Raw genomic sequence first — 61,229 nt, 5'->3', positions numbered from 1 at the left:
ATTTGCAGAAGACACCTTTGCTGGATTCACATCTCTCAACTCAAGACACCTCTCTTGTAATGTCAACATTTGAAGATAATTGCCTGGGTTCAGAGAAGAGACACGGTTCTTCTAGGTAACAAGAAGTCCTGTCTATTTTAGATGATGAAATTTGTGTGTCTCCCCACTGACTTGAAAAGGAGCTTATGGCCACTCCCTTGGAAGGTATGAATCTTTATGAAGCTGAAAGATCACAGGTTAGCCATGGCTTAATTAAAATGAGACTTAAGTAATGCTGAAGAGCTCCAGGAAGCAAGAAGAATAATTCATAAGGAAGACACCTACATACCTGGCTTTTGAGTTGTCTGGGCCATAAATGGCAGATGCAGCGTTTTGTGTTTAGATTCAGCTCTCTGTTCAGTAAATGATATAGCAAAAGTACTCAGAAAAGCCTTTGGCTTCCTGTGGCTAGAAGAGTACAACTTGTTCTTTCCAGTCAAGGCTCATTGCAGGGTTAGCTGTACTGAAATCAGGATTTAACCCATGAAACTTCCAGCATGAGTCTTACACTTTATTCAGGGTGTCAGTCCTAAGAGTCAGAAATACATTTTAGCTTAAGCCCAGCAAAATATTTTGCTTCTCCTGAAACCATCTAATCAATTTCTTGGAAGTTCCCCAAATCTCCTATTAACGAATGCCTATGTCTCTGCGTTTGGCAGCTGTAAGAAAGACTGATTTGCACAGTCACAATGGAACAGCTGCCTCGTGGCACTGTATTTGCAGTGCATGAACTTTCCGGCAGGGTGAGCCTCATGCTTGAGTCAACTAGCTGTACAGGCAGGCGTACTCTGCATGCACAGCACAGCCACTGTGAGACGTAGGTCTGGCACTTCCCTGAAATGTTGAAATTTTTGCATGAATGCAGATTGACTGTCCAGCGTTAGTGTTACACAGCATATACAGTCCCATAATCATCCTCCTGACAGCAAACTGGGGGAGTTGTTTTTGGGAGTACAATTCATAAATACTGTTCTTGTCTTGCTTTCGCTCCCACGGCAAACAACAGATAGACCAGAGGAATTGTTTCTGTAGGAGCAACCCTGTCTGATTTCTATTCCTTTTTTTTAAGCTTCGTGGCCCTTTCTTTACCACCTGCACTCATTTCTTGAGTGGAGTAAGCCAAGAAACAGGATGTTTTTGCAGGCTGCATATGACCTATAAGTTGTAGCTCAGGCACATTGTAATAAAGCATCTGCATAAACAGATAGACATTCTGGATCTGGATAACTTTTCCAGATCCTTACCTAAGGATGGGGGGGGGGGGGGGGGGGGGGGGGGAAGAGTTCTTCACAAAACAACCAGACTAGGTAGAAAAGGATGTGAAGAAAAGCTGCAGTGCATCTGCTAGTGCATCTCTGACTAGTTTAGATGTGTGGGGTTTTTTTTTCCAAAGCCTACATAAGTTGCTACAGACATAAACTGTCACATAAGTTCAAATGATAATTTTTAAACCTTTACCACTCCTGTCACAAATTTCTCAGACCTGACTTTTCAGTCAGAAGATGTTTCATTTGATGGTCCCTGTTTCTTCTGCAGTTCTTCCTATGTGTTTTGTAGTTACCTCAGACTGTCTTCATGGAAGGCTATTTTTATTTTGGAAGCAGTGTTCACTTGCTTGCTGTAGGGAGAAATCTGTGTGATGGTGGGAGTATCAAATAGTTTTCTTCACTGTAATAATTTATAGTTCACAGAATCACAGAATGGTTGAGGTTGGCAGGGACCTCTGGAGGCCATCTGGTCCAACCCCCGTGCCCAAGCTGGGTCGTCTACAGCCAGTTGCCCAGGACCATGTCCAGATGAGTTTTGAATATCTCCAAAGATGGAGACTCCACAACCTCCCTGGGCAGCCTGTTCCAGTACTTGGTCACCCTCACAGTGAAAAAATGTTTCCTGATGTTCACAGGGAACCTCTCGTGTTTCAGTTTGTGCTTATTGCCTCTGGTCCTGTCACTGGGCACCACTGATAGAGCCTGGCTCCATCCTCTTTACACCCTCCCTTCAGGTATTTATATACATTAACGAGATCCTCCCTGAGTGTTTTATAGGCTGAACAGTCCCAGCTCTCTCAGCCTTTCCTCATAGGAGAGATGCTTCAGTGCCTTTATCATCTTAGTTGTTTTATTTTTTCTTAGTGCCTCTAGTGGTAATTAAAAACCAGACATATTAATACTTTCAAAGTTCTTTTGTTAACTTTTCTTTAATCAAAGGATATTCAGCTTTGCTGTGAGCAATAGGAAGACTGTGTTGCAGACAGCCTTACAGACTGCAAGGGATACCTTTACTATGCGAATGTCCAACACAGTCTAATTGAGTTGTCACCACTTAACAACTTCCCCAACTTAACACATATGTAGCAGACAATATTGTATGCATGCATTTAGGGTATTGACAATAACTTCAGCAAGAGCAGCGCTGAGCTCTCTGTGGTGTTCCCACTCCAGCAGTGAGAACGCTATTAAAAACCTTGTCTGTAGAAATTCCATGTGGCTGACATGCCAACAAAATTGAACCAGTCTTGTCATGAAGTCAGCTTTGTTTTCACCTTCCCAGAGACGTACCAAGTTTTTAATCTTTTGCTGCCTCTGTAAGCATTTTTGTCCTGTTTTAATTGCTCTCCTTATTAAGGTCCTTACTCTGAAGGAAAATCCATGCAGACAGGCCTTCTGAAGTGAGTGGTATTCAGAACAAATAGCAGAATCCACTCACAGTGTGTTCTCCACAAGCCTGCAAGGCATTTGAGACAGTTTTAAAGTATATTTTTGTAACTCTCATTCTTGCCAAGTACTCCACATAGGAGTAACTTGGTAAGATAAAAACACTAGCAAGTCATAACACAAAGAAACTGGATTAATATTGTGTAAGGGTATTCATATGACAGTCACGTGGTCTTTTATACTTTCTTGTACAGTTAGTTACTTTCTTTCAGAAACATGCACTGTGTAGCACTGAGTCTCCCATTCAGGGCTGCTGTCTTTGCTACCAAAATGCCTGGGACTGTTTTTAGCAGAAGGAATCTTAGATCATTCATATACACAGTAAGTTTTTCCTTTTTGCATGTGTCTTGTGATAGGCTATTAAATGTTACAGTACATTTGTTCTTCATTGCATAGTAACAGGAGGCAGAAATAAAGTTGCACCAGTTGTGTACTAAATATTTGCGAACCAAAAAACAAGTACTGGAAATAAATTGTTGCACTCATATATCTGGGGCAAAACACTATGGGGTTTTTTTACTGATATGTTGTAATACTGAAGTTGCTAAATACAAGCAATTCTACTAAAATTTTTTTAAATTATCATCTTTACTAGATGTTCTAGGGCATGGGTGCTCACGCCATGTATCTGTGAGCAAAAGCTGCCCCTTTTTTTGGCAGAAGCAGTGAAGAATTAAGCAGCTTCAATCTACACAGAATTTTTGCAAGACCTCCTATAAACCATGTTTATTTATATCACCAGGCAACTTAATCAGGTTGAACTTATAGCTTTTGATTAACAGAAGATTATTTTCACACAAGTTGTCCCGGTGGGACAAGGACCATGTGGGAAAATAAATCGATTCCACTGTTGCAGTTTAATCCTGTATATTGTGCCAGTGTTTTAACCTCCCATGGACTCTTCTGTCAGTTCTCCTAAACAGTTATGAGCAGGAAAAAGCAAAGTGTCTGCCATTTTTTAGGGTGGGTGAAGGAACTATATTCAAGCAACTCAGAGCACAGGCAGAAATGGGATGGCAAATGATGTATCCCTACTGATAATATCACTGAGCTTGCAAAATAACATGTAGAGTCACCTTAAATCCCAGCTTTTTCAGCTGCAAGTTTGTGATTTTTGAGTGTCTGTGATAGCGGACTCAAACCCTTTGTGCTTTTCCTTCTCCCTTATGCAGATACTAAGGTCTCTATGGCCCTCTGCACCTAATCAGGATATGAAGAGGGTCATGAAGGACCACCTCTTTTACAGTAGTACCTTAACATCTGCTTAAATCAACTATGAAACTGCTCAGGAAGCTGCAAAACTTCACAGTGTGAAAATTTTACTGAGATAGGCACCTCCATCGTCAGACTTTAAAGGGTTCACATATTGAAAAAGAAACACCCTGCACTAACTTGTTCAGGGTGCATTTGTGCACATGTGTTTGTGTGTGCTTCTCTGCCTGTTTCAGGAAGCAAGGGAGAGTGCTATTTGGATGAAAACCTAATTTGTTTCACATGAAGCCGGGATGAGGCAGGATTTGTATTCTGTGCTCGCGTCTGGCTCCTTGGCACTGCTCAGGAAAGAGAAAGGAGCCAGAAGCTGTCTGTGGAGCAGGACAGAGGGAGTTACAATTATTGAAGGAGATTGTTTGGCTAGTCCAGACATGAGAGATGCAGGCACTGTGCCTCATCACCTCTTCTGACTTATTTCTATTCTGAGGATGAAGAAAGCTTGAAAGGTCGGTGATTTTCCCATGGGGTAGATTCAATCAAATATGCTCTTCTGGGGGGTGAACTAGGGCTGCTTAAAAGTAGTTCCCTGCTGCACTACCTTTTCTTTCAACAAGCAGAGGTACCAGGAGGGAATGATAAATGAACCGAGCCTGACTTTCCATGGATTAGCATTTCTGCTTCCCAGGAATTGAGGGCAGTTAATAAATCTCAGAAGGTTGCTCAGCAACTCTCAGGATGGTTACCTTCTTTTATACTGAGCTGCAGAATGCATCAGTTTTGACTAAATGTTTCCTTGGAAGAAACATTCTTTGTCTGGAGAACAGACTGAGGTGAACTCTGGAAAGGACAGGATTGCCGAGAGCTGAAAAAACCCTCCATTTCACTGTTGGAAAACTTTTTAGTATTTCCCTTTCCTCACATCTGCAGGCTCCCAGGAACTCTTTCTTTAGGAGTCAAATGTCTCCAGTTTCCTCTGGGTGCTCATGCAATAAACAAACACTATTTTACAGTGAGTTGGAGTCATGATGAGCTAGTATGCATGCCACAGAAAACAACCTGAGAAAATCCATCTGCATTTGAAAGCAGAATGTAACTGCATATTTCAATCCAGATGTTAAATGTTTCAGATAAAAATACTTGTAAACAGAAAGAGGTTTACTCTGTATTGCCATTTCTCTTAGATGTTTCTCGAAGCACCTGTTTGTATGAAAGAGATTTCGTAAAATTAGTAGCAGAGTTACCTGTGTTGATACTTTCATCCCTGACTGTTCCTTTAGTTCTGACATTTCCACCTGAATTCTTCCCCACTACTTGTTGTAGGCTGCTGGTGTTATTTGATGTGATAGGGAATTATCATCAGGTATTCCAGCAGAAAAAAATAACAGCAAATATGTTTTCATTTTTATTTTTCATTTCTCCACTCAGTTTCTGTAAGCCTCTGCAATGAATTAGTATGGCTCTATCCAGGCAAGCTCTACTTTTCATGGTCAATTGGAAGTATGTTTTGTCCGCTGATAGAAACTGGCACCTTCCTGCCTGTGGTTCTTGCCTGAGAGTTCATGTGAGATGCTAGACCTGGACAGGGCAGTACTGTAATAGTTCCTAGCCCTGAAGAGCAAATAATTAACAGGATTTTTGTAGAAAAATGTTAGGTAAACAGCAGCTCACATACATTACAGTTTGGACCTCTGACAACTGGGAACAGCAAAGCCTCTACCTCCTGCGCCTGTAGTGTCCTCATCAGAGGTTTCCCTCCTCACTTCTTGCCTACTGTGGCAGAGGGAGTCACCCAGAGAACTGGCAGATCTTCATCCATCTCCAAATCAGAAAGAAAAACCTGCCTAAGTGCAGCGCTGTAGTTTGGGAGGCCCCTGCTGCTGAACAACTGGACCCTTCAGTCTCACCGTGAGTACAGTGATGCCAAGGTCAGTGGTGTGTGAGCAGTGCCCCAGTTTGTTTGCTCACGAGAGGGCACTAGCCTTGTCTTGGCATCATGTGGCAGAGCCCAAAAGAGCAAGTAGTGGAGGATGGGTGAGAAGGGCCTTTCTACCGGCCCAGCTAGGCTGTGGCTCAGCCCCCGTGGCCATGTGGTCACCTGAGCTTACCCCCTGCGAGGGTGAGATCACAGAGAGGGCCCTAACACCCTCGTGCCTTTTTCTACCCAGTAACTGCAACCAGTCCACAGGAAGAGAGGGGAAAAAAAGGAGTAAAAGAACCAAACGGATGATGTAGAAAGTGGAAACCCTACTTCCCAGGCAGTTTTGCCTGGAACACCAGGAAAGAAGATGGACTTTGCTCAGGACTCTGTGCTGGAGGAGCCCAGGTCCTGTGGTGAGGAGTGCTGCTATCAAGCTTTCTCAGGGATTTGGGAATTGCTGGAAACTCCTCTCTTTCTGTGTAGAGGTGGTTTCTGCCAGGATAAGATAGCCAGAAACAACTGTTAAGAGAAACTGAATTTGGGCTTGCCTTTACATATCTAGCCTGTCCTAACAAAGGCAGTATGTTTGTATTTTAGACATGGCATCTGCAATGCAAACACAAGATGCTGTTTTGTCTTTTTTTTTTTTTTTCTTGTAATGAGGTTGATTGTGGTGTATGTAAATGAAATGGGATGAAATAACCTTTTATTCAGAGACTGAGCAGTTTGACTTGAGATTAAACATTGGCCATAGAACCAGAAATACAGGCTTAAATCAGAGTTACGTTCCTTTTTTTTTTTTTTTTCTTTTTATACATGTTTTACAAATATGATGAGCTTTATGTTATTTACATAGTGTCAGGTGTCTCATCAAAGTGAAATATCTCTCTGGCTGTCAAACAAGACAACAAGAATGATTTGAAACAAGTGCTGGCAAGGGACTAATAGTAAATTTAAATGGTGTGGACTCTACAGTCAGGGACAGTTTAGAGGTTATATATTATATATATGAATGTCACTTAATATACAGGCTTACTTTTCTGATCTGTATAGGGAAAAAAATAATTTCAGGTTTGGCAAGGTATCTTAGGGTTTGCTATTAGTTTGCCTTCTACAGGGTAAACAGCAGCTTACTTTGGAAGAAGAATAAAAATCAGTCTTCCCATTTACTTAAATCATAATTCAGAGACCACTTTATTTATTCAAAACCAGTGTGAAAGATATTTTTTTAAAAACACATAAAATACTAAGGAATTTACAAAACAAAACTCGAATTAAGAACTTGAGTCTTATTTCTAAATGTGAATAGCAAATGTAGATGGCAAAAGCTATGATCTTTCGCAACGACTGATATAGTTCACGGGTATAGGACTTTTTCTTCTCAAATTTGCCTTTAAAAATAGTTACTTTTGTAATATTACTCATTCTCGAGTTATACTTTAAATACTGCAGTTAAGATGGGTAAAATGTAGGTCCTTTTTCTCTGTATGGAACTTGCTCAAACTTTACAAGTGAAAACCAGCTCTGAGCAAGAGCAAAGCATGGACAACATCAGAAAATTTAAGTTGGAAACACAGAAGTGAAAATACTGGTTTTGTTGTGGCACTGCCCGAGTTCTGCCAGCCTTCTTCACTGCTAGTAAATGAACTTTACTGGAAATCTGGACTCTAATTAATTCATGCAGATTGCAATTGTTCTTTGCACTTAAACCCTGACCCAAAAGGTGTGTCTTTTCCTGTGCTAATATGATCAGCCTGGTAGTTTCCAGGCACTTGAAAACAAATTCCTGTAGTATAAATTGACAGATAACAGAAATTACCATAATGAAATCAACACTGCTAAAAGCAGACAAAGTACCAAGTCCACACAATTTGCAATCATATTAGAAGCCGTGGAATGAAAAAAATTAGTATGCGTTTTGGGGCCCTGTTACAAAAGAGATACTCTTTTGAGTTTTGCTGGTTTAGAGCAAACAAACCTTTTTTAAATATTTAGAGAAGATTGAGTCTGCTTCCTGAAAAACTGAAGCCAAAGTCTGAGCTGATTTGATTTGAAATGAGGTCATCAACTCTTAAACAATTTTATTCATGGCAGGTAGGAATTTGATTCCTTGTATTTCAGAGTTATTTTTCTTATAGTATAAGAAAGAATGTTACTTATGATCATGCTTCTTCATCTGTTGAAAGATATATGTATGCCATTCATGCTATAGAAATGCTTGTGTATCTGATGGCTGCCACTTTTCTTAGGACTGTAGCCAGTTACCTTTCTGATTTCATGGCTCAAAACTGAGAGCAAATGTAGGTAAAGAGGAATTTTTGTTGCATCTTCAATGCTAAAAAGGTATGGCCTTTTTTTTTTTTTTTTTAATTTATTTTCTGTAATAAGTATGACAGTTTGGAGAAGTCAAGGACATAGTTATGTACCATGAATCTGACCAAGCTTCCACTGAACTTTCAGCTGCAACTGATTGACTTCATGGGGGAAACGTGGGGTTTGTGTTGCTTCATAGGACTGAAAAATGACTGCTGAGCAAGCACTGGGTTTTGCCTGAAGAAAAATTGCATACCTTTACTAACTAGATCTCTTTTGGTTTAAAGAGGACACTGACAGAGGAAAACAGTTGTTTCACACAAGGGCTGGGTGTTTTACAGGTTCCCCCCCAAACAATGTTGTTAACAAGTTGTTGATAACTGTGAATTACCAGCACTGGTAACACTGTTGTTTGTGATGTTATTAGGAGCTTTGCAATACTTTGCCTTCTAGCCCCGCCCCCTCCCCATTTTTTTTTCTTGAAACTCCAGTTCCTGCAGTTGCATTATATGTGTAAAAACCAAAGTCAGTCTAACTCTGTTATGATGGGGGAAAAAAATAAAAAATTTTAGCTGACTGCATCCTGAAGACAACTTAAAAAGAACTCAAAATACTGTCAAATGTGAAATTGCTTGGGTTTTAGCCTCATATCATTGTCTCAGGATGGATTGTATTTCAGTGGTTTAAAATGATGTCTGAGGAGGAGAGTAGGAAAACAACACTCAAAGGCAGGATTTCTAGAGTGATGTATTAATACTAATATGTCCCTCTTTACATTGACATGGTGTGCACATATCTGAACCAGTTCCTTCTATAATTATTCTTCTCTTATTGCCACATCAATGCAATATGACCCCCTTACCTCTAGGCCCCCATTTTTTTCCTTGAATCCAAGTGTCTCATCTTTCAAGCCATTGTTAAGACTATTTTAAAATGCTTCCTTTGGGCAAGGAGCCAGAAGGATTAGGTGAACACCAGAACATCCTATAAAGCCAGGGATGAATGCACCCAGCAAACATAATTTACCTGAAAACACATAGTTCTTGTGTGTTTATCATATTCTCTTACAGTAGCAGGTAATGTAAAGGGGAAAACTCATGTTTTACCAGCTCTCGAGGCTTTAAATCAAATGGATTTAATTTTCTTGGGATGTTCTGCATTTTCTGACACGAAAATGCAAACATCTCTGCCTGACACGAGCAGAGAGCTGTGAAGGCAGTAGGCATATTTTCCATTTGCCATCTAAATCTCATGCTACCAAACCTGAGTGAATCTTCCTGGTGAAACTCCTAAACTGTGCAAAATCAAGCCTGAACCAGGGAATGATACTGTTATCAGATGAAACAGGCAACATTGCCTTTCTTATTTCAGCCTTAACTAAACTGCTCACCCTCAATTTGCAGCTAACACATTTAACATCAACTCTAAAGGGGCAATTAATTGAGCTAGAATGGGGAAAATAATTTGTAAGCCAGTAGCAGTCTGTTGGAGTTCAGCAGCAGGCAATCTCAGCAGTTAACTTGCAAGCAGCTGCCTGGCTCCCCTGGCAGACGTTGCCACCCTTGAGGTGCCTACATTTGGATCCCTTCCTGAACTGCCTCCTGAACATAAGAGAGTTGTGGAGTTGTTGGGATGGAGCAGGACCTCTGAGCTTTCAGTCTGGTGTATCAAGGTAAATGGAAATTGTTTGGTTTTATCAGATGCTCAGCAGTTTCTGCTTCATGAATGGTACCTCTTCTCCAAGAGCTTCTCAGAACTCAGTCAGCTGCACAGGTTTCATTTGCCATTGTCATCTGCTTGAGTCTGCAGCTAAACTAGGTATTTTAAATCAGCTAGACTGGTTGAAATACATCTTTATGCCCCTTTTGTCTGAAGAATTATAGCAAACTTCTCCAGCCAAATAATTATTTTTAATGTGGATAAATATCTTGTAAACTGAAAGTGTTCAAAGCACAACCTCATGTGTTTCTTCTCTACCTCCAAATAAGTATTCAGGACTCCGCCGAAGACAAAGGACAATATAAGAATTTGTCTCCACTGCTTTTAGAAACAAACAGACTTTTACCTTAGAGTTGCTCAGAAGTTGGGGAAAAAAATGATGATTGAGGGGAATCAGAGAGGAGATGCTTACTATCTGTCAGCCTAAATTGAGCTTTGCCAGTGAACCTGAAATGAAGAAATAAAAAAAACAACTTGTTTTTACAGTATGTTTCATCACATGATAATTTCATTAATATTAGTTACTTGTAGAAAGGTGCTAGGTAGGGTTTGGGATATTTTTAATAGTAAAGATACTGTCAGAAATGAGTGGATCAAGTATATACTTCAGAGCTGGCCAGAATCTTGAATTCTCTTCCCTAAGACAATCTAGAATTCAAAATTTACATTATTTGGAATTAGGACACAGAGCTGAATTTCTGAATATCTTTGATTTGGGATCAGATAACTGTTTTGTTTTAGAAAGACAAAAACCAGTTTTTAACTTTATATATATATATTTAGTATGTAGATATAGCTTTTGTATTTTGTACTGGAATGTTTTCAAGTAAGTCAAATTGTATGATTTTCAATTGCTTGTTCCAAAATCAGTTAAAATCAGTTATTCCTGAAAAGATTTCACCTTTAACATAGTTTTCTTTTTCAGAAAAAGTTTTCCAGCTGAAGTCAGGTGTATTTTAATTGATTTCATTGATAAATACAGAACAAACACAGATGCCTTCCTCTTTGAAATACTCTTTAGAAGGGCCATTTCTCAAAAATCTTTCAAAATAACCCTTTATTTTAAGTTTAATATTATCACAAATCTTGTATATTAAGACAATGATACAAAATAGTGCTACAACAGTATTTTGAGTTTCACTTCATTGGCAGAAGACCTTGTTTTTTCCAAAGATGGTTCTTAACTCTGGAGTCAAGAACTGGATGGTGTGAGCAGAGCAGAGGATTTCTCTTTGTGGGGAAGTTATGACAGGAAGACAAGCCAGGATGCTAATTTCCCGCATGGTGGCTTTCTGGACCTCTGTCTTTGTGGAGGGGGTGTGAGGGATGTACTGCTGATTTTAGAAGTAAAAAGAATCTGAATTTGTCCTGTCAGACAGGTGGAGTGGCTGTCATCTATTCCCTCAGGTTTTTGTGATGTCACAGAGATATGCTGAGATTTTGACCCATGTTAACCTCTGCATAAGAGTAAATTTAGTGACTGTTTTCAACAAGTCCAAGAGATTCTTATTAAAGGTAAAACAATTACTTTAAGGCTTCTCTGGGCAGTGAGGTCACTGCATAACCAGGGAGGGTGTGAATTGATGACACATCAACTATGTTATACAAATTCCCTGCATGGCCATTCTTTAGGTGTCCCTGTTCAGGGGTTTCTTCAGAAGTGGACTGCACTACTGTGGGCTTAGGGAAATAAATATCCCACTCACCAAGTCAGCACAGTGCTGTGAATGTGCTGCAGGCAATCCCAGAGAAATCTCTTCAGGCTTGGCTCAAAGCACTTCTAGTGGTGGTACCTGTCATATGTATGGCTGTCTAAATTTGATGTTCCTGTAGTTGCCCAGAGGATTTAAGGGGAACTGAGTTTCCCAAAGGGAATATAATTTTTTTCCCCCTTTACTTTCTGGCACTAATTGCTGGTTTAATTTTGTTTGCTTGTTTGTTATTTAGTAAAGAGGCACATTTTAAAAAGTATAAATGTTGTACTCTTTTATTTTCCCCTTTTGAAACAAAGAAAGAATGTTCTCGTGCCCTAAATGAGTGAAAGACCTTCAGTCTAGGAATCTTCTCTAACAATATAATCAAAGGCACATTTTCCATGTTAGAAGGGACCACATTTTATCCAAGAAATCCCTCATAATTTCATAGACGAAGGAAATGCGATAGCATTGCCCTTTGTAGGAGCTGTGATTATGCGCATGGCCACAAGGAGCTAAAGCCTGGCTGGCTGAGTTAATTATGCACTGGCTTGCTGCACACAGGTCATGTTTGAGTAGCTTGTGAAAGGCAGCCTTGGCTGAGCTCGCTGCGACGCCGAGTGCAAAGATTAGGAGTGCTGAATGCCGTTGGGTAAGCACAAGGGATGCCAATTGGTGGGAAGCAGTTAAACTGGCGGGGAAAGCAGGTAGCTGAGTGCAGCGAGCAGTGTACACAAGGATCACAGGTTACCTCGGGGATTTCGTGATGAATGCCTAATGAGCACATTGATTAGACAGGCAGAACTCTTCAAGCCGTTGTGAATGTAGCTGAAAGAGTAAGACACGGAATAACTGCTCTCACAAGGCTTTCCTTTGGCATTGCAATATTTAAAGCCCAGAAAGATAATGGAGAGAAAACTGGACAATAAAATGAAAAGGGAACTGTCCTGCTTAGCTACTTTAAACAACAAAAACATAACCCTGGTGTCTATTCGTAAGCAACAGCAACAGGCAGCTCATGATGTGCCTGAACTACTGATTATCGGTGAAAAGTCCAACACAGGATCTCCGGTAAAAGCAAGCAGTAACTTGCAGAAAGAAGAGAAACTTTTGCAGAGTTACTCCATGGGAATGCCAGAAGTCAATACAGTTGAAAGACAGGTCAGTGAGCTGGTGTGCGTGTTGGGAGGGAAGAGGTGTTTCTGAACTGGAGAATTCAGAACAAAGCATATTGGACGTGGGTTGTATATTAAAGAAGGTTAAACCTTCTTTATCTAAATTGTCTCAATCCCCAATAATGAATGCCTGCCCCATAACAAGCAGTACACAAATGCAAAGTCCTCTGGAGATCCTCTGAAAGTAATCTTTGAAAGCAGGTGTTAATGATGAGTTATGCTGTAGTAACTAATGAGCATTTTTCAGCTCCACCTCTAATAATATAGAGTGATGATTCTTACTTAAGGAAACATATTAGTATATTTCCTTTTGAATTGCAATTGCTTGAGTAGTTTGACAGCAGCTCGTACCAGGTTATCCTCTGGAATAATAGAAATTTCAGAAACATTAAAAGGTCCTAACTGTAGGTAAGTAGTTTATTTATAACTACTAAGTGGATGCTAGTGAAAGTTCTTGATAATACATCTGTGGCACCATTATTATTATTATGTTTTAATTCTGTATTTTATATAGCTATGGTATTTTTTGGAGATTGACTGTTGTGGAGAAGAGGCTTACAAAGGTCAATGCTGATAAAAACATGATGAGGTTTATTTTAAAAAGAGTTTTTGCTATTTAAAAAGTATGTTAATTACAGTAATGTAGTTTGGATCAGTGAATATTGTGAATATTTAAGGAAAAGAAACTCTTAGAACAAATTTTGTGTCCTTTGAAACTGCATATGCTTAGAATGGCTTAAATAATTAGTGTCAGACAGGAATGAAGTAAGAGCCAGGACAGACCAAATATACCTGAAGGCTTTTCTGCCTCAGATTACTTTTTATATTGTAAATGATTGCTAGAAAAAAATAATTAATCAATGACTTTGTTCTACCAAAGTATATCTTTTCTGTATTCAGTTCACTGGGATGTACGCATTGCTTGTACTGGAGCCATTAAGAACATCACAAAGTGTTTTGCTTTGTTTTAATTCTAAATTAGAAACAATCCATTTACAACAAGGCTTTCCCCTTTCCCACTAAACCAAGCATGGTTCACATAGCTCTCTTTAATTTAAAAGTACCTGTTAAGGTCTCTAAGGTTTGTTAACTACAGTGTACATATCATTTCAGTAAGACTAACTGCAACTGCCTAAATCTTTCCCCATTGTCTGTGCTGTTAGAGAAACCTGTTCCCAGATGGGGAATAGGAGTCCCTTGGCAGAAGCATTAGGGCAACTAACTTAGTGTTTTGAAAACAAAAGCACCATAAAGGCTGCTTTAAAGTAATATTTTCTTTGAATCTTTATATCCAGGTGGAGAGGGTGGCTTTTCCCTTGTTTAAGACTCAGGAACTGTTTGAAAAATAACAGGTTGTGTTACAAGCAGTTACTGAAAATAGTAGTTACTGAGATTTGTTAATCTTCACTAAGCTTGGGGGAAGAGGGAAGGAAGAACAACTAGTTAAGATCTAATAGATTTAAACAATATGTGCTAACAAGATGGATGGACAGGTTGTACTGAAATTTGTTAAGGAGGATGAGGGTTGAATTTCTGCTCACTCAAAAGTGCTGCTGTTACAGGCATGAAATTGAAGACTTGGGACCTTTGATGTTCCTGAGGCTGCTCTGTCCTCCTTTTGTTGTTCGCTGACTGCCTGTAACAAACTGGGAAAGCATCTGAAGCATTTAATTAATAGTATGTGGCTTTTTGGTTGTGTGTTACTGCCTGCCTGAATCCAAAGCCATGAATCAGCGGGTTGTGAAAGAATGAAGCAGGAAAGGTAGAACCTCGACACAGATAAGATAATTCTTGGCAGTTGTGTGCTTGAAGGCAAGAGTATGATAGCTGGTTTCAGCCTGTGGATGTATGGGGAGGAGAGCAGCCCAAAACCTTCGAAGACACTGGGTGAGAGTTTCAGTGAGGTCCGGCATTTGTGGATGAGCATGTGGATGACGGGGAGAGGCAGAGGGGAAGGTGCTGCTTGCGATGGGCCCCGTCTCCTCGCTGGCTGACTGCCTGGCATCAGTGAGGAGTCCAGTGCTTGAATTTCAGGATGTGAAAATTGACATCCCTGCAGGCCAGGAGAAGGAGGGCTGTAGAGCAGTGCCAGTCCTGGGGGGGAGAACTTTGCTGGAGCACCAGAGGGGAGCAGCAGCTGTGTGGGATCTCGGTGTGGGTGATGCTCAAGGAGCTGTGGGGTGCACCTGGCATGGCCTCAGCCTTGTGCTGCAGAGACTGAGAGATTTACACTGGCTTTTCAGAGGTGGCTGCACCTCTTGAGAAGGGGGGGTGGCAGGGAGAGGAATGGCTTTCTTGGTAACGAGCCACCCCATGAGGTGACCAGGGACCACAGGGCTGGAGGGAGCACGGGGACCCGGCTAGGAGTGTTTAGCAGTGGAGGTGCAAAGCTGAGGAGGGCACAAACCTTGTTGAATTTACAGCCATGGGGTTGCATCCATTGTCAGGATGCCAGTCACCATGTGCATGTATGGGAGGGTCTTACCCAGTGCTGTGGTTTCTTGTTCTTCGGGTGGTTTTTTCCCGGTTCAGTTGATTTTCTTACATTTATTCTGTATCCCCTCACTGCTGTGTTAAACCCTTGGACTTTGCACTTCTGAATGGGAGTACCCCCCAAAAATAGCCGATTTTAGGAGACAGTGGGGCAGCCTGATGCCAGGTGTCTGAGGGCAGCCTGTCATGGAGCAGTTTTACCCTGCCAGTCACGCAGGCCATGGACAACAACCACCTTTCCCCCTGGACCAGCCGCTGAGCTCTGGATGCCATAATGCAAAGAACTGTGTGTCAAGCCAGGGCTTGAGACTCAGTGCTCCCAATCCAGCAGCATCTCCAGGCCCTGCTCCGCCTCTGTGCTTTCCCAGAGAGTTAGTCCAGCCTCAGGGCATATTCCTGTTGGATGATCTCCTTCCTGCTGGCTGGAGGTGGTCAAGACAGGGAGCAGGAGCCTCTGCCTCTTCCTGCTGCCCCCAAACCCTGCTTTGCCCCAGGGCAGGCATGAGTGCTCCAACTCCTGTCTGGGGCAGCAAGGGTTGCTCTTCATGCCGGTGGTTTTGCTGTGAAATCCTTATATTGGGAGCTGGGCTTCAGATGCTACACTCATGCACATCAACAGTTTCAGTTGCTACTGCCTTGGGTCCAGTTTAGAGCTGTCAGATGGGAATGTTTTCCATTCAGCTCTGGCACTTCTGTTAAAGCTGTCTCCAGGTACTGCTGTTTCTGTGTCAAGGAGACCCTTTTAAATTTTCTTTTTTTTTTTTTTTCTATATTACTTAAATGAGTTTCATAACACTGCTTTCTGTAGGGATTCTTTGCTTTCAGACTAGAGCCTCTGCTGTGTGTTTTGAGTTGAAACTTTTATGTGAACAGGGGAGGGAAAGAATTGTCATAATTTCATGTTTTCATTACAAAAATATGTGTGAGACTGGCAGAGCAAACAGACTTGCTGTATACTTCCCTTTAAAAGTAAGCAAGCCTCCTTTGGTGTGAGAGACAAAACAGTCGGTAACTGCAGCCAGTTCTTTAACACTCCCGTCTGGATGTGGAGTCAGATGCATTTTCATTATTTCATTAGGATTTCTCTTTAGGCAGAAGCAAGCAGGAGGGACAACACTTGGGAATCCCAGGCACCTTTTTCAGCATTTTTGGAGGTGATTGTTTCTCTGATCCTCTTGCAGATGGTCTCTGAATTACTGTACAGCCTCATGGATGCCATCTTACGTGTGGGTGTTAGCTGGTATCAGGAAACCCTCTTTTGAGACCTAGCATGTGCCTGAGGAAAACTACAGACACATTTATGCATGCCTTATCTTTGTGTCCTTATGTGAACCTGCTGTTTTCCTCTGATCTAGTGTAGAAACATTCCTTCTCACAAATACACACATAGATGTATTTGTGCCCCCTGTTTTTTTGAAGCTGTTAAACAATACTAAAGGCTTTGTAAATACTTTATTTGAACCTGTGTACATTTCTGGTTTTTAAGGGGAGAGTCTTCAATGGTTTGGCATTTGTGGGTTTTTTTGTTTGTTTTTTTTAAAGGGAAAGAAATTTTTTGTTGTTTTTTATATCTACATCCCCTCTCTAATTTTTTCCTTCTCATTTAAAAATCTGTGTGTGGAAGCATTTTTCTCCTACAGAGAACAAACATCTGGTTTTGTCAAGTAACAAACAAAATATTTTTGCCAATTCTTCTGAACGTTGGGATAGCTTTTTATCCAAAATATAAAGCAGCAGCCAAGTTTTGATGTTTCTGTGGCTTACAGTGCATTGAAATAGTAGAATCAGACCTTGCTTTTATGTTTTTCAAAAGACTGAAGGATGAGAAATACCCTTTAATCTTTTTACGCATTTAATTTTAATTGCTTTTATATCACTGAATACCTAGGAAAACTGAGATGTTGGTGAGTGTGGGAGTGGAGGACATAAGGTCTGTGATGGTTCCTGGGTTTCATCTGCAAGTGGCTGCCAGAAATGCGGTGAAGGGGAGCAGGAGAGTGGAGAATGTTCGTCTCGCCCATCTCTCATGCTCTGTTTCGCCAAAGGATGCAGAAGACAAATGCCTTTGTCATATGAGCCAAAGTAAATATACAGGGTGAGCTTCTGTAACTTGCACACGGATTTTTGCTTTACCAGGTGTTTGTGATAAGAAGAGTTGGCCACTGCGAGCAAAGTGTCTTTGGGGGGCTGGGGACAGGAGATAAGGAAGACGAGATGAGGGACAATATTAAAATAATATTTCTTGAAGTAGACATTAGAGTAAATGCAAGTTTGAGTTTAAGTAGCATTTGAAATGCCGTGGGTAAGAGGCTGTTTTCTTTTTCAGATGGGCTTCTTTTCCATATACAAGGCCTTATTATTATTTTAAACTGTGGGAAGGCACAAATAGGAGGAAATAAGCATGTGGTCATCTTTGTGTGTGCTTGAACAGGCAATCATCTTTGCAGGGAGCTCTGATTAACTGTTTGTTTTGTTTTGAAAGGAGGGTCTGGCTGCTCATTTCCATGTATGTTGGGGATTTCAGTAACTTCTGGGAAGGGAAGTGCAAGGAGAGGAGTATGTGCACTGGGTGCTGCCAGGCCTTTGAGAGAAGGAGGTAAAAGGGCATGTTAGGGCTAAAATATTCTCATGACTTTTCTTCCCCAGCATCCCTGGAGCATAGCCTTCAGACCAAGCGAGAAGGGAGGGGGCACAGGGGGGAGGTTGCAGGCATGATATTGGGGGGCTGCACCATAGTGCTGAAGAGTTGAAGTTGCTCATTCCTCCTCCTGTTCTAATAAATACAGCATGGAGAAGGCTGAAAGCAAATTTCTCATGTTAAATTTTTGCCATTTTGGTAGTGACCCCAGACCTCATTATTCCCAATCTGTCTAAGCGTGAAACAAAATCAAGTTAATGAATTTTGAATACTGCATCAAATGAACTGGATGCAGTCTACTGTTAATAAGCAGCCTAAATGCTTCTCATCTGTGCTGCGGTACCAAGGAGGGAATTTTCTTGTTGGTGGTAGGAACGAGATTTGTGGTACTGAGCCTGATCCAGTGGCCCCTTCCCCAGCCCCTCCCTGCAGTAACACCCAGCATCAGGTGCTTTATTGAATGCGAGGTAGCCCATGGCTTCCCAGGCGAGACAATAGATTTGTCCTAGTAGCTTGCATCTAGATCTTTAGTAGTTAAAGCTGCCTTGTCATGGACATGAATTTTGATGTTCTTTCAATGAAATCTGACAATCTGGGACTTGTCCCTCCCCTTCTCAGTCTTCCTTATCACTTAGCACCAGCAATTTCCTTTGGTAACAGAGTGTGTGCTCTGATCACCTATTCTGTGAGAAGCATTTCCTTTTTCACTATTTTTTAAAAAATATTTAATTTTCAATTGAATTGAGTGCATTAAACTGTAGAGTCCTAGTACTGTGGAGCCTGTGATCTGACTGGGAGATAGTCTACTTCCAGATGATCTACTTCAATACTGGCCATTACATCCTGAAAATCAGTGTTGGATAAAACTAGTGAGTTCTTGTAGCTCAATATATGGTCTTTCTCAGGTGCCTCACCTTAGATGAAACTAAACCATAGTGGAAGTATCTGCATAAAGTTCTGTGTCCTTTAAAATCTTTGTCCGATATAGATTTTAACTTAAAAGATCTGTATATATGCAGACTGCCCAGGCCTTTGTGTGCCTGCGTATAGCTCTTCAGGTATCATGCAACTGGTCCTTCCTCTGCCAGCTTGTTTCAGGCTCCTGGGAAATTCTTGATTCTGTTTTCTGTGGGCTTTTTGGTTTGGTTTGGTTTGGTTTGAACTCCTGTTGAACAGTAGCAGGTTGGCCAGACTGAGCCAGCTTCTGACATTTGTGGAGAGGCATTCAATACACTCTCTGCTGTGACCCTTTGTGTCAGTGCCAGTGTACTCTGAAGAGCAGGGCTTGGACTGCTTGGTGAAAGTGCCCCGTGGCTGCAAAGAGTTCAAGTTTTAAGTGATTGGATTGGGGTGGGAATATTGAGACAATTTTGCTTTTATATCCCTAGTGAATATTTTTTAAATTGCTGCTCAAGAGAAGTCTCAGAGGCCTGATTCATCATCGTGGGCATAGCTCACTGGTAATATATTCAAAGTGTAAGTTAATGTTGTGACATGTTTCAGTGGTATAGACTGACTTGAGAGCACTTCTAGTATGTGCTTGAGAGCACATGCAGAATATTGCTGCTTTCACAGCGCTAAAGATACATGCATTTTATTTTTATTTTTCCTCTTGCTCCTTAGACTTTGTCCAACACTGATTCTCCTCCTGGCTGTGAGCTGGAGCCTACAATGAAACACAATTTTGCTTTTGACAACATGGGCTATGAGGAGAGCTTTGAAAGTGTGCCCTCTCCATCTTCCCAAGAACACACCGTGGCAGTCAATATTGTGGGAATGACTTGCCAATCGTGTGTGCAGTCGATAGAAGGCCGAATTTCCAAGGTGAAGGGCATTGTGAGTATTAAAGTCTCCCTTGAGCAGAACAACGCTGTAATAAAGTATCTGCAGACAGAAATAAATCCTGAACAGATTTGCCAGGAGATTCAGGATATGGGCTTTGATGCCAACATAGCAGAAGAGAGATTGACAACAGCAACTGTAAATTTGTCACGCTTGAGAGAAGCAGTAGTTAAGCTTCGGGTAGAAGGCATGACGTGCCAGTCCTGTGTCACCAACATTGAAGGAAAGATTAGGAAACTGCATGGTGTGGCAAAAATCAAGGTGTCACTTGGTAACCAGGAAGCCGTTATTGCTTACTATCCTTACATCATTCAGCCTGACGACCTCAAGAGCCATATCAGTAACCTGGGATATGACTGCACCATTAAAAGTAAATCAACCCCTTTGAAGCTGGGTGTCCTCGATCTCGAGCGCTTGCAGAATGCAAACCCCAAGGAGACACCAGCAAGTCTTGAGAGTGATCGGGTGGATCCACTGGTCACAGAGATGCGTAGCACAGCTACAATTGCTGTACAGATAGAAGGCATGCACTGCAAGTCCTGTGTCAGAAACATTGAAGAAAATATATCAGATCTTCCTGGCATACAAAGCATTAAAGTGTCTTTGGAGCATAAATGTGCTGTGGTACAGTATAGCCCAAATCTAATTACCCTGTCAGCTTTGCAGCAAGCTATTGAATCCCTTCCACCTGGAAACTTTAAAGTATGCCTCCTTAATGTTTCAGAAGCAAATAAAGGAGCATCTCCCTTACCTGCTTTGCTATATGGTCTCTTCAGAGAGCCACTGCAAGACATGACATGCACGGCTGTTATCAGGATCGATGGCATGACCTGCAATTCTTGTGTACAGTCTATAGAAGGGGCTATATCACAGAGACAAGGAGTGCAACGTATAGCAGTTTCTCTAGCTGGCAGAACTGGGACCATACATTATGATCCAGTTATTACTAATGGAGAAGAGTTAAGAGCTGCCATAGAAGAGATGGGGTTTGATGCTTCTGTGCTGACAGGTAACAGGTTTTTTTCTTCTGTGGGTAGCGTGCCAAATGGGGCTGTGCGACACCTGTGTTGAGACTCTTCTGGAGACAAACTCTTAAAACATTAGCATTGTCTTTTCTAAGGGACTGACCTGATCTGACCTCACTTAGCAAGCGAGAGAGATTTCAGCTGTGAAGCACCTTATTTCAGCCCTTAAAAACTGCACTAGTGGGTGGAAGAGTTGAGTTACATTATGAAACCAAAAGGTTTGGAAGTTGGTACGAGGTCTTTCAAATAGCTGATCACCTTACCCACTGAAGTAGGTTTCCTCCTAGGTCTAGGCTGCTGTAAGTAGATCTATCAAAACAAGTGTTTCCATTTATGTTCCAAATACTAAAACCCACAAACTTAATGAAATGTCTTTCATTTAAAACCACTTTTTACCTAACTAAAATCTCTTTCGATGTCCTAATCCTTTGACCTTTATTTCTTGAGTATTTTTACTAGCCCTACTTTACTAAAGCAAAGCCCTTACTTTTAAGCAAGGTAAGTGGCAAGGTACAGGTACTCTTTGGTGGAAGCAGGTGCTTTTACAAGTCAGCTGCAGCACAGTTTGTACATTTTGTACATGTGCTCAATGTTTAAGAAGTTGCTGTGGTGCACAATCTCCTCCCTAGAAAATTCCAAATGTGGCAATATTTATTTGCTTCAACTCAACAGATTTGCTTTGAGATACTGATTAGTTTACCTGGAATGAATTAGTTTGATCACAATAGACCACATCCTATTGACTTTTCTCATGAGTCCAACCCCTCTGAATCTGTGGTACTACTACAGATGAGGAGGAGGCTGTATCTGGTGTTTAATTATGATTGGTTTATAATTTGTTGATGGGAGACCTCCCAATCCGTCTGTGGAGAAGGAGGATACCCCCTGTGTTTAGCGTGTTCAGAAACTCTTGCTCCTTTACACAAACTTCTGCTCAAGGGAGGCAGTTTGTGAACACAGCTGGAGCTGTTGGGTGTCTGTTCAGTCTCTGGTAAAGAACAAAAATTATTGCAACGGGCCTTGGAGGTCTTCTGGGTGCTGCAAATCATTCCGCTACTCATTTTTCAGTACTTGCAGTGTAAATATTGTTCCATAAAGAGAAACCTGTTGAGAAACTTGTCCTTTTCCTTGTTTGAGATGAAGTGCTATGAGTCCTGCATAAATGACAACAAGGACAGAATGGATATGACTGGATGGCATTCTCTGTGCTAGATAAGGACCCTCTAGATACCAATATATCTTTATCTAGTGGAGGTAGCTGTCAGGTCTAGGCATTGAAATTGGATGGAATCATTTGCCATCTGAAAGTGGAAAACTAGTTCTGTAGAGTTAAATGGTCATGCAAGTGGTACTGGTGAGTGTATATTGTTACATGCATAGCAACAATCTATATTATTTTCATGAAGAGACCAAGATTACCATGTGACCTTTCAAACAACTAAGAAACTTTGCATGGTTGATAAATGTGACCTGTCTATAGCTTTGCATCACCTGATTGCACTGTAAATAGTGTATGTTCGGTGTATTGTGCATTTATTCAAGATACCGCCGCTGGAGAACGTAGGCACCAGCCTGATGCCAGCAATGCTGCTGTGCAGCCTCAACCTCCAGAGCCTCCTCGCCAAGACTGTGCCTCAGGTGCTCTTCCAGACAGTCCTCACCTTGATGGGACAAACGAGCACAGCAGAGTGACAGCTGAAAAGTGTTTTTTACAAATCACAGGCATGACCTGTGCATCATGTGTATCTACCATTGAAAGAAGTTTGCAGAAAGAAGACGGTAATAAATTTAAGTTCCTATAATGAGTCTATAAGGGACTATGGGACGGAAAAAGTATTCTATGTGATTAATGGAAGAGGCTGTGGTACAACATCTGGAGGTTAAATAGACTTAATGCTCTTTCTTAGTGCTAATGTAACTATATCACTGTTTAACTATCCTACTGCACTGGTAGACAAGACCAATGGACATACTTGTAACAGTAAGTTGCTGTAATGTGATAAAAATTTCAAATAAGGCTCAGGACAAGAACAGAGAAATGGTTCTCATTTAGTTGTCAGGGCCTTATTGCTTCACAGAGCAATCCATCTCCTCCAGAGCTGTTAAGAGCTCTGACACATTTGTGATCTGAAACTTACCCTTCAGGGCACATTTGCACAAGCAGGAACAAACAAATTCGTGGCTCCAGTTCCTCAGTGATTATATTAGCTTAGGCACAGCAAAGCTTATTAGGTTAGAAGTCTGCAGACTGGAGCTGCCTTTCCTCTGGCTATAGAGAAGATGAACAGATGAGCCTCAGCAATGTCTGATTTAATTTGTGTAGGCATGCCTTTGGAGGGTTTTGCTTACTGATTCCTGTGCCCCCAGTCACTCAGTGATGGTCTCACTGCCTTGATTTAAAAATCCAAGACACCATTAGCACTTCAGAAAAAAATTTTTTTGCCAGTGACTTTTATGTTTGCCTTTCAATTCTAAGTGTAGATTTCTGTAGTTTTATTTATATTAAAAAAAAAAAAAAAGGAAAAAACCCAAAACCAAAGGAAAAAAACAAGAAAAGAAAAAGGCCTAGCATTGTGCTGTGGGGTTTGTTTAGGGCTTTCCAAACTTAGAGAGTCCAGGGTAGAGCTTGCAGTGGCAAGTGTAAAGATTGCTTCTGAACATCCTTTTTGTCTCATTAGATCATAGCAAAACTCACCTCCTCTGTGTAACTCTTGTGGTTCCTTTGTTTGCTAAAGGGAACTGCAGTGTGGCTGGATCTCAGTGAAAACTGCTGTTGTGACTAGGGAACAACACTAGAAGGAGGCAGAGAGAAATCATTAGGCTTATAACATTTCTAAATTGTTACAGCCCTCATTGACAATCACTTGTAATATTTTATTGTTCTTCCCCTCAAAGGAGCTACATTATCTAATATTTTTTATTATTGCCACTGCAGGAATTGTTTCAGTGTTAGTAGCACTGATGGCAGGTAAAGCAGAGATAAAATACAAGCCAGAATTCATACAGCCTCTTGAAATAGCACAGCTGATCCAGAATTTGGGTTTTGAAGCTACCGTCCTAGAAGATCATGCAGAAACTGAAGGGAATGTGGAGCTTCTTGTAAGTCATATGTATTTGAAATTATATGTTGGTTTTGGAAAAGTCAGGTCTGGAAGAACAATTTTCTTGCAAATGCTTTTGTTTAAGGAGTTGTGGCTTCAGCAGGTCAGTTCTGGCTGATGACACTTTTTTTTCCTAATTGCTGAAAAGAAAAAATCAATTTGTCTGAGCAGAACCAAAGATGCTGAGATAAAAAGTGATAGTTCTATGTACAGAATAGAGTTTTCTTAGCAAGGAGAAATGAAATAGAACTTTTCTGTGAAGGCACATCAGTCAGCAGTACAGACTCCGAGCAACTGAGAATGTATCTCCAAATACATGTTGATAACGCCTGGGGCTTCGTATAGAGGTCTGAGAACTTTGGATAAAATCAGTAAATTGTTTATATGAAGAACAGATTCTTCAAAAGTCTGTTTTTATTCTCTGACATATACCTACTACAAGACAAACAACAACAGTCTGCAGTTTTGCTAGTAGATCAGAAAGTGGGAACATGCCCTATTGAAGCCCCAGAAAAATTAAGCGAGATGAAGTTACACATGCAGAGTTTCACTTTGGCAATGTTAATATAGCTGCTGCTAGAAGTATATTAGCCATGCTATTGCAATGAATGCAGTGTATGAGTGTAGCTACACAGATATATAGCTGTGACTATGACTGCTGATTGCAGAATTTTTTAATAAAAGTGGATAGTTATGTTCTCAGCTTTGTTTCATTTAAGACAGCTCTATAAAATCTTCATGCTGAGGCCTTGGGTCAGTACCAACAGAGCTTGAATAGTCAGCACCTTTGTGACATGGGGAAACCTTGTCTCAAATTCATCCACAAATACTGAGTGGATGTGGGGGACTGCTAACTGTACCTAAATTTGTCTTTTCTTTAGATTACAGGGATGACTTGTGCTTCTTGTGTTCACAATATTGAATCCAAACTCATGAGAACAAATGGCATATTCTATGCCTCAGTTGCACTTGCTACTTGCAAAGCTCACATCCAGTTTGATCCTGAAATTACTGGACCTCGAGATATTATAAAAATAATTGAGGTAGGCTTTAGAAATATTTTATGTATGAACAATTATAAGGTGAATTTAAAAAGGAAATAAAGCAGCTGATATTTGAGAGGTTTCACTGACTTTTGCAGATGACATAGTTATTGCCATATGTTTTTATGCTCTGTGGTGAAGCTCTGTGCTCTGCTCCACAGTAGTGCATAGTCTCCCACGTTGTTACTCTAAAAACACACCCTAAAAACTACAAAAAGAAACCTTTTTATCTATATCTGGTAAAAGTGTCATATATTAATTCTTTGCAGTTCTGTGTGTAGAATCATGTGTCTCTGATTTCCAGTCATTTCAGTGAAGTGTTGATATTCAGAGAAAAATATTACTTTCTCTTGCCAGTGAAAGAGGCTGTAAAAGAAGTTTTGCAACAGTCCATACCACAAGTATTACGCATCTCTGTATACACTGACATTTTTTCCCACATCAATTCAGTGATGAACTTTTTAAACTGAAAGAGCTTGTGATACAGCCACTAAAAGAAAAAAATCCTGGCTTAGTAGTAACCACACAGATCATAAAATCTGCCATTATCATGGCTGTTTGCCTTTCATGTTCTAGAGTATTTACTCAGGGGAAAAAAGCTCCTAAACTGCAGAATTAGTGTGGCAGCAGTGATTAACATGTTAACTAGTAGACTCTTCAGGCTGGCAGAGTCGTCCTGTAAAGTGCATCTTGCCACAGGAGCATCTCATGATGCAGATACGAAGTTTAAATGTATTGTGCTTGCAGGTGTTGTAGTAGTAGTTTAAATGCATTGTGCTTTGGGTTCTTCGTGGTTTTTTTTGGGGGGGGACATGGTGTGGTTCTACTGCAGTAACTCACTGAAGCATCAGTCAAAACTGGCCCTAAAGTTTGTTGTTTTACAGGTTTAAACTGATGCTAGCGACTTTGATTTTCAGCTTCAGGTGTAGTTACTCAACTGTAGTGTTAAGGAGATGCTTGCAAGGTGGACTATCCCAGTGGCTTGTACATTTTTACCTTCCTTTGGTATTTCCCATCTCTCATACTTATTCCAGTGGAGATGAAATTTTCTTTGAGGAGGAGGGCAGCAGAACTCCAGCTGTCAGTGGGAGCTTCCTGTGCCTAAGAAATCTGGGACACTTACTGCATCTATATACTGTGTCCAGTAGCAGAAATCCTTTGCAGTCCACATTTTGAGTACTGTCTGAAATATCCTCTCATGTTGGCACGATCTAAAAATAAATAAGAAGTTGGCATTTATTAAATATGGAAGAGTGTCCTTTTCTGACATTTCTTCTAAAAGTAGTGTCATTTAAAAATGTTATAGGTAATATGGTTAGTTTAATCAAAACTCACTTATCTTTCCTTCCTTTTCAATAAAAAGGAAATTGGCTTTCATGCTTCCGTGGCTAAAAGAGTTCCAAATGCACATAACCTTGATCATAAAAAGGAAATACAGCAGTAAGTATTTCTCTTTCTCTCTCACTAATGAACGTGTATAGATCATCTCTTGTAACTCACCTCCCCCGCCTCTTCCCGATTAATTTAGTTTATCCTTGTGTAAAGCATATTTAATTTTACAATTTGCCATTTGGTTCGAGTAGTTTTATTAATTTCATTAGTTTCAGTTTTTAACTGATAGAAGTCAATACAATTAAATATGTAGGAGACACTGAAACTGTCCCAGAGTGTTGGATCATTCCCAAATATCCCGAAGCTCTGTGTTAATACAGTACTGATACCCCAAGCTCTGCACTGAGCACACTGTTTGGCCTGGGTGCTGCGGTGTGTACAACAACCAGGGATTCACAGCTTCTACTTTTCAGGTGGAGAAAATCTTTCTTGTGCAGCCTCCTGTTTGGGATCCCTGTCTTAATCCTAATGATTTATATGCTAATACCTGATGGTGAGCACCATGGGTCTACGGTGCTGGAAAAGAATCTCATTCCTGGATTATCTATTTTAAATCTTCTCTTCTTTGTCCTGTGCACTTTTGTTCAGGTATGTTCACAGTACTTCCTAGAGCTTTGCTTTCTGTTCATCTCGCATTTATGTAATCTGATGTGATAAAGATAGGAGACTGGAAAGGTTTAGTGCATTAGCCCTGCCCTCTTGTCTGTACCACCTACACAGAATGAAGTGGCAATTTTCTGCAAGTTATCCTTTCTGTAATTGCTCACAGCACTTACTCCTGCTAAAGTTGCATCAGACAGTTTTCCAAGTGAGGAAGGTAGTGTTAAAATGAAGAAATACCTGATCAGCTGCAAACTAATTAGGTAGCTGTAGGTATATCCCTTCAATTTCTGTGCCTTGTTTACTTTGCATTGCAGAGGAAAAGGATGATATTTAGCTGACAGAGTTGTTTTGGGAACAGAATCACAGAATCATCTAGGTTGGAAAAGACCTTGAAGATCATCTAGTCCAACCATTAACCTAACATTGACTGTTCTCAACTACACCAGATCCCTCAGCGCTATGTCTACCCGACTCTTAAACACCTCCAGGGATGGGGACTCCACCACCTCCCTGGGCAGCCCATTCCAACACCCAACAACCCGTTCTGTAAAGAAATACTTCCTAATATCCAGTCTAAACCTTCCCTGGCACAACTTGAGGCCATTGCCTCTTGTCCTTTCACTTGTTACTTGGTTAAAGAGACTCATCCCCAGCTCTCTGCAGCCTCCTTCCAGGTCGTTGTAGAGGGCGATGAGGTCTCCCCTCAGCCTCCTCTTCTCCAGACTAAACAACCCCAGTTCTCTCAGCCGCTCCTCGTACGACATGTGCTCCAGACCCTTCACCAGCTTCGTTGCCCTTCTTTGGACACGCTCGAGTAATTCAATGTCCTTTTTGTAGTGAGGGGCCCAAAACTGAACAGAGTCATCGAGGTGCGGCCTCCCCAGTGCCGAGTCCAGGGGTAAGATCACTTCCCTGTCCCTGCTGGCCACGCTATTTCTGATACAAGCCAGGATGCCACTGGCCTTCTTGGCCACCTGGGCACACTGCTGGCTCATGTTCAGCCGGCTGTCAATCAACACCCCCAGGTCCCTCTCTGACTGGCAGGTCTCCAGCCACTCCTCCCCAGAGGAACAAGGAAGGGCAAGTGAGAGGGTGACAACAGAGTCAGCCTCCTAGTAGACCACTCCACTGAAGTTATATCAATATAAAATTTGCATGGGGCAGCAATGCCTTCCCTTATCTACTACATGTTTATAATTTTGCTACAGGCAATATTATATACTCTCTGCTTTCAGTGCTGTGATCTTAATACGAGTCTGTCCATACTTACACCAACAGTTTCTTGGTGGATGGTATTTTTATGTACAAGCTTACAAATCACTGAAGCACAAGACAGCCAATATGGATGTGCTCATCGTACTGGCCACGACGATTGCTTATGTGTATTCATGTGTGATCCTGATGGTAGCAATAATTGAAAAGGCAGAGAAAAGCCCTGTCACTTTCTTTGACACTCCTCCAATGCTGTTCGTGTTCATTGCCCTTGGAAGATGGCTGGAACACATAGCAAAGGTAACTCATCTTCACACTAATTATTGTGTATTTATGATGAGAATAGAATAAAAGTATTCAGAGTGAGTCAGAGGTTTCTGATGTAGCCTATATAATACAAGGTCATTTAGCGGTCATTGTGTTAAGCAGACATCAGCATTTATGTATCTCAATATATGTTAAACATTTATCTCTGTTTCTTAGAGTAAGACCTCAGAAGCTCTTGCTAAACTTATATCTCTTCAAGCCACAGAAGCCACTGTAGTGACTCTTGGACCTGACCACTCTATCATCAGGTATGTGTTTATGAACCAAAACCCCTTCAGCCTGCCTGGGTGCACAGACTAGTCTTGATGCAGTTAATGTGAAAGCTTTATTATTCTTTTGAACCTGATGTTGTAAATAATCTGTTCTACTTGTGTCTTCTGCAGGGAGGAGCAGGTAGCTGTTGAACTGGTTCAAAGGGGTGACATTGTAAAGGTTGTTCCTGGTGGAAAGTTCCCGGTGGATGGAAAGGTCGTTGAAGGCAGTTCTATGGCAGATGAGTCTCTCATTACTGGTAACTTGCCTTACACTTACACAAAGAAGTGAAATCTTCTAGAACACTTTCTTACAAGAAAAGAGAGCAGACCCAACCCAAAAACTGCTGTCTGAATAACTTCCCACCTTAATGGACACTGTACCTGGCCTTTGTGAGCTTGAATCCAAATCCCACATCTGCACACACCCTAAAAAGCTGAAGAATTTCCACTCAGTTTTGTCACTTTTATTAATGTACTGGGTAGAGTCTAAACACTGTTGTCATTATTCTGGAGATCTGTTGGGAGTTTCCACTGGAAAGTATTTGTAGAGATGGCACCTTCTCAGAAATAACTTCTAAAGGGTTGTGGTGGTTTAGTCCCTGCCGGGGTCTGAAGCCGCTGCCCCTCCCCCACAAAGGGATTGAAATACAAAGCCCCGGGGCTGAGATAAGGACAGGTTTAATACAACAGTGCAACAGCAACGCAACAAACAACAACAATAACAATAAGAATAACAGTGATAACAAGGAACAGAGCAAGGTATATACCGATAGAGCAGTGAGAGGAACGGCTGCACAAATGCATGTGCTCACTGATTCTCCCCTGCGCTTGGGTGCCTGGAGATGACGTCAGCATGGTATATGAATAACCCGGCTAGAGCTTCCCCCCACTGCTGGGGAAACTTAACCCTATCCTGGCTAAACCAGGACAAGGGTGATAGGGAAGTATTGCTGAGATGTTGGGGTGTATGCAGGGGCAGTGAACAGGGCTTCTGACAGGGATCTCCCAGTGAGCAAGAAGAAGGAAAGGAAGCCTCATGACTTGATGCTCATGGGACTTTTTCATAACTTCTGAAATCTTTATTTCATTTTGTAAATATAATAAGTATTTACTGCATCATGCAATTCTTATAAATAAGGTAAAGGATATAAAAACTTTACATTGGCATTGGCTTATTTGTTTTAGTTATGTATTTACTTTGCTTGGGGAACAGGAACACCTTTAGTTTAAGAGAACCAGTCATTATCACTAACCCTAAAACCAGAGAAAATAAAGGTTTTCTAGAGCTAGTATTCTTGGAGAGGTAGCATGAGAACAGGAGCTTTGCCATGGAGACAGCTTTTTCTAGTCTTTGAAAACTGGGGATGGTGGAAATAAAGACAGATTGCTCAAACTCCCATGGCTATGCAAAGTATTAATTGGAGAAATTCTTAGCAGTTCCTTTTACAATCAATTTGCTCCTGACCCTTTTGAGGGATGTCATACTGGAGGGTTAGGACCAATGAAACAGCATTTGCTTTGAAACTAAACCTAGAAAAAGTTTTACAGAAGTATGACAGCACTTACACATGTCTTCACTAGACAGAGATATGCAATACATGATTTCTGGTCATTATTGCTTAGCATGCTGATTTTGCCAGCATACGATGAGCTGTGTGCTAATGGAGTATGTTCACTATTATTAAGGGCATTGCCTCATTTATTCTTACCTTTTCTTTCTAGGGGAAGCTATGCCAGTCACTAAAAAGCCTGGGAGCACAGTGATTGCTGGTTCTATAAATGCACATGGCTCAGTTCTTGTAAATGCAACTCATGTTGGTAATGATACCACTCTGGCACAAATTGTGAAATTGGTGGAAGAAGCTCAAATGTCAAAGGTAAAAATAATAGAAAAGAAAAACGTATTCACAGATTTTGATTATATAAGAAAAAGATTCTGTATTTTTATATATTTACTTGTTCAACAATCTGTGTGTTTTCCAGACTTCAGAATAGAATCAGATGAAGAATATTAGATATTTCCAGGAACTCTACATACTTATGTGTTTTGATTATAAACATACAAATATGTTTTTCTTTTTTATAGGCACCCATCCAGCAACTGGCAGATAAGTTTAGTGGATATTTTGTTCCATTTATCATCATCATTTCAACAGTGACATTGATAGTATGGATCACAATTGGTTTTATAAATTTTGATGTTATTCAAAAATATTTTCCTGTAAGTAATTTCATTAAGAGCTGGATTTTGGTGTTAGGTGTAATTAATGTACCTCCTGTGTGTAGGGTTTGATGTTGCAACCTGGCAAATACTTTTGTACAACATGGTGTTTTCTACACAGAGCAGATAATTGCACTAATTAAAATCTATCTGCAGGTGTAAATATACCTTTGCATTTACCCCTTAGTTCTGCATGGGGTTCCTACAAACTGAAATTATTGGCAGTCTTTCTGGACTAAACGTGACCTATATCTGCACTGCAAGGAGCTGAGCCATTCCTATATTGCCTGAAGTTTTTGGACCTCCTTGTTCCTGATGGCAGATAGTGGATTTGAGTTTCAAAAGAAGATGAGCTTCTGTTGTATTTAGGATGTGTATTTGCTGTGCTCAGCAACTGTGGGGATCTGTGTACCTGGAAATATGGTTCTCCTTTGCTAAGCTATAAAGGAAATGCCAGGAAGTTATATTGTCATATGGGAGTCTGAGAACAGACTCAAATATATGCGTGCTTGAGCAGAAAAAAAAGCCAGAAAATACTGCCATAAACAATTTATAACATTGACCTTTCTCTACCATTACAGTAACAATAATAGATTGCTTTCCTATACTGGAGGTTTCCAGGTAAATGTGTTTTTTGAAATGGCTATGATTGATTGTACGTCTATGTCATCTTCTATCAGCAATCATACATCTTTCTTTTTTTTCCCCCCTCTCTTTCCTCTTCTTGCAGAATCAGAACAAACACGTTTCAAAAGCTGAACTAATACTGAGGTTTGCATTTCAAACCTCAATCACTGTGCTGAGCATTGCATGCCCCTGTTCTTTAGGCTTGGCTACCCCCACAGCTGTGATGGTGGGCACAGGAGTTGCTGCGCAGAATGGTATTCTCATCAAAGGCGGAAAACCCCTGGAAATGGCACACAAGGTTAATAGTTCATTCTGTGCTTTCGTAGCTTACCCAGCTGTTGCTACGTGAAATATAATTTCCTAGGAAATCCTTCTGGTCCAGAGAAAGACTGCAGAATGTTGTTTTTGGCTTTTTTTCTATTGTTTGCTGCTCATTAAGGTAAAGAAGACAGATCTGACCTTCTTTCTTCAAAGCAGTCACAGCAAAGTGTTGAGAGCCAACAGTTCCTGCACTCTTATGCCAGTGAGGCTGCTAATCTTCTGCATGAGCTCGGAGATTTCTGACTTTTGCACTCTCTTTACCTCTTCTGCAAAAGATCCCAATAATCCAGTGTTTTACTTCTTTCCTCAGAGGGCTGTTGTGAAATGCATATTGTTCATGACCAGTAGTTTAAAATGTAGAATGTAAGGGAAAAACAGAATGATTTGGAGTTCTTTTAGTGTATAGAAAAAGGATGGGAGGCAGAAAAAGCCCTTCAAAGACAGAAAACTGATGAAAAGAGGAGGAGGAGATTGAAGGAGGAGGCGGTTTGACATGTCCACAGCCAGTGAAAAGAATATGAGTTTAAACCATTCTATGGTAGACTGGATTAGACATAGGCAGAACATTTTAAGTGAAAAGGATGGTAAGAATAAGTTAATCAGACTGATAATTCTTGTTCTTACTGGACATTATAAAGCATAGACCAGAAGTTTTTCCAAGGCTCTGCAAAAAAACAAAAAAAATGACTGCTAATTAGTGTCAAGACTTTCTGCCTTTTGAATCTAAGTGAGGCTAGGGTCAGGGCTTGGAAAATTAGGTGACCTGTTGAATTCTGCAAGGTTGGTGGGTTGGAATATCTGGGAATGGAAATAGTGCCTACTTTGTTTATTTTTTTGTTTCATGTGTTTCTCTGTGCTGTGTTTATTTTCAGGACTAGAATTGACCTTAGCTTTGGGTTTCAGTGTGTGTGGGACTGTTTTTTGGTTCCTTCCTGATTCCTCAAGACCCATTGGGCTGGCTAACAAGTGATTGCTGTATTTGGTGAATAGCATGAAATTGGGTTTGGTTAGGCTGTTGTTTCTGGAACCTGCTGCAGCTTCTTGCACTCTACCCCCCTGCTCTTATTGCCAAATAACTTCCTGAGTCCTCTTTCGTCGGTGCTATTGTTAATTATGTAGAACTGCATTTGTAAAAGCCCTCCTTGCATCATATACCTTGTAGTAAAAGTGATGAAGGTGCCATTACCTGAATCCTGTATGTGTATACATACATGCGCACACAAAGGACAGTACAAGTCCTGCAATGATTCTGTTGTCTGAGATCCTGATATAGATACAGGATGATGTTGTAGCTTCAGTGAAATCACTGTATGGGGAATGAACAAGGAAGCATAAGGAGATCTAGTGTACAGATAGCTCAAGGTACATACGGGAATCCCTACTTTTGTATGTTTATTCTGTCTTGGTGTGAATATAGTTAACTGACTGTTAAGGTCTTGCCTGTGTTTATGTGCCTAAAGCATATGAACATTGCTATGCTCGCAGTAACTCTGGTTTATTTCTCACAGATCAAGACTGTGATGTTTGATAAAACTGGGACCATCACCTGTGGAGTTCCTAAAGTCATGAGGGTGCTTTTGCTAGGAGACACGGCTGTGCTCTCTCTGAAGAAGGTACTGGTGGTGGTTGGCACTGCAGAAGCCAGCAGTGAGCATCCTTTAGGAGTGGCAGTCACTAAATATTGCAAAGAGGTACTTAGCCTTCCTATTTCATCTAAGGTCTGAAGGGATCTGTGCAAATGCAGCAATGTTGTATAAAATGAGCAAGTCCCAATGGGACAGGCCTGCCTGAAAATTAACAGGATGGAAAGCTGGCAGATTTTATGATTGTGCATCTTAGTCTGGACAATACCAGAAGACATATTCTAAGCTTTGCTTTTCTGGTAATGCTGAGGACTTCTCAAGCATGATCTCACAAAGTTTTTTCTGAACTAGTGGGAAAATAAGGATTGTGGAATATGTGCAGGAGGAATACTTATGTTTAAAATAGCATTGTAAAGCAAATGTGTGTGGTGACATTTCATGTGTTACCTGACTAGTCACTTCTATTAGTCACTTGCTTATCTGAATATTAAACTGTGATATTTGTGAATTTCACAAATGAATTAATAGATTACTCAAGTCTTGGCAAATTTTGCAGATCCTCAGAAGTCATTTATATATTGCATGTGTTCCTCAAATGTTTCAGGAAGAATGAAAGCAGAAATAGTAACCAAAATAGGAAGCCTGGTTTAAATAAATAATTTCTTTCTGCTAAGACAAGTCATTGATTGATTTATGGAAAAATTAATTGGCAAGAATATATCAAACTTATTAGTGATAGATCTTTCAATGGTAAAATTTGGAAGTTAACATATAAATTTAGAAGGGAAAAGAGAGTATGGGTAATAATTCAGATGCCTCTCTTGTATTTTACATTTTCTGTTTTCAAATTTGTCTTAGTTCCTTGACACTTCTGTAGTCATCCCATGCACCAATTATTACAGGATCATGGCTTATATGAATTGCCATGCTATACTCTTTGCTAATATTCTTACCACCTGCCTCATCATCACTATGTTGTAAGAAGGTCACTGAAAGGTCCATGTAATTCCAGCTTCCAGAGACAACTCAGAAAAACTTGTTTATAAATGCATATTTTTTCCATTCTTTTTGTAACTCCTAGGGTCCTGATAATGCCTTTTCTCATCTTGAAGGTACTCACTGGCTTCTCTCTTTAACTCAACAGAAAGATCCAGTTTCCTTATCATCCAGCCAGATCAGTCCAGGAATTAGATACAGTTTTTCACTATACTTTTACATACGTATAAAAGGCTTGATCCCCTGCAGCCAGTTGTCTGTGAGGTTAATTAGAAGTTGCATCTTTTCAAAAGCTGTATGGCTTATTGTTGTAGTATTTCTCTTTAGTTCCTAGTGTTGGCTGAGGTCATGAAACACCAGTTTAAATGCTTTGTCCTTGAACTAAAAGGAAAAGTTGTCCTTTATAGTTTGCTGCTGCTAGGGCTGAGACCTGATTGTGATCTGTATGGCTGCCCCTTTCTAGAAGTCTAAACCGCAGCATGTCCAGAACATCCTGATTTTTAGTTCTGCACTACTGATACTCCATGCTGCTTTTCTGTCAGTCAGTCATTGTCAAGAGGAGGAAGGAGCCCTCTTTTCAGCAGGAGTTATCTCATATTTGTACTGCAGTGGGATTGATGATGAACTCTGGTTACATCCACAGGAGCTTGGCACTCAGAGCCTGGGATACTGCACCAATTTCCAGGCAGTCCCAGGCTGTGGCATCAGCTGCAAAGTCGGAGGTGTGGAGGCTGTCCTGGACATGGCTGAGGAGGGTCTCAATAATCTGGATACTAACAGGAGCAGGGACAGCAGTGCTCCTCTGGGAGATAATGCATTGATCACGCTCTCCAAATCACATGGTATGTCTGCCCCTGAAGTGACTGCCAGTTGCAATGAGAGGGCTAATGAATCAACAGTGCCAACCACTGTGAAACAATACTATCGGACTAGGAACAGCAGAAAGGTGGATTTATGGCAGAAGGAGGCAAAGAACATGAGGGACAAAAATGTGCCTTAACAAAAAATTGAAGCTCTTTCTTTCCTCTACTGTCAATCTCTCTGCAATTCAGAAACCTCAATAAGAATTTAGATGCTACAGTGAGGGGTACTCAAAAAGTCCATACAATACATAAGCAATAAGGCATACCCAGCAATGTCCCTTTTGGATAGAAGAATAGTCCAGCAGAGAGCAAAATTTGCCAATTAGCATTATCTTCCCATTTAGAGCAGTTACATTTAACATACATTATCTTACTGGTACTTTTTATATACACCCTTTAGTTCCATATTAACTCGGACCTTTTGTTTTCTGTTCATGTATCTCTCAAGGCACTTTCTTGTTTTAAAAGAAATCTATTCAGCCGATGCACAATAAAGGGTGTTATATCTGCAAACTGAGTTTCAGTGCCTGATGTTTTTGATTAGGCCAATACATTTGTTTTTCTTTCAGGCTCGGTGGAAGCCACTTTGCTCTTTTGTAGTGTATGAGAGAAAGAAAAAGTATTTAAAGCCTTCTGTAAGAAGCTCATCAGTTCTTTTCAGAAGACTGTGGCTCTCCTGACCTTTTTGAGAAAGCTATTAGAAGAATTAAATAAAATAAGAACTTTAATCATCAGAATTGTGCCATTTGTGAATGGTGATAATGTAATATTTTCTCACCTGCTTCATACAGCTCTTGTGAAGTTGAATTGAATTGATAATGAGGTGCTTTACACACTGTTTCATTGTTTGTTAGAACAAAACAAATTTTCTTACCAGAAATACCCTTTATGTTTGAAAGAAGTCATTAGTTGTGAGAACAAAGCAGCATGGCATTTATGAAATGTGCATACTGCACTTACCCAGAAAAACAATGCCAACTGGCAAAGGCAAATACAGGCAAATACTTCCATTAAGTTCATGACACACTTCTGTGTATAAACAGGAACAGATTGAATCCTGAAGGAGAAAAGTTTTATGAGACTGTCTTCAGGTAGTGCCTGTGCATTTGTGTTTGGCCATGAGAGCAGCACTTCAACAAGACTGTTCTGTTTGTGTCTTGGGTGTGACCATTTCAAGTCCAGAACACACAAAAAAAATATTGGGAAAACCTCTTCAGAATATCCTTCTATAGCTAACGCAACCTGGCATTGTCATCCTCAAACTTCTCTGGCTTGTGTTCACTATCTCTGAGTTGCTCATTTTTCTTTTTGTCTGTGCACAAAGGTTCATCAGCTTCTCATACATACTCAGTGCTGATTGGAAATCGTGAGTGGATGCGACGCAATGGCTTGCATATTGCAAATGATGTAAATGATGCAATGACAGACCATGAAACAAAAGGACAGACTGCCATATTAGTGGCTATAGATGGTAACTGCTGTTCTTTGGGGTCACTTAATATCAATTGATCCTACCACGGAATGGATAAAAACAAACTCTGGAGCAATTGATCAGTGGCTTAGTGTCAAGAAACTGCTAATCTTTCAGTGCAGAACTGCTTGTGAACTGCAAAGTATCAAGGTGTTCTTAAAAGAAGCTTTCACCTCAGAACAGTGTTTATAAGATTTTGTTGGGTAGTTTTTAATTCAAGTATTAATTTCTGAACCTCCTGTTGTCTAGGATTGCTGTTCAGAAAAGCAGTGTCAGTGCAGTGTCATGTCCCATCCTGGCTTTGCTTCACTAAGGATCACACGCCAACCTATTGCATCACTGATTTCAAAACATCTCATGAATAAACATTCATTAAATCATTCAAGTATAATAGATTAGAATAAATGAGTTTTGCCGGAGGGGTTCTGTTCTGTGCTACACAGAAAGAGATGCCAGACCATACCTTAATATGAGGAACTGCTATAACGGTGATAGATTGCCAGTGCATCTGTGTTTTTGAAAAGGGGCCTCTGATTCAGTTACTGAATAAATATTCTTGGTGGTCCTACAGAGCAGTTTTGAGATGCATTTGTATATCTCAGACTGGGCTCCATCAGCAGTCTGGCAACATCCAGTGCTCTTAACATGGAAATAAGACCTCTGATATACAGCTGGCATGCCTGTCACTGCTAGGAATAGCAAATAGAGATACAGAGCTGAAAAACCTACTTAAGTCCTTACTTTTGAAAGGTAACATGCAATGATAAACCAATGTGAGATTTTTGTAAGTCATGTGAAGGAAACATGGATGCACTTTTGCATGGATGCAATGTGTTGGAAGGCAGGTGCAACATTTCTGTATGAAGGCAATTAATTATAATAGGGATCCAACCTGGAAAGATTAGGGGACATAAAACCGTATATTCTATATGCTTCCTCCTGGAGGAGTGGCTTCAACATCTGACCTGGACACAAATACTAAAACTTTCTCTGGCCCACTATCATATTTGTACATACCATAAAACCTAGAAATTTGGCATATTTAAAAGCTAACTTCCTCTTCCCTTCCTCCCAGTCACTAAATATCAAAGGTGTTTGTTCGAACTGAAACAGATAAATGAGAAAAGTGTGTGTGTGTAAGAAAGAGACCATAACTTAGTAAACTGTAGACAGTCATTCAGGCTTATGAGTGTCAATATTGCCCAGAATGTGTTATTTCACAAGCCACCATGGTGTGATGGAGGGAGAGTCCTGTTCTCTTGCTGCCACTTTGCCCCCCACAGCTCCCTCTAACAGATGATGTTTCTTTGTGCAGGTGTGTTGTGTGGAATGATCGCAATAGCAGACACTGTCAAGCAGGAGGCAGCCCTTGCTGTGCACACACTGAAAAACATGGGAATAGATGTGGTGCTGATAACGGGCGACAACAGAAAAACTGCAAAAGCCATTGCTACTCAGGTATCTGCTTCTTTGCACTTCAAAAAAACACATGATGTGGTTCTAAAACTCTGCTTACCCCAGTGAATTTGGAGCAGGAACTCAGAGTTTCCCTGGATATGTTAAATCAAGACTAACTTTTCTTGAATTGGACTGAAAATCAGGTCAGGTACAATGCCATACTAAAGGCCAGTGGCTACATTAAGATCTCGCTGAAGACAAGCAGTCAGTACTTCTCCAGAGATACAGAGTTTCTTGCAGTAATTAGTCTGGCTGAACTGAAGACTCCTGCTTCCCTTCACTGAAGGGCAATTGTGTTTGGTTAGTGACAAAGGAAAGTTTCTTTAAGGTCCAGTTCTGTTCCCAATAAGGTAAGTGGGGATTTGTCATTATGTTTAAGGGTAACATAGTAATAAGAATTATTGTTAAGAAGTATAGCAGTCTAAAAGAGGTTGGGTTTATATGAGATTTCCTTGATCTCAAACTATAAACGTTACTCCAAAGGCAAAGCCAAATTCTCACTCTCCCTTGCTTCGTTTCCACCCTCTCCATCTTCATTTCCCTCTTTCCCTTTGCATTGGTCTACTTCTAATCTACCATGTGCCACCTTGCTTTCCTAAGGTATTCCACCACACAGCTAACTTCGCCAGCGCTGTGGTATGCACCTTCTCGTATGTGGTGAGGTCTGTTTTGTTTCTCAGTGTGATGTTTTAATCCTTCTCCTATTTTGATTCAAGCTTTTGTGTTGAATTGTAGTAAAGCACTTTCCCACCCCACCTTTCTTTGTTAAGAGAAGTCTTTCAGAAACAACCTTCAATTTATGGTTCCAGGCACTCAAGTAAAGTTTTCAACCAAGCTTAATCTGTGCCAACCTACATTTTCATTGAATTTTTGGCACTTACTTCCTTACCAATGGAAAAATGGTAACAGTCCTAAAAACTTTTAAAAATGATACTTTTTGAAAGGTTAAAAGAGAGTTTTTGTGTAGTGAAAAGCTGATCTCTCCCTGCCGAGGCAGCCAAACCAGGGGCAATACACCCACCTGCTTTTCAACTACAGCGCTGAAGCCATTGGTAGCAACTCCTTATTAGTTGAGATGTGGATGAGTACAAGCATTTAGTCAGCCATTTGCTTTATTTTCATAGTTTCCCTGAGACTTGCAAATGGTGTTTCTGTGTTTCCCCTGGTGTAACTGCCTGATCATACATTTCACTGAAACCTTTACTGGTGCATCACGCAACATGATTAGCTGAAAACTGGCTCTTTTAAACATCAGACCTTTATTACCAGGACAGTAGAGCTTCAGAAGTTCTGTGGGGCATGACGCTAAGGGCAGAGCATGGTTTGCCAGCATCTCTGCAGTAAAGATGGAGGGGGCTGTAATCAGTCCCTTTCTTATGCCAAAGGCATGTTGCTCTTCACCTTTCTGTGTAGCTTGCAAGTGTTGCCTCCACTGAAATCAGTTTGGTTGATCTTCCTTTGTTTCCCCTTCACCCAGAACAGCAAATGGCTCTTCCTTTTAGCATGAAGCATATCACCAACTGGGTGTGTTTCTTTCTTCGTACATAGGTTGGGATCAAAAAAGTCTTTGCTGAGGTTCTTCCTTCTCACAAGGTTGCAAAGGTCCAGGAGCTTCAAAATGGGAGGAAGAAGGTTGCAATGGTTGGTGATGGAGTCAATGATTCCCCTGCACTAGCCAGGGCCGACGTTGGAATTGCAATTGGAACTGGTACCGATGTTGCCATTGAAGCAGCAGATGTTGTTCTTATCCGAGTGAGCACTATAGTTTTGACCTGTCCTCTTTATCACTGACACTCCTCTTTTTGGTTTGGTATTCTGAAGACTGCATGTGGAAAAATTTCAATGCTCTTCTGTCTTGCAGAATGACTTGCTGGATGTAGTTGCCAGTATTCACTTATCAAAGAGAACAGTTCGAAGAATACGAATAAATCTGATTCTTGCCCTAATTTATAATCTGCTTGGAATACCCATAGCAGCAGGTATGTGACTGCCAGCTTGACTAAGACAGCAGCACAGTTGAGCTCTGCGGTGCCTCTCTCAGGATTTCTTGCTCAAGGAACCAAAGAGAGGTTGCTAGAGTAATTAAATCTTGGCAGAAGGAGGACAAAACAAATACCTTTTATTTTTTTTCATGTTGTAGAAAAAAATCTTTTTTCCCCAAATTTTAAACTCTTAGGAATAAATTCTTATATGATGAAATTAAACCCTTGCTCTTACTTCACGTAGCAGTACTTGGGGATTAGTTTCTATATATCCAAAACCCAGCTCTAATCAGAGATACCATCCCACTTCTGGGTGCTCCCTCTTTTATTCACCCTGAATCACATATTTCTCTCCTACTACTTGCATTCTCTCTGCTTCTGTCATATATCTTCTCATGCTCCACGTTCCTCCTTAAAACTTCCTTCAAGCATTCCTCTTTTTCTGAGTAACTTCTCCCTTTTCATGGACTGTTGCCTTGTCTTTCTGTTGCTTTTCTTTGTTTCATATGTGCAGAATAGCTGGAAGGGACAAATAGCCTTACCTTGTGGCCGCAGTCTTGTAGCTGAATTGGTGCAAAGGTCATCCCTTGCAACGGCAGGGACATATTCAAAAATAAGTGAGTAAATATGTATCAGTCTAGTTGTGTTTATGGAGGTCTCAGCAAGTCATGTTGTAGAACTGCTGATCTATTCTATGATATGCAAGGACAGAAATGTCTGTATGGGGACAGGTGGCTCTGGCTGATGTCTGTATGATTTTTTTGCTAGGTGTGTTCATGCCTGTTGGCCTTGTGCTTCAGCCTTGGATGGGATCAGCAGCAATGGCAGCTTCTTCTGTGTCTGTCGTGCTGTCTTCCCTGCAGCTGAAATGGCAAGTTGTCTCAATACTAATTACTCGGGGAACTGTAGGCAGCACTGCTGATGGGACTCAAGTGAGATGTTGTTTTAGGCTTTGTATACCTAAAAGTACCTGACAGTCTTTTAGCTTGGGGTTGTTCTGTCTAATCCTTGGCTCCAAAAGAGACAGGTGTCACCATTATGAACACGCCTGGACTAAGACTGTACTGAGCATTCTTTAACTAGCAGTTAAAAGTCTGACTGAGTGCCACCTGGACACCCGTGCTGGACATGTTGTTCAATACCAAGTGAAGTAATGGTCAGCACTGGTTTTGCTGTAAATATCAAGTGAACAAATAATTCAAAAGATAGTTCTCCATAATGTAGCAGTAGATGTTTTTTCAAAGATTTGTACCTGTTTGTTGTGGGTTTTTTGTCTATTTAATTTAGCCAGAGAGAAACAGAGAAGCAGTGTGTTTATTCTTTTGCACCTTGCTACGGATAAAGTATCTTACTCTATTTTTTGGAAGCAAACAGATTTCTGAACTATAATAAGATTTTTCAAATTCTATTAATTTTTTTATGCTACATTTTTCGTCTGCCCTTTTAGGGTGGTTACAGTGGACCTGTTTTTAAGAGCATTGTGAGCAAACATCTTTCAAAAATAATACTTTTTACAGTGTCTGAAATTAGTCCAAACCTTCATATATTTCTACTGTATCTCGGGTCTTCTGTAATGTATAGTATGGTATAGTATAGTACAGTATAGTATAAACTAATATAGGAAATCTGTTGCCACATCATGTTTCTGATCCTGCAAATGCTCAGTGAGACCACAATCTAGAATAAAAACTACATATGTGCTCATATCTGTTGCAGAATCAGCACTACCACTACAGGTTTTTCATCCTAAGAACTTTCTGTGTGTAGTTATCCAAAGAATGAGAAATTTCTATAAAGGGATTCCTTTATTCTCAAATTCTTTTGATCTTGTGCTGATTATATTAAATATTGGACACCATTGTGGTTAGATATTGAGAACACCCCAAAACATATTTGGCTTCAAATTTACGGAAGCTGTATTACTGTATACTCTCTAGGACAATAATTTTTCCTGAAGCTTCACATCAGCTGGACAGAACTTCAGATTCCAAAGAACATGATAATACACATATGTGAAGAAGACTGTGCATACTTGCCATTGCTGGGCTTTTTTTGACCTAGAATACATTGAATCAGAAAGTGATTTTTGGGTCATCAAGCCCATTCCCCTGCAATTGTTTACTATGAACCTTTTCATAATTCAGCAAACTCATAATTTTTCTCAAAGAACCTCACTTTGAGAGTTCCTTTCTTTTACTATTGAAATGTCTTAATGCTGTGTGACCAGTACTCTTAGCCGTTAACATTGTGTCTGAAGTGCAGGTAACATTTAGGTTATCAGAAATTTCTGATTTGTTCTAACGCCAAAGATGCTTCTACACATTGACCTCTTGGTACTAAACATCTTTTCTCTTTCTCTTCTTAGTTATAAGAAGCCAGACACAGAAAGTTATGAGGCACAGGCTCAAGGCCGCATGAAGCCACTTACTCCTTCCCAAATTAGTGTTCATATCGGAATGGATGATAGGAGGAGGGATTCATCCAGATCGGCTCCTTGGGATCAGATTAGTCAAGTGTCTCTCTCTTCCTTGACTTCAGACAAGTTGCCAAGACATAATGGTTTTGTTGAGGAAGAAGGGGACAAGTGGTCTTTGCTCATGAATGGAGGGGATGAAGAACAGTACATCTGAAGCACTGTATTCTTAGTACAGGAGGAAATGTTCCTCTTTACTAGTGACAGGAAGGACCAACTTATTTCATCAGGAGCTTCAAGACTGTAAGTGAAGTCATTCCTTCAGCTCACAAAACGATTGCAACTCAGCTCAATATTGGGTTGTATGGATTGTGGATTTTTTTTCAGGTCACCAGTTATTTCTAGTCATAGAAAGAATCTGTGGCTCTGTAATGAACTGGCTCATTTGCACACAGCAATTAGTGAAATAATGTAAAATTGTAATTTTCAGAGTCTTTTTAAAGAGTTTCTCTTTTCTGAACTGCTTGCTGGGCACCAAATTCTGTACTTTCGCTCATTCTAACTTTATTCTTTCAAGACCACATGAAGTAAAAGATTTTCAGAGCTGCCAAATATTAATTTCTGTGTCCAAGTGAAAATAGCTATGGCATAAGGATCTCTGTGGTCGGAAGTTGTATTTTTACACAAAATCCTGACTAGTCACATCACTGTGAGAGCACTTTGTATTTGGGATTCATGTGCATCTCCTTGGACCAAAAGTGCTTTGGTGTTTCACTGACTATAACTCTCTGAAAGGTCTCTTCCAAAAATTTTCAATTGCTTTCAGGTATTGCATCCTTTTGATGCCCATTTCCATTGCTAAACTTGTTCTGTCATTCCCACTGCTCTCCTAGATTTTCTCTTTTGCTCCATGTGAGCTCTTTTTTTCCCTTTTGCACAAGATATCTTCTGTGAGTCATTATTTTGTTTACAGATATTCCTGTTTGGGACAAACTCCTTTAAGTCACCAGAACTTTTCTGTTCCTATTGAAGTCCGCAAAGGCAGAGCAATTCCTGGTCCAAGTCAGCATATAATTTTCCTGTGGATACTTTGCAGGACCCCATGAATCTGCTGACAATTGGGAAGTTGTCTGTCTCTTCCCTCTGACACAGTGAAGAATTTATGCCAGTGTGAGCAAAGGTGGTATTTACAGTGATGTAAATGAGAGCAGAACTAGCACTGGTGTGACTCCAGCATGGCTGAATGGAGTGAGTTTATTGCATAAGTTAACCCCAGCTTGCTGGTTGCTTGAAACGGAGCCAAAAGTTTAAGTGGTAAAGGTGGAAAAATGTCCTTAAAATGTGGGGCTTCCATTTGCTACCATATAAATAACCTTTTCTGATGACAGAAGGACTTGAACTAAGAAGATTTGTAATAGCTTGAATTTTAATGTAAATTTGTATTCATGTTCTGAATTAGTTTTAATTTCCCTCTTTTCTCTAGTTTCTTTAGAAATCAAGGTGCTGAACAACCCTTTTTTCACTTTAACGTCTTTACCAAAGCTTGCAGTAACTTTATCACTGTGAATGTCAAATTCATCCCTTAATACTTTTTAGTCAGGACAGTAGGAATCAACAGCTTTGGTGCACTGAATCTGGTCCCGTGGTGCTGTGTTGCTCAATTGTGGGACTTTGAAGCAGGCAGACTGGAGTTTTATAGCCTAATCTAAAAAGTGAAAGAACAGGAATTACTGTGCTAAGCAATGTGAAATAACTGCTTAATTTCACTGACTTAAATACAGAACTGTTTCCAACACAGGTTCAAATCCTGCTCCTCCTAACGTAAAAATGAAAAACAAGTGAGAGAGGAAAAGAACTGTGCTTGAAGCATTGAGCAGGTCTTCCTATTCCCTCTTCCTCTACAGTTTTAAAACTGTAAAATCTTATTACATTTGTAGAGATTACTTCCACAGCACACACTTTTCAAACATGCTGTAGGTTCCTATACGTGTCTCTGTGGGGAAGATAGTCTACTGTTTCACTCTTTTATGTTTTCTTACCAGTGCTTACAGTAAAAATATTGTGTTTTTTTAAACAACAAACAAACAACTTTGTGTCTTTGTCCTTTTTTTTGGAGGAGTACAGCAAAAAAAAAAAAGAGCATAAGCAGTGATTGTTGGATTGCAGGATACATACACAGAAGAGAGATTTTGTGACTGCTTTGTGTTCTGTTTCAGGCAGGATACATAACACGGGAAAAAGAGACAGTTTTGTATTGTATGTTGAGGCAGGTGAGGTTGCAAGCACGTTGAAGGGTGGAATTAGGATTCAAAATAATCTTGAGAAATTGGACAGAACTGACAAACTTTGCAAAGAGGAAGGAGAGGAATTAAAGATCAGCTTGGCAGAAAAAAGTCAGCTAGTTGGGTGGCATTCATTTTGTGACCCATTCTAACATAGTGATGCTGCAAAATGAATAGAAACATTGAGATATATAAGGACTATATCATCCATATGACATAAAATAACTGTTCAGCCCTGGAGAGGCATCAGCTGAAGTATCAGGTCTAATTTTATATGTCATACTTATTAGGAAAAATCAGAGACAGTTCAGAGAAGAGCAATGAGATTTAACAGAAATCTAGAAAACATGAGAACATAAGTACATGAGAATGAGAAATATAAGAAGATCGAAGGAGTTTGAGTAGGTTTGCTTATAGAATACTCAAAGGAAATACAAGTCTCCAAACACAAAGAGAACAATTTATTCCTTTCATCTTTTCCATGTCTTTTATGTTCATGATGGCTAGAACAAGAAATAATAGGCTTACTGAATCAAAGAAGATTTAGATTAGTCACTAGGGAGGAACTGTGTAACAGGAAAGATTATGGAGCTCTGGAAGAGCACTCCATTATGACAACGGGGGTTCTTCAGATGCGCATGGTGATCAGGCACGTATCTGATGAAAATGCATTAGCCAGAGGTGAATCCTGACTTGGGGCAGGCGACTGCCCTGGACAATGTCCTGACCTTCTCTCCAGCTGGCCTCTCTCTTATTTTTGTGAACATAATATGAACTGGAAAATTATTGGAGTAGAGGACTGATCACACTATCCTGCTCTCAGGAGGTGCCAAAGGACTGGAAAAAATATTAGCTTTGATTTTATTTAATAACTTGAAATGAACTAGAAAATATGTTAAGGTTTCCTAACTATATTTGCATAATGTCTTGGACTGTAAACTGCTGTGAAACTTGCATAAATGCCTATAAGTTAGAATAGTTACACATAGTCAAGAAAAATATAAGTGCTAGTCCTGACACTTGTGATCACTGATCTTGTTAAACCTGAGCTGACTCACTGGAGGGGTGTATGAGATGGAGGACAGCATCTGCATTTCTGCATAACATAATTATGAGCTTGCCTTGCCTTCACCAGGACCATCTGCCTGCAGAGCCCCCAGCAGAGTGAGGTGCTGACCTGTGGCTGGTGGTCCTTTGCACTGTGAACCAGGTCCAGTAAAATGGCTGAAGGAAGGTGCCCGAGAGGATGGGCTCTTGGGGTAATCCCTAAGATTTGTGCCCCGGCTGCTCGCTAGTGTGCTACGTTTCATCTTGTTCCCCGTTCCTGAGTATTTTGATGGATTAGACACTGTGGAGGAGCTTTTCAAATTCCAGTTTTGGCCTTAGGTGTCTACATGCTGCACATTCTCCCGGCATCACTCAGTTACTGCTGATCTGACCTTAAATGTTGATATATCTGTATATCTGGGACATCTAGTTATTTTGCCCTGGGAAAAGTTTGTGAGTCTTTTCCCGTAACCTTCTTTTTTTTTTTTTTTTTTTTTTTTTTTTTTAAGAACATAGAAGATGTCTGATGAATCAGATCTTTTACTTCGGTTTTCATGTTATTTTTAGTACAATAGCTCAGGACTAGTGTTTCCCGTGAAGTTTTTCAACTATTTTACTTTTCATGGTATAGTTTTGCCATAAAATTTTTTGGTGACCTAATTTCACAGGAAAGAAACCATTTCATTTCCTCCTCCCTTCCCCATTTTCAAGAAAATTTACTGTCTGATTTCTATCCAAGCTGATTACAACCTTTCTCTGACTAAATACTCTTCCAAGGATTGTATTTTTTCTGAATGCATTTGTGTGTGAAGGAAACAAATGAATAGGTGGTGAAATCATACAATGCTGTACAGGGATGGGAAATCAGGTAACACTGAAATGTCAGATTTAATTTCCTGTACTACGATGTCAACAACAAGCGTGTTGGTTTTCAGTGGGAAATCATTTGAAAGTAACAACAAAAGAAGAAGTAGTGAAGCGCAAAGCATCCTGCTAACATGTGAGTCTCAGACAGGCACAAATGCGGGAGGAGGCAGATTAATTTCTCTCCTTGTCTCGAGTTAAAAGCACCTAGGCTTTGCAGGCAAGCATGGCCCATCCACAGGCTTTCCGTGCAATCATCTGATTTTCATGATTTATTTATCTTCACGCATAAAAGGATGATTTCTGAAGTTTCCTCTGGTGCTGCAGGTGAAAGGGAAGGGATGTCGCAGGAGGAACTGTGTGTTTGTTTCCCCACTTGGGCATTCAGCCACTCCAGGTGGAGGAAAGTTCCCTGTGAGATTTGTGCTGGTTGGTGCTGGTCAATGCTGTGGTCCAGGGGCATCGGTGTGAGGTTCGGGTTGGGGAGCTGTGCTGCCTGGCAGCCAGCACCTCACCTTGTGGGGGACCACGAGATGTCACTGCAGGTTGAGCCCAAGCCAGAGAATCCCCTTAATCTCTAAAGCATCTGAAGATACAACACATTCACTGCTGGTTAGCAGCGAGGTTAAAAGAGGTTAAAAAGTGCAAAGGGGGCAGTTTAAGTCAAATAACATAGAGTGTTAGCATTTTGGGCTGACTTGACATTATATAGCCCAGGAACAGATTTTAGGTTAGTGTTTATTTGCTTTGAGCTCTGAATTGCTACTTTGTTTGTATTATTTGACACCTAAGTAAATCCTGAGCTCCTCATATGCTGTCAGCTAAAATTGTTAAGTTTTCTTTTTCCTTTGACAAGCTGAGATTCAAGAAGAAAAGCAGTGCTGCAGGAAGGCAAACCATGGTGCCTGTGACCTCAGAACAAACCTTCACCTTGTGATGTGAGTTTAAACTCCCCAGGCAGCTGAGGGTGCAAGACTGCTTGTCTGGTTATTTTTTGTTTTAAGCAGACTCTTACCTTAGGAGAAGTCATCATGTAGACCTGCCATAAGGCTCCAGGTATGTGTTTCTGTCCAGGGGAGCATCAAAGTACAAGTGTTTTAAATCCTTTTGGAGTCAATGAAGATAAGGCATATGCTCAATGCTCCTCTGAACTACAGCTGCATGTGTCTGATGATAGATATCAAAAAAATTTTAGGCATAAATCTGAATATTTGAGGCCTCCAAACACTTTTGGAGCTACCCAAAATCCATATGACTATCTATAAAACTAATAAATAGACTGGGTTTGAAAGAGTTTGCCAAACTGTGTTTCCTCCACTGCTACCTCTTTTTAAGACTGATACAGTGCAAGGCTTTTCTAAAAAGCAGTGGTGCCACGGTCGCAAGGTGCTGTAGCTCTGTACTATTACTTAAATCCATTGTAACCCTGCTTGCCTTCAGCCCCTGGCAGGTGAGGAGCTCCCAGGTGATACCAGCTGCTGAAGAGGAAAAGGAGCAGTCCCTGGGCAATGCAGGGCCTTGGGGAATGCATCAGGTGAAGCTTGACAAAGGTGCTTTTGGGGATACACAAGATCAGTGGGATCACCCAAGCTTCTGCTTCGGTAGAGGATGGTTTATGGCAGTTTTGCTTAAAGCAAATTGCTTTAAAACTAGCATTTATCTCTCCGCTTCTTTTATTTTTTTAGACATTTCTTTGTTTGGGAACATCTGCCTGAGTGTCCATGTACCTTGAGCTCTTCACGTCTCTCCTACCCTCACAGCGTTAGGGTGAGAGCTGGAGATGGCACCCTGGGGTGGGCAGCAGGAGGAGAGCACAGTCTCCTCTGGCCATGCACAAGGGGACTGCACAGCAAGCCTGGTACTTGCCAGCTGTCCTGCAGCTCTGCAGCTTTTTTCCTTGCTCAGTTGGCAACAGGGAGTGCAGGGGGCCAGATGTGCCATACACATACACGGTGCGGACTGACAGAGAGGAACAAGGTAGAGTAGCCACTCTGTGCAGATTTTAATTGCATTTGGTGAGGGGCCTGCTTGTCCGTTCTGGAGCGTGAAGATTTAATCAGGTCCCTTGGGGGACCCAGTGTGGTTCTGTCATGGAGGCATGAGTAGGAGCTGGTGCCAAGCCCACTGCTGGGAAAGGCTGGGGGGCAGCCCCACCGCATGGGGGGCACATGGGATTTGGCTGTGGTCCTCTTGTGTGCACTCATTTTCAGGTTTTAGAGCTGGCTCTTAAATTCCTGCGTGTCAGTGGGCAGGTGTATGGGGCTGAAGCAGGGGACACAGCTAAGGGTCTTGTCCACGGAGGGCAGAGGACTTCTGAGTTTGCAGTGAAGATCTGGTGTTGGTGTTTTAGTGCCTGGCTTTGTGCCAGCTTTCCTGCCAGGTGTGGGATTGCTTCATTGCGTGCTCCTGGTGATAGACATGATAAACTTTGTCCCTGGAGCGAAAATGTCACGGGCTTCTCTGCAGAGTAGAGCTGGATTTTAGGTGGCCCAGATGCGGCACGTCCCTGGAGTGACCCATGTTACCTCCCCGTTGACTGGGATGCACAGGTTGTGCCAAGCAGCCTGGGCCAGCTGCACGCTCCATGCACAGAGAGCACTGGCACTGCCACAAGTGTCCCACTGTGCCTCCAGAGGTACCTCTGCATGGGCAAAGCCGATGGACTATTATTTGGACACCTGCTAGCTGAAGGGCTGCAAAAATATTTGGTTGCTGTGAAAAGACAAGAAAAACTTTGGCTTTCCTACAGGACACAGCATCAGACTATACAACATAAACTACTGTGGGCTGAGCTGCTTGTAACGTGCGTGCAGGTTACAAACAGATTACATCCCGACAATGCTCGCATCACCACATCCAGCTCATGCAGGCAGAACTGGCAAAATTTAACTCACCAGGGCAAATCAGACCTGCACGGGGGCTCGCTCTGAAGCCTGCCCGTGCTTTCCAGAGGCACCGGAAAGGGTGTGCAGAGTCAGGCTCTGCTCCGAAAGACTCTCTTGTGTCCCCACAGAAAGGGGCATCGCTTCCAAGGGTTAATATTATTTTAAGATACCTCTGCATTGCAGTTGCAGATCTGAGTGGCTGGGAGCAACCTGCTGAACAGGAAAGAGCTCATTAAATATATACTGTCACTGATTTATAAAAGAGTGCGGAGGCAATATAATTACTGTAATTATGTCAGATACTTGCTGCAGAGTTGCCATTTGTGTTGGGAATTTTATCCTCTCGCTATGGCAATATATTCATGCCACAAGTAACTTACTCAGAAGCTGTTGTTTGATCAATTCTCTTTACAGACCATGGAGCTCATTAAGCGTATCATCATTTTAGGGATGAAGGGGAGGTAGGCAAGGCTTCTTGGTTGTGTGCTTCTTGCTTCACACCCGTGTGGGAGGCAGATTTTGGCTGTAAAGGTGACCTGGCCAATGCTACCCTGGCCAAGGCCATGTTGCAGTGAGAAAGTTTACAGCCATAGCTTGCAAGAAGCTGCTGAAAGGGAAGTTTTGGTGGAAGATGCCTGCACTCGCCTGCCTTTGCTGGTGCAGGCACCCACTGCTGGGACATGTGGGCTGAGGAAGCCAGTGGTGGGTGCCAGGCATAAGCTCCCACTGGGCCTGCCCCACCGACCAGCAGCACTTGTTGAGGCCGGAGCGCCTCTGCCATAACTTACTTCCCTCCTCTGTGAAAGTTTGCTATAGCCCCCTCCTGGCTTTGCTGGCAGGGTTGGGGACACCAGGCAAATCCCATCTATTCTGAAAACAGGGTGCCTGATTTTTGCTTGTGACTGCTGTGACAGATGACAGCTGTGCAGCCAGGCAAGTATGACTTATATGGTCTACAGACCATAAAATATGGGCTTAATATGATGCTATTGGATAAGGTGGGAAAAGGAAGCTGCAAGGAGGAGAAATATTTGCAAGGCACACGGGTATCTTAAAGGGGGTAGGAGCTGCTTGCCATGTCCTGTGATGAGCAGAGAGAGAAACTGGGATGTGAAGGTTGCTTTTGTAGGGAGGGGGCACTCGGATTTTCAGGCCACTGTCACACTTTGCTGGGGGATCCCAGAGGGTGGAAAGCCTCAGCTGTTCAGAGGGGTGTCGGGGTCTGACCAGCACCCACCGCAGCCTACAGCTGGAGCTGGGAGCACCCCAAAACCTGAGAGTCCAAGGCAGGTTTCACCACAGCACCTCTGCAGTGAAAGAGGTGGCAGATCAAGTCCTTTTCCCTGAAGAAGCCATTAACCAGTTATTAATGGCTTCAGCAACAACTCTGCATGCTAAAAAAGAAGGGAGGAAATGGGAATTTGACAGTGAGCTTTCCTTTCTGAACACACTAGGCTGTAGGAAAAGATCCTCTTGCTTAAATAATAAGCAGGTTGGACAAATACAAGGCAGCAGAAAAATAGGCTTGCTCTCAAGAGATCTTCAAAGTAAGAAGAAAAGCAGCTTTGCTTGGAGAGTTTTGTCTTGGGATCTTGGCCTAGAGAGTGCAGGGCCTCTATGGCACTGCTGAGAGGGAGGGCTGGCGAGGGAGGGGAAAACAAGTCTGAGCCGAAAGCAGCCTCACTCTTTTCCTCCTTTGGAAAGTGTTAAATTCTATGGAAAAGACACTGCTGATTTAGTAAAACTATCATTGTTGTTGTTGTTTAACTCCCTGCACGTTTATTAAATGTAAGCCCTGAGATAAAGGTGCTTTACAGCAGTAAAACATTAAGACACTTCCACAAGGAAAGTGCTGATTTCATCTTACACAAGGCTGAGCTGAGGCGCAGGTGAAGTGACCTGAGTGGTGTCTGACCCTGGCAGGGACCAGGATGTTTTGCAGATCAGCCCTGCCTCTTCACCACCATCTTGCCTTGTTCTCCTGATTGCTTGGCTTGTTTGTAAAAAAACAAATAAAATAAAAATTGAATTTAAACCCCCTCACTTTTAGCTTTGTAAAAACAAATGAACAAAAACATAACTCACCAGCAGACAAGTTATTAGTCTCTGATTCAGACATGTGTGATTGTTTCCCCAACAACTTCTTCTCTCTCTCCATTCTCACCAGCTCTTCCATCATTTTCAATGTCTTGTATGAGTAAGTCAGAAAAGAGACACGTTGGAAAACCCTGTAATAAGAGACCTGAAGAGTATGAAATGAGCAGATTACAAGTTCTGCCAAGGTGTGTGTATTATCTGTCCACCACATTTACCCACCTGCGCTGATGGCAGTGCTTCCTCTGAATGCCCTTCTTCCGCTTACTTCTTTATTAACTAAAACACATGTTTAGAAATGGCAGTAGGTGTAATGAGAATGACTGCACCGGTGTTAACACTCTCCCCATGTAATTTACTATGCTGTATATATACACATCTGGTGCTGTGAATGGCCACAGCGTTTTTGCAACGCATACACCGGCTTCAGCAAAAAACCACTTTTAACACCCAAGAACCAATAGAACAGAGACAGAAATGGCAAACCACAGCAAATGATATATTCTCTTTATTCTGGTGAGTTGTTCAGACAGGCATTGGGACACAGAGCAAGCCATGATACTCCAAGCAATTCCAGCTCTTGACACCATCGCTTGCACACAGGGCAGTACCAAAGCAATAACTAGAAAGTGCTAGCACATTTCCCCTGAGGGCTGCTTCACCTGCATCAGCTGCTATCCCATTTTATCCTCTGTTATTCTGAGAGAGCATTAGTCCTTCTTTTTCTTCTTGGTCTTCTATTGATCCCAAGGTTCCTGTTTACAGAGTTTGGTGCTTTGATGACCATGGTTTCTTCTCTGCTGAGGGACTCCTATTGCCTCAGAAAGAAAATTATCTTTACATTTACTTAATAAGGCTACTCCAAGCTTAAGTCATTGGCTTGGCAAGAGGATGCACATAGGTAGTTAAATTTGCCAGTTGTGACAATACTTTACATCTCCGTTTCTCATCTTCCACAACAGGTTTAGCTGGTGTCCCGTGTGTAACATGCTTTGGGATTTGTGTGTGGAAATTCAACAGAGGCCACACACGCACAGCAGCTCAAGGGCAGAGTCTGGAGAAACCAAGCCTAAGTCACCAGGGTCTTATGGCACTCCTTCTGATTTACTACCAGAGAGAAGAACCTCCTTGCTGCCTCTGAAGGTGGCTTCCACCATCACCAGTGGGTGATGTGCAGTTTTAGCAGATCCCAGCATCATCTTTATTTTTTCAGTCCCGTACGATGCACAGACTGGAGCAATGCTGACACTGTTGGCCAGGGTCACCATGCACTGACTTCAGGTCCATCTCCCCTTTCTTCACCCTGCTAAGGTTGAAGTGGACTAGTGTACCTTCTTCAGAAAGGTGTGACTCAGGTATATTATCCCCAGACATGTAATTGGGGCTGATGTACACCTGGGTCTTTTCCACATTTGGTGTTTTCTTTTTCTGCCTAGAAACTTAGGATGGCATTGGAAGATTCTGAGCATTTTCCCAGAACCTCTGTATATCCAAAGTAATTCTGAGCTGGCTGCCACTGTCCTTGTCCATGGAGCCACCTCCATGTCCTTGGCAAATGGCCACAGTCCATCTGCAGGTCAACTTCATGCAGTATGTGCAGTAAATCCCACACATACATACTGTATCAAACCTCATGCACATTTGCAAGACAACTTTTAACATATTTCAGACCCAGAAATCCCAGACAGAGATATAGTTGGGGGTGGAGCAGGGGAATGGGAAGGACTTTCAAACTGCCTGGTTTGAATAATTTTAATTACATCATTCTGCCTAATAGCAGCCCACCGTCAAAGGGCATGAAGGCAACTAGCTATTTCTCAATAACTTGGTACATATTGTAAGCATGCTTTTTATTGGGGTGATTATACACTTCCTTTTTCTGGTCTTTACAGCTCTCATCTGTTGTCACCAGCAAACTTGTCTGCCTTACCCTCTCCTGGACTCTGAAATCCAGCAATTCCACACAACTGATTTAAAAATAAAAGATGTTTCTAATAGAGGCTGGATGATTTGGAAAAGAGGAGGATGGCTGAGCTTTCCTGAAATATGGGGGAGGCACTGGCAAGACCTCTGTGTTGTTTAGTTGCATACGAATGGGAAGGTTTAAGGCAAGATGTTATTCATGCCTAACAGAAGGTGCATAAAGTCATTTGGATCACAAAGGTGAGGCAGGCCTATTTCTATACAGCAAAAGCTCAAGAACCTTGCCTGCCAGATAGTAAATACCCGTGTGCTGGATGAGCCATACACTTTGACTGATAATCCAAAATAGGGCTGAAAATCTTTGGGGAAAAAAGCCAACAATCCTTGTGGTCTCATTTTAAACATACAGACTGCCAATCATCCCAGTCACTAGCAGTGTGTCAGCACAGGGAATTCATCTACCACTCACGCCACCGTCCATTCCCCAGTAGCTCTGTGTGATCAAACAGTTCTCACAGCCTTGGCTCATTGCTGCTCTTGCAGGTGGGTGTAGGGTCAAAACCACCAGACCATCTAATTTATTTATCCTAAGACCGGTCATGACAGCACAACTTACAGTCCTGCAAAGCCCTGTGTCCCTACATCTCTTTTTGTATCTGGTGCTTTAAAAATATTAGGCAGTCTCTCTTGCATGGGTTTCTTTCCATTTTGCCTTTCTCCCCATCCTATTTTCTACACTAAGCAAGTATTTCAGACTAAACAAGCTATTTCTCATCCACTCTATTAATATTTTCACATTCTGGCTCAGGCTTTCCCACTGTACGGCAGTCTTTCATCTTATATTAGTTTGTCTTTTAAAATACTAGTGCAGGATTTAAGTGATACCATTTACATAAGGAATGAAGAGCTCAAATGTGAAAAGTGACTGAAAAGGGCTGCAGAAAGATGTATCCATCTGGTTTTGTAAAGAAAATGACACAGCTCTTAAACTGCTGGTAAAGCTTTTTCAGTGCTTCATGCATAGCTCAGCTCCCTTTTTCCTCTGACTTCATTAACGTTTGGCTGAATCCCAGTCCCTTTTGAAAATAATTAATTGCAGAAAAGCTATCCTTATTAGTGTTATTCAGCTCCAACTGCATTTACCACAAAAGCAATTACCAGGGAGATGGGAGATTGGTTTGACTACAGGAAAAACCAGGAACAAGCATTTCCCATGGCCTCAGAAAGCTGGAGAATGTGTTTCAGCCACAAAAGCCCATGTGGACATCCTGTCTCTCTGTCCACATCAGATGTGCTGTTCCCCATCGCTGGTCCTGTGCTGAGGATCACGTGGCACCTTGTTGGTAACACACGTTTCCCAGAGCCACTCCTGTCACTGGTCGGGAATGTGCTCCCTGTCCCTGTCTCCAGAAGCTGAGTACTGGAAGGAGGTCATGAACGTCAACCAACGTTCACCAGCTTTTCTCCATGTCACTTCAATGCTAAGAAAGTTTTAATGCAACAGAGTAATGTGTTAAGAGCACATGCTGGTGGGAACAATTAGATTCACAGAATTACAGAATGGTTGAGGTTGGCAGGGACTCTGGAGGCCATCTGGTCCAACCTCCCATGCTCAAGCAGGGCCATCTAGAGATAGTTTCCCAGGACCATGCCCAGTCAGCTTTTGAAGACCTTCAAGGATGGAGACCACAACGTCCCTGGACAACCTGTTCCAGTGCTCGGTCACCCCCACAGTGGAAAAGTGTTTCCTGATGATCAGAGGGAACCTCCTGTGTTTCAGTTTTGTGCTCATTGCCTCTGGTCCTGATGATGGGCACCACTGGAAAGAGCCTGCCTCCATCCTCTTTGCACTCTCCCCTCAGGTATTTATATACATTGATGAGATCCTCCCTGAGCCTTCTGTTTTCCAGGCTGAACACTCCCAGTTCTCTCAGCCTTTCCTCATAGGAGAGATGCTCCAGTCCCTTCATCATCTTTGTGGCCCTTTGTTGGACTCTCTCCAGTATGTCCATGTGTCTCTTGTACTGGGGAGCCCAGTACTGGACACAGCACTCCAGGTATGGTCTCACCAGTGCTGAGCAGAGGGGAAGGATCACCTCCCTCATCCTGCTGGCAATACTTTCTCTAATGCAGCCCAGGATACCATTCACTTTCTTTGCCACAAGAGTACATTGTTGACTCATGGTCAACGTGGTGTCCACCAGGACCCCCAGGTCCTTTTCTGCCAAGCTGCTTTCCAGATAGCTGGGTGTTCCCCAGCATGTACTGGTGCGTGGGGTGTTCCTCCCCACGTGCAGGATATATACAAAATCATAATGAAGTTCCTGTCAGCCCCTTTCTTCAGCTTGTTTTGGTCTCTCTGGATGGCAGCATGGCCCTCTGGTGTATCAGCCACTCTTGCCAGTTTGGTGTCATCAGCAAACCTGCTGAGGGTTCACTCTGCCCCAGCATGCAGATTAACCCTTTGCAGCGGCAGTTCAGTGATACAGATTTGGTCATCCCTGCTCTTTCCAGCACACTCAGAGGCCTCCTTCTTTTAGCAGAGACACCTGCTTCCTGAAACCTTGGTGATCCTGGAGCTTAGCTGTGCTTCTCCCACCAGGAGGAACATGTAGCCCCTTAGTCTTCATTTCAACTCCCAGGCATAACTTAAGAGTTGCCTGAATCTGCTGATTTGCCTTTAAACTGTAGTTCAGCACACTCTCTGCCACATAACCTGTTTCAGAGCCCAACTGCAGTGCAGAAGGACTTGGGGTTTTCCCACCGCAACGTGGAGGAGCAGGAGGTGACACTGCCTTGATGAGTGCTGCAGGTTTCCTTTACCCTCACCAGCATAGCAAAGAAATGCTTTTATGGGTGACCACACGCTTCACTTTGAAAGTGTTTACACAGCTATTCCCTTTTTGAATGATCTGCTTCCCTGGTCTTTCTCAGTGGCACAACTCTGGGTGGCATCACCTCCAGATGGCATGGCCAGACCTGGAGGATGCCTGCTGGAGGCCTTCAGGGCATCCTCCCCAGGCAGACGGCACATGCATTGAAAACACTAAGTATTCCTCAAATCCTTTAAAAATCCTTTTTAAGAATTAAAAGAATAATGAGAAAAAAATAGTGTTTTAAGGCCATGTCAAAACCCTGCTAGAAGCTTTCTTTATCTGTGCCCATGGTTACTATTCTCAGGTATTTGATAAAACCCATAAAACATAATAAGATCCCTGTTCTGCTATACTTTTAACTGTGTTATGGGACAAGTGGACTACTTTGATTTACTGCTGATGTAGTATTTTCCCATCTGGATCTTCCCACACAATAAGTACTTGTAAGTACTTGCCTTTTCCCCCCACTTCAGGCAAAATATCTATGAGCTCTTTAACAACCACAGAAGCTACCAGTATCAGTTGGGGTATGTAACCAGTTTTCAGCTGGGCTCCTTGCAAGAGTTTTTTAGGCTAGTGAAGGGACCCCACCTCTGCAGTTCTTCCTTAATGTAGAAAGACAGGTGGGCATGACTGGTTGGGTGTGCTGCTCATGTCTTGAAGAGTTTAACTGATACAAGCAGTCAGGATCCAGCTCTTTTGTCAAACTGTGTAAAAAGAAGGATGTTGATCTAATGTAGCAAAATGTTAGCAGTCCAACATGATCCTTTAGACACAGCACCAGCAATTTACAGTTTAATAAGAGAGGTCTGTTTCTCCAGTTCCTTGGAGGCTGATGTTTAAAAGCAGCAAGAGCGTTATTTTGTCTCTCACTGCTGTTCTCTTCTGGCTGGCTCTGGGGAATGAGAGAAAAATCATACCATAGATGATCTCTCCCCTTGATTGCAATTGCAGTACTGGACATTCAGATGCCATGATGACAAACACAGCAGAGTTGCTTAGTGAGATAAACTGTCTGGGTAGATTTTCATTATGAACATTAATTGATGAATAAGGAGGACAATTACTGATAGCATCTAACACAATAAATATTGACACCAAAGAGGTTGTTTAGAACATATAATAATCCAAACAATGAGAATTTACTGATGCCAGGGTCTGTCTCTTCCATATGAACCCATAAAACTTTCCTGATGTTGCTGAGAGTAGGAATGCTTCTGCTGAGGCAGCAATAAAAATAATAAATGGGTTTACATAAACTCCTACCAGGTTCTAATAAAAGCTTGTCTAGCAGTGGAACAGTGAGAAATTGGGTCTGCTGCATACCCAGGCTGCCCGGGAAGCCCCAGGGCAGCCACTGGCAGGCTGCTGCTGAGAATTTCTTGTGTTTCTTGCTTTTGCTGTCCTGTGCCAGCCCTGGGAGCGATGTGGCAAGGTTAGACACAGTCCTCAGGAGCAGGGACATGGTACTGCACAGCAGCAGCATGATGTTGCATGGAGGCTCCCTTCTTTGCCTGCTTTGCGCTGGCTTTTTTTTGGTGGACACACAGTGGAACTGGTTGTGGTGTTTGATGTCCCTCACAGTTACAAAAATTATCCTTTGGCATGGGAGGATTTTCACAGTACAGTGACCTAAAAGTCATGCAGTATCTCTCTAATTGATTTCCAGGTGCTAAAAGACTTCTAAGTCCCTTGAAAATGGCTGGTTGGCTGGCACTCAGTGCAAAACCCTGCAGCAGAACTTAGTTAAAGGGGAATTAAGGTTGCCTCTGGTACATTATGTTTACGGTCACATACTTCAAACCTCTGAAGACTTGGAAAGGGCTAGCGATTAAAACTAAACTTCTGGAAACCAGGAAATGCTGACCACTTAAAACAAGGAATACTGTTCATGCCAACACAGCTAGCTTCTTTTGATGTCTCCTGAAGTTTGTAGTAGTGGAGACTAGTAGCTTCATCTGTGCCCATCAGGACTTTATGGACCTTTTTCATGTCTGTTTCCATTCACCTCTTTCCAGGTTGAGCTCTATAAGACCTGTCCCACATTTCCTACTTCTCAGGTTCCCATCACTACATCCTTTCCACTTCTGGAGATGGAGATACCAGACCCACACACACTGTCCAAAAGGCGACACACTGTTGACTTCTACAGTGATGTACTTACATTTTCTGCTCTGCTCTGTTTCTTTCCAGTTAATTCCCAACATTTGTTTTGCTTCTTTGGCCCCCTTTAATCACTATGTTGATGTTTGAATTGCTCTATGTATTACAGCCCACCAGTTGCACTCCTGGCCAGAGAAGTCAGTCCAGACCCCCAAGGCAGGGCAGGGGAGAGGGAGGAAGGATGGATATTACTCCCCAGCAGTGCACTGTGGGGAAGAAGTTGCATATGTGGAGCTGGATGCTTTGAGCACTCCTGCTGTGACCACCTGTGACCCCCTCCTTGCCTTGGCTGGGACTTTCCCATCTCTTCCTGGCCCCACCTTCTACCTCAACCCCTCTCCCCATCCCGGCTGCTCCTGGTATTTGTTGCCCACTGCCCTCATCCTCTTCTTCCAGGGATCTGTTCCAATAAAAGGGACAGACATTCAAAAATATCACCAGCAACTCATGTGCAGAACACCTTGACATTAAGCTCACAGAGACCCATTGTTCCTGGAGTATAATTACATGACTCTGCCTTTTATGTTCCTTGTTGCTAAATCACAGCAAACTGACTATAAATGCATGTGAATGATTATTATGACTCTCAAATGGAAAACCAGCAACGTATCCTGGAACTGGTCCAACAGGGCCAACATATTATTTTAAAGATAATAGTCCAAGCCTTTTCCCAACATCACAGGGCACATTTCCCTCATATCAGTGAAACTTCCTTGACAGAACTGAGCAGAATCATACTGCTGGCAGCCCTCTCTCCCAAGACAGCTAAGGATGAGATGGACCGACAGGCTGGGGGGTGTAGGTTCAAGTTTAATGGTCCCACCATGCCTTTTGGACCCAATGAGTTACAATGCAGTGAAAACGCAGTGCTTGTAACCCCATGCACATCCACGATTTCATCTTGGTGGTGCCAGCTGCTCTGTACAGACCATTTTAGAGACCTAAAATCTTGCTGTACTGTCTTGAACACCACTTTCCTAAAGTCTAGGGCTCACTGTGCACTAGCCAAAAATAAATGTAGACAATTTGGAGAGCAAGGTTGGGTCCTGCAATTTGCATGCACACCCAGGCATGCATGATTATTTTAAGAATTGGTTGACGTTATTAAAAAACTGTTTTTTCCACTCTGTATCTCATAAATCCCCTTGTCAAAGGAACCCAAATTCAGGCCATGAAAAACATCCATCAAGTGCAGGAGCAGGCACTAGATATTTCATTCAGCTGTTAGAGCCCTTAGAGTAAAGCTTTGAGCAAAAAAGATTTTTTAAAGTGTGTGTGGTGTCAGGCAGGTCTGAGTCTGATTGTGGGTGTGATTATACACTCAGTGACACCTGTTTGCACGTACACATTTGCATACATGAATGCACATATATGCACATATATTTATAGATATTAAAAACCATCAACATGTAATCATTACAGTGAGGCACTTGCTGTTTAATCTGGAGACAAAAATTTTTGGTGGAAGCTGCTGAAAAGCTTCTCCACAATGGTAAATGCCTCATGTATAATTGACCCACCATTTGCTCTCAATACTTTGCTCTCCCAACAAACCCTGATTTGATCAGAGATAAACCATCATCTGAGAATCATCTTAGAAACCTGTCCCTAGCCTCAAGAAAGCTGTTGGATGAGACCATCCTTGTGATGGGTGACTTGCAAGGAGCTGAATGCTGTCCTCCAGCTCTCCCACTGCTCCTCAGTCCCAGCTCCCTGGAGGGCTCACCTCAGCCCTGCCAGAGTCCTGTGGAAAAACATTAGTTCCTGAACCACTCAGCACTGATCTCATAGGAACTGTGAGTCTGCTACCCATTAAAATCAAATTTTCACAGGTTTTCTTTTATAATGAGATTAAGGCATCTGAGTTTAATTGGCATTTTCCCAAGGACAGGATGCCTTCAGGGAGTGCAAGAGAGAAAACTAGCCCCTGCCTAAGTATCTGTGAGTGAAATCTTTCTGCAACTCCTGAGGAGCACATCCCTGCTTGAGAGCAAGGTAAAATGGGCAGAGTCACAAAAAATGTTTCTGGCTAACATCACAGAGCCTTTCAGAGAGAAAACAGAAGGAATGGTTATGCAGCCTCAGAATTGCTCGTCTCCCCAAAATCTGCCCTGACCTGAGAGGAAAACACAGTTACTTGGTCATTTTTTTGCACACCGGTCATTATATCCCAGCTCAAGAAGCCATCTTCATTCCTGCTGGAAAAAAGCATGAAAAATCATCAAGGCACTTTGAAACGACTACAAACGCCTACAAGAGTCTAAAAATATGCTGCAGTGACAATGTGTGCTGCACCAGTTATTGTCTTTGTGCTCGAGACTGTGAACTGATAATTTCACATGCCAGCATTAAATTGAGGAGTCCAGCATCTCTACCTGAAATACAAATCATTTTAGTAATGAAACATTACATATATTTGTCACCATTGTTTGCTGTTCAGTGGGAA

At 41.7% G+C, this 61,229-nt stretch overlaps 1 protein-coding gene across 2 annotated transcripts; it reads left to right on the top strand.

Annotated features, from left to right (window-relative positions):
• Positions 1-2,984: 2,984 nt before the first annotated feature.
• On the top strand, positions 2,985-43,261 carry ATP7B (ATPase copper transporting beta). 2 transcript variants are annotated; one of them, XM_074859740.1, is made up of 21 exons: positions 2,985-3,074; positions 19,539-20,766; positions 22,325-22,561; positions 23,718-23,881; positions 24,765-24,926; positions 26,290-26,366; positions 26,732-26,906; positions 28,200-28,433; positions 28,617-28,708; positions 28,844-28,971; positions 30,437-30,591; positions 30,801-30,935; positions 31,666-31,860; positions 33,392-33,574; positions 35,106-35,304; positions 36,650-36,796; positions 38,112-38,254; positions 39,803-40,006; positions 40,116-40,233; positions 41,005-41,107; positions 42,602-43,261. In XM_074859740.1, exons 1-21 carry the CDS (start codon positions 3,024-3,026, stop codon positions 42,864-42,866), a joined length of 4,395 nt encoding a protein of 1,464 aa, XP_074715841.1. In that variant the 5' UTR covers positions 2,985-3,023; the 3' UTR covers positions 42,867-43,261. The 2 variants fall into 2 exon arrangements, with proteins under 2 accessions (XP_074715841.1, XP_074715840.1); XM_074859739.1 differs by lacking the exon at positions 2,985-3,074 and adding an exon at positions 12,736-12,770.
• Positions 43,262-61,229: the final 17,968 nt, after the last annotated feature.

This window comes from Strix uralensis, chromosome 2, assembly GCF_047716275.1.
Source record: "Strix uralensis isolate ZFMK-TIS-50842 chromosome 2, bStrUra1, whole genome shotgun sequence".
In the NCBI taxonomy this organism is placed as follows: domain Eukaryota; kingdom Metazoa; phylum Chordata; class Aves; order Strigiformes; family Strigidae; genus Strix; species Strix uralensis.
The sequence above is the reverse complement of the archived record's forward strand: the minus strand, read 5'-3'. Positions and strand labels throughout refer to the sequence as shown.

Bases quoted from the DNA above. Each gene is read 5' to 3' on its own strand.
- ATP7B (XM_074859740.1), top strand. From the start codon at position 3,024: ATGCCTGGGACTGTTTTTAGCAGAAGGAATCTTAGATCATTCATATAC. The intron at 3,075-19,538 runs GTAAGTTTTTCC...CTTGCTCCTTAG, and splicing joins TTAGATCATTCATATACACA to ACTTTGTCCAACACTGATTC. The intron at 35,305-36,649 runs GTATGTCTGCCC...CTGTGCACAAAG, and splicing joins CACGCTCTCCAAATCACATG to GTTCATCAGCTTCTCATACA.